Consider the following 70,629-nt stretch of genomic DNA (forward strand, 5'->3'; position numbering starts at 1 on the left):
ACAGGGATGTAAACAAATTTGTGCACAACATTTGAGAGAAATAAGCTTTTTGTGCATATGGAACATTTCTGTGATCTTTTATTTCAGCTCATGAAACATGGGACCAACACTTTACATGTTGCATTTATATTTATTATACTTTTTATATTTATACTTAAAAAAATTATTTATACTTTTATTTTTATATACTTAAGTATATTTTAGCAGTTACATTTAGTTTGATACTTAAGTATATTTTACTGGGTGACTTTTACTCAAGTATGACAATTGGGTACATTTGCCAATATATATATATATATAGATTCCGTCTCTCACAGTTGAAGTGTACCTATGATAAAAAATTACAGACCTCTACATGCTTTGTAAGTAGGAAAACCTGCAAAATCGGCAGTGTATCAAATACTTGTTCTCCCGTACAGACAGTATGGTGACTGTTTAACTGTCTGATGGCCTGGGGATATAAGCTGTTTTTCAGTCTCTCAGTCCCAGCTTTGATGCACCTGTACTTTCTCCGCCTTCTAGATGGTAGCGCGGTAAACAGGCAGCGGTTTGGGTGGCTGAGGTCCTTGATGATCTTCTTAGCCTTCCTGTGACATTGAGTGCTGCAGATGTCCTAAAGGGTAGGCAGTGTGCTCTAGCTGACGAGTTGGGCTGACCGAACCACTTTCTGGAGAGCCCTGTGGTTTGCGGACGGTGCAATTGCCTTAACAGGCTGTGATAGAGCCCGACAGGATGTACTCAATGGTGCATCTGTAGAAGTTTGTGAGGGTCTTAAGGACCAAGATACATTTCTTCAGCCTCCTGAGGTTGAAGAGGCGCTGCACTTTGTAACACAATAAAATGTAAAGCAATCCAAGGGGGGTGTAGAATTTCTATAGGGACTGTAAATGAGGACATTTGTTAATCATTTTATTACATGTACCTTTTGCAAAAGTACAATAACCTATCTTGGGAAAATATTGGTTGATCTAAGCATTGTTTCGCTAGGCTAATTTGGGTCATCTGGCTGGTGGAGAAGTCTACTGATAACCTAATCAAATACCATAGAATTCTGGGTGACATGTCATACACATCAGGTAGGCCTCTGCGCTTCAGCAAACAAAGGAAAATAGGAGGGGTGCTCAACAATAATGTAATATAGAATAAATACCCACTCACTAATGAATGTGCAGGTAGACATTTATTTTCATGAATCTTGCCTTGGAGGACTAAGCGATTTCCACTAGATGGGTCAGCTGCAATGTCAAAATTGGCTATATCGTAAAAAATCATGAAAAATTAGGTTAGGGTTAGCGGTGTGGTTAAGGATAGTGTTAAGGTTTAAGGTTTAAAATCATATTTTACTACTTTGTGGCTGTGCCAGCTAGTGATCACTCTGCAGAGCTGTCTCCAAGGCAGGATTCATGACAATAAATGCCAACCTGCGATGAATGCTCCCACTGTTAACAATGCACAGTAAAACAACATTGGCGTTCATCAGCGTGCAGGTATCTTTTCAGTATTTCTTAAGTACATTTTTTGTACCCAGCACCTATAAGTCATTAGATGTGTGTACACTACATTTGAAATGAGTGCTCAACAACAAGGACAGGAATCCAAAAAAGGGCTTACCCAATAAGAAATATTAGAATGCTTAGGCTTCGTTCCATGAGATGGACAGAACAGGTATACTGACGTGGAATTCAAACTTTCTGTTTGAAAAGGAAACTCTAGCACACTTGCTTTTTTTTGTCAAAATACCACCATCAATGTTTAGTACCAGATCCATTAAACACATTGTGGAGCATAAAATTGAGGGCAACATTTCCCACCTGACATGGGTCTTTATGAGAGGAAAATGTTTTCCAAGTATTTTTTTTCTTCTACCAAGTCTGCAAAAATGTTTTATTTCAACATTACCCCATTTGCCAGGTGTGTCATTGATAATAACTTCCATAGTACTGATAGCTATGTGCTTTAACAAACATTGATATTGGAGCATTGCCAAACCTTAACATATAAGTACCTCAAGGAAGCAACGTTCAACAGATCCTCACTGAGACCTCACTACAACAGTCATGATGTACCAGGCTTTTCTGCTGACGATCCCTCTACTGATGGTGTTTCAGACGTCATGCATAAACACTTCACCGCTTGATTCTGTAAAAACGATTGAGCAGGCAAGAGCTCCAAAAGTTAGCTTGAGCCGTCTTGGTGAGCTAAGAAATAGGGCTAAATTCATTGGCAGAAGCTGCAAGGAAGTGAAAGACCGATATGGTCAAGCTGAAGACGGTCTGTACTACCTGACCACATCTACTGGGGTGGTGTACCAGACCTTCTGTGACATGACCACAGCGGGCGGCGGCTGGACTCTGGTGGCAAGCGTGCACGAGGACAACATCTACGGGAAGTGCACAGTTGGCGATCGTTGGACCAGCCAGCAGGGCAACAATGCCAACTGGCCAAAAGGGGAAGGCAACTGGGCCAACAGGAAGACTTTTGGAACAGTGGAGGCAGCCACAGACGATGACTTCAAGAATCCTGGCTACTACGACATAGATGCAGAAGACATGTCGGTGTGGCACGTTCCCAACAAAACGCCCTTTTACCACTGGAACCTGGCTGCGATCATGCGCTACCACACTGAGAGGCGCTTCCTCCATCTGTACGGAGGAAACCTGTACTACCTCTTCCACCGCTACCCGGTCGAGTACAACGTTGGGGCACACCTGTCCGACAATGGACCCTCCATTCCCATAGTGTATGACCTCGGGGACAAAGAGTCCACCAAAATGTTCTATGGCCCTAACACTAGAGGGGAGACTGAGGGAGGCTTTATCAGTTTCAGAGCCATAAACCATGAACGAGCGGCAACAGCCATCTGCTCTGGGGTCAAACCCAAAGGCGGTGAGGTTGATGCATACTGTATTGGTGGTGGTGGGTTTTTCCCTCAGGGTAATCCTCTTCAGTGTGGGGATTTCACCTCCTTTGCCTGGAATGGCTATGGGACCAATGTAGGCTGGAGTGCATCAAAACAGATGCTGGAGTCAGCTGTGTTACTCTTTTACCGCTAATTCACAGTGCATTTACTTTTCTTTGAATGTTTCATAGATTGATTGATAGATTTTTGGGTAAAACAATTCGTACAGTTTTAAATGAAAAGTACATTTAAAAGTAATTTTGGTAATAATAATATTTTTTATCTATTCATTCCATTACTATAAAGAAATAGCATAAAGCAATAACCATTCCATCAATCATAAAAATATTTGCATCTCACACAATCATTAAATGCTTATAGCTTATAGTGACAAGTATTATTATGTCATGTGTTATTATGTCAACCACTTTGTGACACCTGTTGTGTTGGGGTGATGGGCGCTTGAAATTCAGTGTATGGATTGTGTGTGCTTGTTTGATCATTCTTCCTGCAGTAATGTAACAATAAAGTGGTCTATGGATCTGAGAACATTAAATGAGCCTACTGTACTTTTTCATTATACTATTTCTTTTTTGGTGGGGGGGGGGGTTAAGATGAACTTACCTTTTGTCAAGGAGGGAGAGAGAGATGAGAGGACATGTTCTGAGGAGAGAGGGGAAAAACAAAGAGAGGAGAGAGCTATAAGGTGAGAGAGAGAGAGAGAGAGAGAGAGAGAGAGAGAGAGAGAGAGAGAGAGAGAGAAAGAAAGGAATCAGAAGGAGGGGGAGCCGAAAGGACATAGAGAGGACTTGTTCTGAGTGCTGTAATGATGCCCCATTGTTTTGACACAACTAGCTACACTCAACAACAAAAAATGCTGGGTTGTTTGAACGACCCAACTGCTGGTTTGCAGGGATTGTGTCACTTAGTTGTGTTTTCTTTAACAAGAGCAAGGTTCTGATCTTAATGCTGGGTTATTGAGATATGACCCAGTGGGTGGATTATTTCTCCCACAAATGTAGAAGATCAACGTGATCCAGCAAGCTCGTGAATGAGGATTGTTGGAGCTGTGTACCATACAGTGCAGCTGGCACTGAGTGGAATTACTGACAATTACTGGCACTGAGTGGAATGACTTTTAGACAGGCAAATGGGCAAGGCTTTGTAGCTGACCAAAAACGGTAAGTAAAAAAAAAATAATCTAGGAATAAATGACCTAGCTATCATAATGACATGTTATCTCAGTAATTGACAATTTTATATAATCATAGCTAGCAAACTACTTATCTAACATTTTCTAATTTAGCTGGCTAGCAAGCTATTTTCTTGTGCTGTGTGTGGTACTAAACATTTTAAGTTTGGTTGTATTTTTTTTATCCTAATTGTTTCTGAATTAGCTAGCTAGCTGGGGATACCTAGTCAGTTATACAACTGAAATGTGTCTTCCGCATTTAACCCAACCTCTGAATCAGAGATCGACATAATTGGCATATCAGGCTGCATGGCCCTGATACTAAAGACTGCATGGCCCTGATACTAGAGGCTGCATGGCCCTGATACTAGAGGCTGCATGGCCCTGATACTAGAGGCTGCATGGCCCTGATACTAGAGGCTGCATGGCCCTGATACTAGAGGCTGCATGGCCCTGATACTAGAGGCTGCATGGCCCTGTTACTAGAGGCTGCATGGCCCTGATACTAGAGGCTGCAAAGCCCTGATACTAGAGGCTGCAAAGCCCTGATACTGGAGGCTGCATAGCCCTGATACTGGTGGCTGCACTTGGTACACCACCAGTGTACTGAGTGCAGGTATCTACATATTGAAATGAAAGTAGTGTCTCAAATGGTTATCCATTTTGGCTGTCCCCTAAAACCTTGTTGTCTTTGTCCCCCAGATACTAAAGACGACATGGTCCTGAGAGTGCTTTTCCCACCACCAGTGTAACAAGTTGGAAAGAAGACTGTCCATCCAAGCATTGATGAGCTCAGAAAGTCATAATATAGCGTAAGTATAATGAATCATATTTTATATGTAATACTGTATACCATGTTCTGATACCACACTGTGTGTGTGTGTGTGTGTGTCTCATGTGTGCAAGAGTGTTGCGAGTATCTTGATTATTGTTCAACATTTTATACTCATATTCTCTAGTCGCCAGGCTGGAACCAATATGGCTGAATATCTCCCCTAAGCGACCAAAAGAACAAAAGACTCTTGGGGACAATCGCCTCTACTCCCTGGCATTCACCATCATGAATGGGCAGGCTCTGGAGAAAACATTACGTTTCGTTGTTGTTGTTTTACATTCATTCCTATTGACAATGTATACCTGCTAGTGGTTGGGGGAGTAGAGGGTAAAGTGTTTACTTTTCTTCAGCCCCGTTCCTCAGCTTTAATTGGCAGGGCTGCTGGGATTAACAAATTCTGGGTTGTACTTCTAAAGTTTGTTTATTTGTGTGTTCCTTATTTGTTGTTTATCTTTGGCATTACATAATTTTGTAGCTGAAATTAATACCTGAAAATTAACATTTTGTATTTTATCAAAAATGTGTCATGATTAGCCATATGTCATTTTAAGAATTTCATAGACTGTTTAGTTACGTTGTAACATTGATTGTTATTGTTAGAATTATTTGTACCTTTAAAAAATGTACACATTATGTAGACCAAAAAAAAAACAGCAATAAAATAAGAAATAATCAACTGCTGGGTCTAAAACACATGAATAACAAAAATAAAAAAAAGCAGCCCACTGCTGGGTCAAAATAACCACATTTTGGTGGTAAATCACATAACCCAACAGTGCTGGATCAAAATAACCCAGTGCTGGTTATGTACTGTAGTTACCCAGCGCTGGGTTACAGAAATTACGCAAATTGGTCATAATTGACCCAGCATTTTTTAGAGTGCATGTGATGTTCTGAAATGTAGATATGCATTATATGCTGCTGGCTGTCAGATTAAAACATGTTTGTCACTTGAATAAAGACACTGGGCATGATCGTATCCAACTAATAGTGCTCCTCTGGGTCACACACACATGGCTGAGAAGCAGCAGGTGACATAGTGATGATGAGAAGAAAAGGTGCCCTGCCTGGCCTAAGAATGTCCATGGCCATACAGTATCATTATTTCCCTGGTTGAGGCTTTCCTGGAGGTTGAGAGCCAGCGATGCTACCACCACTATCAGAGGAAAAGACATAACTGGGGTGTTCTGGCTAACACACTTCACCTTGTGTTAGGATCACAGTCACACACAGTCATACACACACACCAGTGGAGGCTGTTGAGGGGAGGACGCCTCACATTAATGGCTGGAATGGAGTCAATGGAATGGTACACGTGGTTTCCATGTGGTTGATGCCATTCCATTGACTCCATTCCAGCCATTACTATGAGCCGTCCTCCCCTCAGCAGCCTCCACTGCCACACACACGCATCAAATCAAACTTTATTTGTCACATGCGCCGAATACAACAGGTGTAGACCTTACCGTGAAAAGATTACTTAAGCCCTTAACCAACAGTGCAGTTCAAGAAAGAGTTAAGAAAATTAAGATATATTATTTTTGACTAAGTAACACAATAAAATAACAGTAACGAGGCTATATACAGGGGGTACCAGTACCGAGTCAATGTGCGGGGTTACAGGTTAGTCGAGGTTATTTGTACATGTAGGTAGGGGTGAAGTGTCTATGCATAGATAATAAACAGCGAGTAGCAGTAGCGAAAAAAACAAATGGGATGGGGCGGGTCAATGTAAATAATGATTTGATTAGCAGTCTTATGGCTTGGCGGTAGAAGCTGTTAAGGAGCCTTGGCGCTCCGACACTGCTTGCCGTGCAGTAGCTGAGAAAACAGTCTATGACAATTTTATGGGCTTTCCTCTGACACCGCCTATTTTAAGTCCTGGATTGCAGGAGGCTTGGCCCCAGTGATGTACTGAGCTGTACACATTACCCTCTGTAGCGCATTATGGTCAGATGCCGAGCAGTTGCCATACCAGGCTTTGATGCAATCGGTCAGGATGCTCTCAATGGTGCAACTGTAGAACTTTCTGAGGATCTTTTCCCCCTCAGTCTCCTGAGGGGGAAAAGGTGTTGTCGTGCCCTCTTCACGACTGTCTTGGTGTGTTTGGACCATGATAGTTTGTTGGTGACGTGGACACCATGGAACTTGAAGCTCTCAACCTGCTCCACTACAGGCCCATCAATGTTAATGGGGGCCTGATCGGCCCGCCTTTTCCTGTAGTCCACGATCAGCTCCTTTGTCTTGCTCACATTGAGGGAGAGGTTGGTGTCCTGGCACCACACTTCCAGGTCTCTGACCTTCTCCCTATAGGCTGTCTCATCGTTGTCGGTGATCAGGCCTACCACTGTTGTGTCGTCAGCAATCTTGATGGTGTTGGAGTTCGGTTTGGCCACGCACGTAGGCAAACGGCTGAGAGGTTGAGCACAGATACAAGGTGTGTGTGTGTGTGTGTGTGTGTGTGTGTGTGTGTGTGTGTGTGTGTGTGTGTGTGTGTGTGTGTAGAAGCACAGAGAGAAACACAAGGGTAACCTACAGGCTAGTGCAATAATAGGAGGGAACCCTCACTGCACACACAGCAGAGGTATGTCATAGTTTTGAAACAAACTCTACATAGGACACTGAGTTATGCACCTTTAAGTGAGCCATTGAGAGCATACGTCATCACCCAACAGACGTCATCAGAGCGCACAACAGATCAGTGTGCTGTCTACACTGTTGTTTTCATGACATACTGTAGTTTTGATTAAATCGTTTTTAATCATGTCAAGAACAACAACATCTTTAACGATTGGAAGTTCTGATAGCTAAGGATTCCCTCTGATAGCTAAGGATTCCCACCCCCTTGGTGCCTTCCCCTTCCCCCCTGGGAACAAATGAAACAGAAAAGTACCAACAATTTCAATAATCAAAACTCTGAGAAACACAGGATTTCAAATAAGCTCTATCTGACTGAGCAACAAACTAACATAGAACATAACCATCAGCTCTCTCAGCAACAACTAACATAGTACATACCAAATCTTTTTCTGAGGAACAACCAACATATGATATAACCCTCAGCTCTCTTCTGAGCAACAGAACACTGGCTTATATAGCTGGAGAATGGGTCTAATGGTATACAGCTGTATCCTGACGAGGGGGCGGGGGTCAGCTCCAATTAGCAATGGGGTCGACCAATCAGCTGCTTGGGGGAATTTCAGGAAGCTATCCTGAAACACACACATACAAAACCATAACACAGAAACTGGGGAACATAACAGTTTCATGCATGTTAACATTAGAAGCCTCCTCCCTAAGTTTGTTTTATTCACTGCCTTAGCACACTCTGCCAACCTGGATGTCCTAGCTGTGTCTGAATCCTGGCTTAGGAAGGCCACCAAAAACCCTAAAATTTCCATCCCTAACTATAACATTTTCCGACACGATAGAACTGCGAAAGGGGACGGAGTTGCAATCTACTGCAGAGATAGCCTGCAGAGTTCTGTCATACTATCCAGGTCTGTGCCCAAACAATTCGAGCTTCTACTTTTAAAAATCCACCTTTCCAGAAACAAGTCTCTCACCGTTGCCGCTTGATTTAGACTACCTTCTGCCCCCAGCTGTGCCCTGGACACCATATGTGAATTGATAGCCCCCCATCTATCTTCAGAGTTCGTACTGTTAGGTGACCTAAATTGGGACATGCTTAACACCCCGGCCATCCTACAATCTAAGCTTGATGCCCTCAATCTCACACAAATCATCAAGGAACCTACCAGGTACAACCCGAAATCCATAACCATGGGCACCCTCTTAGATATTATCCTGACCAACCTGCCCTCTAAATACACCTCTGCTGTCTTCAACCAGGATCTCAGCGATCACTGCCTCATTGCCTGCATGCGTACTGGGTCCGCGGTCAAACGACAACCCTCATCACTATCAAACGCTCCCTAAAACACTTCAGAGAGCAGGTCTTTCTAATCGACCTGGCCCGGGTATCCTGGAAGGATATTGACCTCATCCCGTCAGTAGAGGATTCCTGGTTGCTCTTCAAAAGTGCTTTCCTCACCATCTTAAATAAGCATTCCCCATTCAAAAAATGGAGAACTAAGAACAGATATAGCCTGTGGTTCACCCCAGACTTGACTGCCCTTGACCAGCACAAAAACATCTTGTGGAATTCTGCATTAGCATCGAATAGCCCCCACGATATGCAACTTTTCTGGGAAGTGAGGAACCAATATACTCAGTCAGTTAGGAAAGCTAAGGCTAGCTTTTTCAAACAGAAATTAGCTTCCTGTAGCACTAATTCCAAAAGGTTTTGGGACACTGTAAAGTCCATGGAGAATAAGAGCACCTCCTCCCAGCTGCCCACTGCACTGAGGATAGGAAACACTGTCACCACCGATAAATCTACGATAATCGATCATTTCAATAAGCATTTTTCCACGGCTGGCCATGCCTTCCACCTGGCTAACCCTACCCTAGCCAACATCTCAGCACCGGCTGCAGCAGCTTGCCCAACCCCCCCCCCCCCCACCCCCCACCACCCGCTTCTCCTTCACCCAAATTCAGACCGCTGATGTTCTCAAAGAATTGCAAAATCTGGATCCCTATAATCTGGACCCTCTCTTTCTGAAATTATCTGCCGAAATTGTTACAACCCCTATTACTAGCCTATTCAACCTCTCTTCCGTGTCATCTGAGATCTCCAAAGATTGGAAAGCTGCCGCGGTCATCCCTCTCTTCAAAGGGGAGACACTCTAGACCCAAACTGTTATTGACCTATATCCATCCTGCCCTGCCTTTCTAAAATCTTTGAAAGCCAAGTTAATAAACAGATCACCGAACATTTCGAATCCCATCGTACCTTCTCCACTATGCAATCTTGTTTCCGAGCTGGTCATGGGTGCACCTCAGCCACGCTCAAGGTCCTAAACGATATCATAACCGCCATCGATAAAAGACAGTACTGGGCAGCCGTCTTCATCAACCTGGCCAAGGATTTTGACTCTGTCAATCACCGCATTCTATTCGGCAGACTCAAAAGACTGCCTCGCCTGGTTCACCAGCTACTTCTCAGATAGAGTTCAGTGTGTCAAATCGGAGGGTCTGTTGTCCGGACCTCTGGCAGTCTCTATGGGGTGCCACAGGGTTCAATTATCGGCCGACTCTTTTCTCTGTATATATCAATGATGTCGTTCTAGCTGCTGGATATTCTCTGATCCACCTCTACGCAGATGACACCATTCTGTATACATCTGGCCCTTCTTTGGACACTGTGCTAAAAAACCTCCAAACAAGCTTCAATGCCTTACAACACTCCTTCCGTGGCCTCCAACTTCTTTTAAATGCTAGTAAAACTAAGTGCATGCTCTTCAACCGATTGCTGCCCGCACCCTCCCGCCCAACTAGCATCACTACTCTGGACGGTTCTGACCTAGAATATGTGGACAACTACAAATACCTAGGTGTCTAATTAGACTGTAAGCTCTCCTTCCAGACTCACATTATGCATCTCCAATCCAAAATTAAATCTAGAATTGGCTTCCTATTTCGCAACAAAGCCTCCTTCACTCAAACATACCCTCGTAAAACTGACTATCCTACCGATCCTTGACTTCGGCGATGTCATTTACAAAATAGCCCCCAACACTCTACTATACAAACTGGATGTAGTCTATCACAGTGCCATCCGTTTTATCACTAAAACCCCATATACTACCCACCAATACGACCTGTATGCTCTCGTTGGGTGGCCCTCACTACATATCCATCGCCAAATCCACTGGCTCCAGGTCATCTATAAGTCTTTGCTATGTAAAGCCCCGCCTTATCTCAGCTCACTGGTCACCATAGCAACACCCGCCCATAGCACCCGGTCCAGCACTGGTCATCCCCAAAGCCAACACTTCCTTTGGCCGCCTTTCCTTTCAGTTCTCTGCTGCCAATGACTGGAACAAATTGCAAAAATCTCTGAAGCTGGAGTCTTATATCTCCCTCTCTAACTTTAAGCATCAGCTGTCAGAGCAGCTTACTGATCACTGCACCTGTACACAGTCAATCTGTAAATAGCACACCCGACTACCTCTTCCCCATATTATTACTTACCTTCTTGCTCTTTTGCACCCCAGTATCTCTACTTGCACATCAGCATCTGCACATCTATCACTCCAGTATTAATGCTAAATTGTAATTATTTTCGCCTCTAGGGCCTATTTATTGCCTACCTCCCTACTCTTCTACATTTGCACACACTGTACATAGATTTTCTATTTTTCTTTCTTTTGTGTTATTGACTGTATGTTTGTTTTTGTGTAACTCTGTGTTGTTGTTTTTGTCACACTGCTTTGCTTTATCTTGACCAGGTCGCAGTTGTAAATAAGAACTTGTTCTCAACTGGCCTACCTGGTTAAGTAAAGGTGAAATAAAAAATATATTAAAAAAAGAAACCACATGGAAAAAGTGGTAAGCAAGTAAGGTCCAAAAAACAGATTTTCACCAAGTCAAAATAATTTATTGTGTTAGAGGTTTCATGATGCTTGTATCTAAACCAAAGTAGATCATTTTAAGATTGATTAAATCAAATCAAATGTTATTTGTCACATACACATGGTTAGCAGATGTTAATGCAAGTGTAGCAAAATGCTTGTGCTTCTAGTTCTGACAGTGCAGTAATATCTAACAATAATATCTAACAGTAATATCTAACAAGTAATCTGACAATTCTCCAACGACTACCTAATACTCACAAATCTAAAGGGGTGAATGAGAATATGTACATGTAAGTATATGGATGAGCGATGGCGAAGGTGCAATAGATGGTATAAAATACAGTATATACATGTGATATGAGTAATGTAAGATATGTAAATATTATTAAAGTGGCATTATTTAGAGAGCATTGTATAAAGTGACTAGTGATCCATTTTAAAGTGGCCAGTGATTGGGTCTCAATGTAGCAGCCTCTCTGAGTTAGTGATTGCTGTTTAGCAGTCTGATGGCCTTGAGATAGAAGCTGTTTTTCATATAGTCCGGCGGTTATGGATGGGTTATCAACAATTGCAGGTGGGTGCAAGTGAACAAACAGCTGACCTGTGCACCACTACTCCTCCTGCCTACATGCCCAGCCCTCAGACGCTCTGACTGTTCAGTGTAAGGAAGACATCCCATATAATAACCAGCAGGGCCCAGGTGCCAGCATCGCACGCGACCAGTCCCACGCCCTTCATGGATACATCACATGACAGGGCGGATTAAAGCCTGCAGAGCAGTGGGTGTGATAGAAAGAATCCAGTGTCCAGACAGTTTATGCGTGCTGTCTATATTAATGAAGGACAAGGCAGAAGCAATCCTTGACTCAAGCTCTGCAACCTGCAATGAAATAGACCTCTGCTGCTCTCTAGTGGTGATATAATGACATGACTTTCTTCCTTTCTTTCTTTCTTTAGGAGCATACAGCAGGCCCTTCAACTCAACTCTGGACCTCGAAGCCAGTTCCACCACAGGAGGTTGGTGGGACCTAAATTGGGGAGGACGGGCTTGTGGTAATGGCTGGAGCAGAATCAGTGGAATGGTATCAAAACATCAAACACATGGTTTCCATGTGATTGATGCCATTCCATTTCCCCTGTCCCGGCCATCATTATGAGCCGTCCTCCCGTTCATCAGCTTCCTGTGAGAGTCACTGCATTTTTTCATTGTTTCCCCCTAATTAAGAACTCATTTAGACCTGGGACACCAGGTGGGTGCAATTTATTATCAGGTAGAACAGAAAATCAGCAGGCTCCGGACCTCGTAGGTTGAATACCAGAGGTGGGACCAAGTCATTGTTTTACAAGTCATAAGTAAGTCTCAAGTCTTAGCACTCAAGTCCCAAGTCAAGTCCCAAGTCAAGAGAGGCAAATCCGAGTTAAGTCTCAAGTCAAGACCGTCAAGTATCAAGTCAAGTCTCAAGTCATAAACTTTGAGTTTATAATGTGCTCTTCACCAATGTAATTCCATTTCATATTTTTAACAAGAGTAATAGTTAGTATATTACATTTACGCAAATCATGAAAACTTGTACAAATATCTATATATTTATTACTTTCCAAATAAATGTTATATTTCCATGGAAATACATAGGTAGCCATGAGACACACACACACACTCTCTCTCTCTCTGTGTGGTTACAGTAGGCTAACGTATGTCAATGGTTTTAGGAACAGCAGTAACATCAGGCAGGATTTAGGCTTCCAACTGCCTAGTCAGTTGTAGCTCAATCTTGGGTACAATGATCACGTTCCCACACTGACTGACTGTGTGGAGGCTCATTGATTTAACGTTACGTTAGCCTACATGATACACTAGTAAAGTAATAAAATATATAGCTGTCGGCTATATTAGCCCTGACTTACCGTTCTTTGTGCAGCTTCAAATGTCAAACAAAGTTGGAAATTGTTTTGCCTCCGTCTGTAATTCTCTTCCCACATGTTTTGCAAGTTGCAATCGTTTTTTTGTTGATACAGCGTTATCTTTATATCTGAAAATAATAATTTTTGGTATCATCTTTCCAAGGGCTCCATCTGAATTCACCCGCCAACGTTCCTCTGCACTGCCACGCACAACTTTTTCTCAGCTGGCACAATTTGATTGGCTGCTGTCCGATTCAAACTGTAATCTGTTAAATGAAGAGTTGATCCGCTGCACACTTTTTTTAATAGCATAATTTTTTTTTATTTGGGCTTGGGGAGGGTATCAAGTCAGGTCGAGTCATAAGGCTCAAGTCCAAGTCAAGTCACAAGTCAGTGATGTTAAAGTCAAAGTCGAGTTGCAAGTCATCATATTTGTGACTCAAGTCTGACTCGAGTCCTAATCATGTGACTCGAGTCCACACCTCTGTTGAATACCCCACGCAGGCAATTGACAACTCCTCTCTATAACACTCTGTTCTGGGCTTCTCCAGCTCATTCTACCCCATGCCGGATCTTTTGGCATCTGCTTCAAGCGCTCACCTCCAGGTGTTTTGTGGATGCCCTCTCTTCTATTTCCCTAGCGCAGAGGTATTCAACTCTTACCCCATGAGGTCCGGTGCCTACTGATTTTCTGTTATACCTGATAATTCATTGCACCCACCTGGTGTCCCAGGTCTAAATCAATCCCTGATTATAGGGGAACAGTTAAAAAACTCTGTTGAACTGTCTTCGAGGTCCAGAGTTGAGTTTGAGGTCCCTAGCTGGATCCAGGACAGAGCTTGCCTGGTGATGTTGGAGGGGGGCTTTAAGAGGGTGTGGCCGATCCATCCATCTCCATCTCCTTTGGATCTCCTCCTCCACAGAACATGACTGGTGAGCTCCTAACCACCACACCCACACCAACCACCACACCACTACCAACCACCACACCCACACCAACCACCACACCACTACCAACCACCACACCCACACCAACCACCACACCACTACCAACCACCACACCACTACCAACCACCACACCCACACCAACCGCCACACCACTACCAACCACCACCAACCACCACACCCACACCAACCACACACCACTACCAACCACCACACCACTACCAACCACCACACCCACACCAACCACCATCAACCACCACACCACCACCACTACCAACAACCACACCACTACCAACCACCACACCCACACCAACCACCACACCCACACCACTACCAACCACCACACCACTACCAACCACTACCAATTTTTTTGTCTTTTAATTTGAATAATATTGGAACACATTACAAAGTCATTATGGAAACAACCTCTGTTTACTCAAGGCTTGAAAAGTTAACTATAGAAGAGGTCATTACAGATATATTAGTTAACTTCAAATACCCTGCAGGTTTGTTCACATTCATTGACCAAAATAATTGAATGGATTTATTAATTTCTGTCTCAACACAGCACTTCTGTGTCTGAAAGCGATCAGGATCATGGAACTTTGCATGTTATTATGAGTAAAGAAAACAAAGTAAGAACTTTTGTTATTTGTTCTAGGCTGGGCAGCGGTTTGGGGAACACTTTATGAAGGTTGTTATGAATGATACTGCAAGCATTACATTTTAGTCTTTTAGCAGACGCTCTTATGCAGAGCAACTTACAGGAGCAATTATGGTTAAGTGCCTTGCTCAAGGGCACATCGGCATATTTTTCACCTAGTTGACTCGGGGATTTGAACCAGCGTTCATTCTGTTAGTGTCCCAACGCCTTCAACCGCTAGGCTACATGCCGCCTCAAACACTGACTTCTCACATAAATGCAAATATTAATTCAGGTTACAGACCATGTAACTAGGCCTAGGACCCCTAGACAAAACGAGTGCAACAATATCCGTAGGCTAGTAAATGGTTATGAATGGTTTCATAAAGGTGTTATGAATGCCGTATGTATACCCCCTTCCTAAATTGTTAACAGCATTTTGTTCAGCTTGACATTAGAGTCCCTGTTATTCTACTTTGACTTACATAAATAACCATCTTATTCATACTTTAACTTTAGGTCCATTTCTGTCTATTAAACTTGTGAGGCAAAATAACCACACACTAAAAATCATAAACAGAGAAAGAAAATGCAATGGAGAGAAATGTGTTGTTCTCTATGGAACTTGCATATACAGTACCAGTCAAATGTTTGGACACACCTACTCATTCAAGGGTTTTTCTTTATTTATTACTATTTTCTACATTGGAGAATAATAGTGAAGACATCAAAACTATGAAATAACACATATGGAATCATGTAGTAACCAAAAAGTGTTAAACAATTCTTCAAAGTAGCCATCCTTTGCCTTGATGACAGCTTTGCACACTCTTGGCATTCTCTCAACCAGCTTCATGAGGTAGTCACCTGGAATGCATTTCAATTAACAGGTGTGCCTTGTTAAAAGTGAATTGTAGAATTTATTTCCTTCTTAATGTGTCTGAGCCAATCAGTCGTGTTGTGACAAAGTAGGGGTGATATACAGAAGATAGCCCTATTTGGTAAAATACCAAGTCCATATTATGGCAAGAACAGCTCAAATAAGTAAAGAGAAACGACAGTCCATCATTACTTTAAGACATGAAGGTCAGTCAATCTGGAAATTTTAAAGAACTTTGAAAGTTTCTTCAAGTGCAGTTGCAAAAACTCTCAAGAGCTATGATGAAACTGGCTCTCATGAGGACCGCCACAGGAAAGAAAGACCCAGAGTTACCTCTGCAGCAGAGGATAGGTTCAAGTAACAGACACATCTCAACATCAACTGTTCAGAGGAGACTGCGTGAATCAGGCCTTCATGGTCGAATTGCTGCAAAGAAACCACTACTAAAGGACACCAATAATAAGAAGAGACTTGCTTGGGCCAAGAAACACGAACAATCGACATTAGACCAGTGGAAATCTGTCCTTTGGTCTGATGAGTCCAAATTTGCGATTTTTGGTTCCAACCGACATGTCTTTGTGAGACGCACAGTAGGTCAACAGATGATCTCTGCATGTGTGGTTCCCACTGTGAAGCATGGAGGAGGTGTGATGGTGCTTTGCTGGTGACACCATCAGTGATTTATTTAGAATTCAAGCACACTTAACCAGCATGGCTACCACAGCATTCTGCAGCGGTATGCCATCCCATCTGGTTTGAGCTTAGTGGGACTATCATTTGCTTTTCAACAGGACAATGACCCAAAACACACCTCCAGGCCGTGTAAGGACTATTTAATCAAGAAGGAGCGTGATGGAGTGCTGCATCAGATGACCTGGCCTCCACAATCACCCGACCTCAACCCAACTGAGATGGTTTGGGATGAGTTGGACCGCAGAGTGAAGGAAAAGCAGTCAACAAGTGCTCAGCATATGTGGAAACTCCTTGGAAAAGCATTCCAGGTGAAGCTGGTTGAGAGAATGCCAAGAGTGTGCAAAGCTGTCATCAAGGCAAAGGCTGGCTACTTGGAAGAATCTCAAATATATTTTCATTTGTTTAACACTTTTTTGGTTACTACATGATTCCATGTGTTATTTCATAGTTTTGATGTCTTCACTATTATTCTACAATGTAGAAAATAGTACAAATAAAGAAAAACCTTTGAATGAGTAGGTGTGTCCAAACTTTTGACTGATACTGTACATCTACTGCATTTATCGCCATACAGTCAATCACGTGAAAAATTATGCAAATCTTGAAAAGAAAAAGCTTCCAGTGAAGAATACAATAAGTGTCGATTCACAGAACTGACAACGGTGAGCTCAACATATTATCTTTGTTTTGTTTTCCAAAACTGCAGAAAAGACGGTATGTGGTAAAAAAAAAAAGTGGTATGCTTTCTATTTAATGAAAGAAATGTAGAGCAGACTTTATTGTTTTAGAACTGTTGCGGTCATCCCACAGTAGACCTCTAGCCACACACACCAAAAGGGTAACACACGTGTTACAAAACAAACAACATAAGACACCGTGCCTTGCTGTGTTGTCGTTTTGATAAAAATGAATGAAACAACAATGAAAATAATGGACACTCTGGCCTAGCTGCTAAGGACCACAGCTTCTCTAAGAAGGCTAGGTCTTTGGCAGCTCTCTGTGTAAATAGCATACTTCAAACACTTACTCACACTACAAGTCTGCCTGCATGCTCTTTTATGTTCGGACTATGAATCCACCCAGCTGTTTTGCCAGCTCTTATGATCATTGTCACAGAGTTGGCAAGACAGCACAAACATATCTGGAACCAGGCTAGTCCATCCCTACTGTCTCACATGGCAACATGGAGAGGAGAGGGTATTGTCTCTGTCTGCCAAGCAGAGCTGGGTCATTTGGCCTTGTCCTCTTCCTGAGTCCCCTCCTCGATCACCATTATCCTTAGGCATGAGATCTGCCCGTTAGCATCCAGCTCTACCCCCTCTACCTGGCGCTGCTGCCCAGCTTCGAGAACCTCCCCCTGGGCATCCTCTGACTCCCCCTGAACCACCATTCCCTCCCCCGAGACCATGGTCACATCCATCCCACCATGGACGACCATGGCGGAACCCTCCTCCCTAACCTCAGCCTTTCCTTCTTGGGCCAGCTGTAGCTCCATCACCGCCCCCATGGTCTGGTCCTGGTCGCCCGGTGCAGGGTCGATCTCGGTCACGGTCGTTTGTGCCTGGCTCTTGTCCCCTACTCCCTCCTGTACCATCCCCTCCTGGTGGAGTACCATTGTCCCACTCTCCACAACTTGGCCCATGGGCTGCTCAACCATCATCTCCCTACTGACGGGCACCCCTCCCTGGGTGAGTTGGACCAGCTCCAAGGGACTCATCATGGTTCCTCCCAGCTGACTTGGATCCTGGAGGGTGGTGCCCACCAGCGTCAGCCCTTGGGACGGTTGGAGGGTCAGGGTCTCTGTCTTGCCGTCGGCCCCAACCATGGTGGTGATGTATTGGGTGAAGGTCTGGGCGCCAGCCGGTAGGGTGTGGAGGGTCACCGTGTTGTTCTGTTGACCCAGCGTGGCCATGGGGAGGCCTGACAGGCCAGACAAGCCGGACAGGGAGAAGGGCCGGCCCATGGAAGAGAATGAAATGGGGGAAAGTACAGTGAACTGCTGGGGCTGCAGGGTGGCTGTCTGGGGCTGGGAGAGGGAAGAGGTGAGGAGGGTGGTGGAGGCTGGGCGCTGCAAGCGAGGTCGTTTGGCCTTGGGCTTGGTGGGTTTGCCTCCTGGGGTGTGACTGATGTTGTTGTGGGGCTGGGGGTGGCAGAGCTGAGCTCTGAAGTGCTGCTGTCGTCTCTGTTCCTCCAGCTGCAGCTCCAGGTCTGTGGAGATCAGTCAGAGGTTAGAAATGACTCAGATGGTGCTCTACAGTAATCAACCATATCAATTAGCAAGTTTGAGGCAAGATCCAATACAGGTCCATCTTTGCTATTGAATGTAGACTTGGCTTTTTTGTTTCCTGACCATTGACATTAAATAATATGACTAAAATGGAAATGATCCGGAACAAAACATCATTGGAATATATATATATACACATATCTCAATCTCCCTTCCTCTGCCTGAAGTTACTGAATTTAAAACTGAATTGATCATTACTCACTGGTCAGTGTGCTAATGACCTGCTCCTCTCCAGGGTCAGTCTGTTCTCTCCTTACGTTCAGGATGTGTTTGACCGAGTCCAGCAAGCCAAACACCTGGGCCAGGTTACTCAACACTGCCACCTCTACCAGACAGGAATCTGAGATCCATCAGTGGGCAACCAATCACATGGTCAGTAACAACACATGCATCAACCAATCACAGGGTCACTTACAACACATCCATCCACCCCCCTCCCCCACTCACATCGTCTGTAACAACACATCATCAGTCAATCAATTAATCAAAGCAAAGAAGTGTAAACTTTATTCACTTACTAAAGTAAGACAATTCAACAAGACATAAAATGTGTCCCCTATTTTGGGGGATGCTCCACAAAAGACCCATAATGTAGACTTTACTTTATTTAATCCCCAGACTTGATCAACAGAAACCAACATTGCACCTGTGTGACACCATGCATATACCCTTAGAAAGTACCGGTACCCTGTACCCTATCCCCTGTGCACTAGGTACCAGTAACCACCTGCGTCCTGCAGGGCTGCCTGCTCGCTGCGTAGCTGCACTCCTCTCAGCATCTCCAGCAGCTCTGTCCTGATGTTGTCCACCACCTCCCCCATCAGGCCCACGTCAGCTATGCCTTTCCAGAAGTTCAACGTCTCCTCTGGGGGAACAAAGGACACAGCCAAGTTCAAAGTAGTTTATATGCCATTTGAGTAACGAGGTAGAGAGAGATGAGAAAGACCTTAAGTCAATTACATGTGTCACATACTTTCAAATACTTGAGATGTGGTTGGTTTAGCTTGACCGGCATATAGGGTGGGCGAAGTTTGCACTTTGGATATTATTCCATTGGTTCCATGGAATAGCAAGTATCTGACATAATGTAATTGACCCAGGTATGAACCTTAGATTAGTCTTGTATCAATGACCAGAAACCTACATTGAACAAAAATATAAACGCAACTGTAAAGTGTTGGTCCCATGTTTCATGAACTGAAATAAAAGATCCCAGAAATGTTCCTTATGCAAACATTTCTCTCAGGTTCTGAGCAAATTTGTTTACATACCTGTTACTGAGCATTTCTCCTTTGCCAAGATAATCCATCCACCTAACAGGTGTGGCATATCAAGAAGCTGATTAAACAGCATAATCATTACACAGGTGCCCCTTGTGCTGGGGACAATAAATGCTGACTGCAGGAATGTCCACCAGAGCTGTTTCCAAATAATGTAATGTTTATTTCTCTACCATAAGCCGCCTCCAACATCATTTTAGAGAATTTGGCAGTACGGCCAACCGGCTTCAAAGCGCAGACCCCTGGTGTGTGCGAGGAGTTTGCTGGTGTCAACGTCGTGAACAGAGTGCCCCATAGTGGCGGTGGAGTTATGGTATGAGCAGGCATAAGTTACAAACAACAAACACAATTATATTTTATCAATGGCAATTTGAATACACAAAAATACTGTGACGAGATCCTGAGGACCATTGTGAGGCCCATTTTTTTTTTTAAAGGTATATGTGACCAACAGATGCATATCTGTGTCCTCAGTCATGTGAAATCCATAGATTTTTTATAGATATTTTTTATTTATTTAACTAGGCAAGTCAGTTAAGAACAAATTCTTATTTTACAATGACGGCCTACCCCGGCCAAACTCTCCCCTAACCCGGACGACACTGGGTGCGATTGTGCGCCGGCCTATGGGACTCCCGATCACGGCCGGTTGTGATACAGCCCGGGATCAAACCGGTCTGTAGTAACACCTGTAGCACTGAGATGCAGTGCCTTAGACCCCTGCGCCACTCGGAGCCAGATTAGGGCCGAATTAATTTATTTAAACTGACTGATTCCCTCATATGAACTGTAACTCAGTAAAATCAATGAAATTGTTGCATGTCACATTTATATTTTTGTTAAATATATTTGACATCAGAGTTGTGAGTGCAACTACAGTAAATAGTCACTAGTGGGAGCTGTTTGGGTGAAGAACACACCTGATATCTCACTGGTTTCCTTCTTCTCTGTCTCCATGGCTACAGCCCCTGAACTCCACTCCACTGTTCCGGTCAGAATCTCTGACCTCTCCTCTGTTGTCATGGCAACCTGGCCACCATTACCTATCACCACCTGGGCTACATGTCCAACAAGGGAGAGACATGGTCAGCTACACTACTTACAATATTCAATACACAGAATAACACAGATGGTTCAGGTCCTGGATGCTTATTGACTGATACTGTATTCCCAACTTGTATATATATATCCCAATTAAAATGTAAAGTTAATGTACATGTGTACGATATCACCAATTAAAAAACAAGTTAAATGGGAACAAATAGGATTTAAAGGTTCCTTACAGACAATAACTGCCTGACAAACTTTTAAATTGTTTTGCCACAGACAACCTGAGATCTTTACAGCCCTCAGTGAGAGGTGTGTCTGGTCTCACCTTGTGAGGAGATGGGTGTGGTGAGTCCGCTGCCATCAGGGGGGAAGCGCGTGTTGTTGATCAGCAGGTCAAACTTGGTGCTACGACACGTGTTGGTGCACAGAGTGCTGTGTTCATAGAAGTCTAGCTGCCCAGAGTCCATCATCTTCCTGAAGGAGAGAGATTATTAGATAAAGGACTAGAGTGTGGAAAGATAGAGGTACAAGAAGGGACACATCGTCTACATCAATCCTCAGATTGATTTTCCCCTCAGACCTGGGATCCTAACAGGCAACCCTCCAGTTTCTGGTCCACCTCTCTAACTTCTAACTACCTCTACATTATGCCTATCTAATGATCTCAGATCTCTGCACAAGTGCTTAGGGGCTAGAGGCTGATTTGGGACTGGTCGACTCTGCTCACCTGAGCATGACCCCGCCCATCCGGATAGCTCTCTTCCAGTCCTTCAGTGTAGCCTTCCCAGACATGTGGACAAACTGCTTTGGACTGATCAGTTGGTCTTCATACTGCATGGGGCAGACGTTATTGGGAGAGAGTTTAGAAAGGAACCATGCCTGTTCACTGGGATTACAAACATATAACTATACAAACAGGATTATAAGTATATCAATAGCTGGCAGGCTGAGCTGTTCCTTCTCTGCATACTAACATTTGAAAAACTTGATGATTTCTGTAGAAAATACAATGACCGTGACAATACTAACCTTGACACATTTGACGTTTATTCCAGGACAGACAAACTTCTTGACCAGCAGCACAGCTTTACACTCTCCACATGTGATTGGATAACCCAGCTCTACCTCCTCCCCATCAACTGTGGCTTCTTCTGAAGGACATTTTTTTATGATATACTTTGTGTGTGTTTATTTATGTGTAATATATATATATATGTGTGTGTGCGCACACACACACACACACCTTACCTGGGTATGCCTCCACAGCTGTGTCTGTCTCTCCTGACTCTTCCATACTGCAAGGGGAAAATGAAACACAACAAATGAATATGTTGCCAAAAAACAAAGCGGGGTCTGACTATATTAGCTCACTAAAGTAAAGCCTGGGCAATTAGCTTGGGGAGCCATCATGTGAGCATGGTTCACCGAACCAACTCTCTTATACTAGTCTTGTCCCCTTTTCCCCTAATCAGGCCCAAGTAAACATCAGTGTGTACCTACCCTGCTGTGATTGGTTGTAGCTGGAGGATGACCTGTGTGTTGCTGTCCTCATCATCACCATTCTCTTCATCAGTAGCATTTATCACCACCAGGTCCCCCATGGAGACCGTTGTCACCTCGGTTTGTGCCATCCTCCCAGTGTAGCCTACTGAAGGCCCCAGGTGAGTATAGGGAAGAAGAGCACAATGGTTACAAATAAAGTAGATTAGAATAATGTGTGTGTGAGAGAGAGAAAGACTACAGGAGGACAGACTGGACAAGGCAGAATCTGGATAAGATGCTCTTAGGGCAGACCATGCCCGTAAACAGATTCCATTGCCTCAACGTTTCAGCCAATGACAGTATGGTTTTTCAGCATTTTCACCTCCAAAGTGTTACTCAGTTATTCTGTCATATTTAGAAAAGGGGGCACAACATGGTTACTAGCTAGTTTCCTTTTTTACTTGATCTCTACAAAACTTGCTGTGCATAACTTTTTACTAGTAGCTAGCTATTGTTACACCGGATCTCCTAACTTAAACTAGTGTACTGCACTGCCCATACCCACAGAAACGTTGCGTTAGCTAGCTACTAGTTAAACTTCATGCACAGCATGTTTTCACTATTTCTCTACGGGTATGGGCAGTGCAGTGCATTAGTTAGTCATAAGACCAGGTCTAACATAGATAGCTAGCTGCTAATGCACCATTTGCCCGAATAGCCTACACCAGTGAGGTATATATGAACGGCTTACGCCCATGCAATGACAATGTACTATCTTGCTAGCACGGTGGCGGCTTGTAGCTAGCAAGATGGCTAGGCTAACTAAAGTAATGGACTTTGGGCAGAGGTTTGGAGCTTAATAAGCAACCTGAGGCTGGGCTGTTACTAGCCACCTTGGATATTTACATAGTGACGGAGGTTACGTGACGCTTTTTTCTGAACAAGCGTGCGCCCGTTCGTTCAACTTTTTCCTTTTCTCCGCTCCTTCAAAATTACGTCCCTGTGCGGCAGCACGTACACGAAAACAACAACGCGGCGACGGCGTTGCCCCGCCATTCAGAGCGAGCCCGGGGTGTTGCCCCTTTACAAATACCAAACTCTACGTGGAGATAGACATTACCTAGCATATAAATCAGTTCGCCTTTATAAGCCGAATAAACCTAAAATTACAAAGCCATCGTTCTGATTTTCCTTACCGTTTTTACGAAGTCGAATACATCCCTACAAGCTGCTGGGCATGCGCACTTCGTGCAATTACACTTCCTGAGATATAGCGCGGCTCGCCAGTCATGCATGCTGTTTCCCCCAAAATAGGTCAAACATAAAACACAAGCCTGTTGACAATCAGTCTCTGTAAAAAAACATTTTTGACGGCAATCATCACTTATTTCACTGACGTTCGGGTTACGACCTGCTTTAGCGATTGAATATTTAATTTTGTGGACTAGTGGCACAGGCCTGTCTGTGTTTGTACAGGCGCCGCACAACAATTAATCACCACTTTATTTGTACAACATATTGGGGCGCAAAGATTCACGATCATTCGCAACCCCAGAAAGTAAAAATTATGCTTCCGAAATCTCTTGATATAGATTCCGCAGGAAAAGTGGAGAATCCCCACCTTCCCTGTGCTAAACATAGCAGAAGCCCTTTTTTACGTTAAAATACACAGTTCTACAATCCGGTCTCTGAACACAGGGACTTCAGTCAGGATAGAGAATATAATTACCTTTATTTTACGAAACATGTTCTGTTTGTGATTTTCAGTTGGGTTATGTATTTAAATCATATTTTAGATGGCAAAACAAGAGATAGCATTGAATCAAACAGAATTAATTTCATTTATCTGTAATTTTTTCTGACGCAAAGCATCATGGGATAGATAGGCTGATCTTGCAATTTTGTTCCAAATCGACACTACCACCGACCCTCTTGCGTCCCATTCCTCCTGAAGTGTGTACTCGTTCACGACTCCCCCGCAAATGTACAAATATTGGATCGGTGTACTGGCGTGTCCATCCATATACCATTCATTTCTTTTCAAATCCCAAAAACGGATCTCATTATGAGGGGCCGCAGTGGCTCGTGGTTCAAGTACCCACATCCATAACGAGTTCCAATGTTTTATTTAATTGTATTATTATTGGTATGATTGCCCATCCCTGATCTAGACCAATCTAGACTCGGTACCAGGCCAAAATCCATGCTCAGTAGGCTTACAAAATACCTTTACTGTCACTTTCATAAAATAATTAACTTTAAAAAGATATGATCATATAAATGCAACAAGTCTTTCTTTAATTTAACATAACATTTATTTTATCTTTCACCACATATCAAATAATCACACATTTTCACAGCTTACAAAACCATATGATACAGCTCAGCTAAACTAAATGTACATTAGAAATTGCACAGAGGGATTTGCACTGTCATTTTAATGAATTTGCACCTTTAGCTTGTGTGTATCTGCATTTCCTCACTCCAGATGTTTCATTGAGAACCACGGTTGTTTCTACCATAAGTCTATATATGGTTTCTTAAGGTGAGCTTGGACAGCAGTGGAGGGTGCAAGTGAAAGCAATATCAGTGAACGGCTTCATTTCCACAAGTGATATTAATCCGTTATTGTTGTTATTGATTAGTTATACCAATTAACAGTTGTGATTTTCAACAGAGGCTTATGAAAATTAAAACACACCATCACTATTATTACCATACACAGTTTTATGTTTATTAGTTGAAGTTTAGTATTTTATTTGCACTGTGATTCAGCTAAGTGGGTCAGGTATGCAGTTCTGTTGTTACCAAAAGAGGACGCCACAACCCTGGCATGGAGATGGTCAATCATAATATGGCACCATGGACATAATGTTGTTTATTGACTGAATACCCCTTTAACAGTAGAGTACCTTGCCCAAAACATTTAGAATAGAAAATAAATAACATTTATTCCGTCAGGCTGTGAACTGTGATCAGACTTAGTCAGAGGCAAAATAGAGGCTGATCAACTGCACTGCTGTGATGCAATGTCTAGTTCCAAGCTTGCCAAAAAACTGAATTTGCAAGACAAATGCATTAGTGATTTGTCATATGTTGTTGTACTATCAAGGACCTGTTGGATACTACAGATTTAAATAGATTGTTTTGTCGATTGATATTCGAGTTACAGTATTATGATATAACTATCATCACAATGAAAATTGCCATTTATTACTTATAATCAACTAAACACTTTCTAAAATATCAATTATTTTGCATTTTTCTGCTCTAAAATCTAAACTTTTCTAGTTCGACTGGCAACGTGTCAAGATCCAAGAACCAAGCTCAATCTCTTCTTTCAAGTCCTTTAGCCTGAGTAGGCTGTTGAATATAGCTGGTGCTCCATCTCAGTGACATGGGCCTTTCTCCAGATACACCTTTTTCATAGACCGTCATCGGCATCATCATGACCACAGCTTGCTATTTCCTGTTTTCTTCATATCTCATGTAGCAATACAGCCAATAAGATTCCTTATCAAACTCAGTGATCAGGAATATGTTGCATTCACTGACAAGCAGCTGTATTACAGCACATATTATCATTATTATAAGCATTAAAAATACAGCTGTACAAAAGAAACCCTGTTATAAATTACACACAAAGCTGAAAAATGAAAGAGGTACATACTATAAGGAACATGATTTGACTTTAACTTCCTATGTGGATTAGAATGGAAATATTTGCTGGCTTTTCAAAAGGAGTTGAATTGCGATGACCAAACAGACAGCAGCCTACATTATCATACCTCTGAAACCATGTCTGAAAAATATAATTCTCTATTTCTATACATTCCCAGGCAAGACTGTTTTTGTTCATTTAAAGGGCATGTCTCTTCTCCCTAGGCCTCGGTATTTCCTTCTCTTTATAGATGTGTCCTTCCTTACTGTAACAAGAACACGGATCAATACAGATTGTCATAGATATTAGTTAGCCAACTGATTTAACTTTTAAAGAAATGAGACATGGGTTATGACCTGGGTTATAACAGAGGTTTAATCAAAGTCTGTGAATGTTCACTAGAGCTAAAAAATTGACCACTGCATAACTATAAACCCGGTTAAACCCATGAGTGTGGGAACAACTAAACTATGTTTGCATCAGACTTTGTAAAGCAAGAGGCAAAACATAAGGACTGCATGTAGACAAACACATACTGTTGTCAAGAAATTGTTTGCTGAGGCTTTGTAAATTGTTTGCCAGAATGTATATAAAGGCTTCCAAAAGATTAGTTAGTTAGACATTCCTTTCAACAAGTCAAGTCGCATGACCATTATACAGCCCGTATGCTCCTGGAACTTGCCCAATGACCACTGAAACACAAAACCAACATAGAACACAATATCCTATAAAGTCACTGTTGCTGAATGCACAATGTCTCTCCTGTCATCTACAGTGTGTGAAGTGTCTGGTGAGGTGTGGTGCTGGTGAGAGGTGGACAAGGTGAGCTGAGGGGAAGGAAGGAGGGAGGTTGTCTAGGCCCTGATCCATGGCTGTACACTCCTATGGTAACACCAGAATCTACAGCCAAGTCTCAGCGCAACTGTTATCTGCACTGGGGTTTGCTGTATAGAGGTAATAGCCAAAGGAAACTAGAGTTATCTTCCTGTGCCTCTCTGCAAGCAGAAAGGGCCTATAGTCAGAGCAGTGCAAAATTCTGGCTGTCTTGATATCGGAACCATTCTGATGGAGCATGGAAGCCATTAGGGCCGAAATGTCATGTTCTCAACCAGATAATGTAATAATGCCAATAAATTGTTATTATGGCTACAAAAGCCCCATGTGAGCAGTCTTAAAGTCAGCCAATACCTCTCTCCAGTTAAAGGAAAATAGTTTGGTGTGGTTTTCCCCCTTGAAGACCCACCTTGGAAGGTTTGTTTTGTTTTTTAATATGCCATATAGTATACAAATACAAAGAGTGGCTACCAAATGGTTTGTGACTTCAGCAATGTACTACAAATGATAGATGTGTTTTTAAAAATGTTGAAAACATTACTCATCTGCTCTGAAGTAGGCAGTCTACAACATGATGCAACATGAAAATGATTTGGCTTATGTGCACTTACATAGATTAGTAGTCTACAGGACCATATTGATTAGCAGGGGACGGGGGGGGGTTGTGGTGACACATACAGAGTACAGTTTATTCTCCCTGCCTATTATCAGTAACCTTTTAACGCCAAAACGAACCATACCGAACATGATGTACAGTCTCAGGGGACTGCAGGCAGAGCAACGACATATGCACACACACACACGCACAGCCAAACAGGAGCCAACCAACAACAACGTAATGGGAGTGACGCCAGACCGCAATAATGCATTGTTCACAAGTCCAGACCTTGCCTGCTTGACTCCAGTAAGTCCTGCGGCAGCAAAGGGCATCCAGGAATGAATAGGATACGTACTGGAATAACTCAAGGCCTGATCGCTCTCATACAGGTGTTTCTGGCTGCAGCCCAATTCTGATCTTTTGCCCAATTATTGGCAAAAGGCCTTTTCTCATTGGTCAAATGAACAATAATTGGGCAAAATATCAGAATTGGCTGCCTGTGAAAATGCAGCCTCTGTGTCTGCCTTACCTAACTGGGCCCAAAGCTACCCAGGTGATGCTAATTTTTGTACTTTAGCATGTACATGTATGATGCTTTTCCACTGCAAGGATTTACACTGGTGTTTGGCCTAAAGACTCAGACTTTTGTGTTTGTAGAGAAGCTTTTGTCACATCAAGATGTGTACTACAGGATGTGTATCGTGTACTCCCATCAGAAAGCAGCTCCATCCTGACCTCTGTAGGAACTGATACAGAGGGGACTGGCATCCTATCTACACTAAGCATAGGGTGACACGTTGACGCGTGATGATGATGTCGTAGGACAAGGGCCTCACTTTAGACTGTGGCTTAGTTTCGATGGGAAACTGACTAAACTGTGAGACGATGTGAGATACTTGTGGAGATAAGAGAGGGGGAACAACAGTGGAGACATGAGTCGTGTTTATTAGGGCACATATCGGAACACGTTTCCTAAAACGTTTCGCAACGGAAAATAAAAATGTGCGTTTCTTAATGGACAATTCCAAGTAGTCCCTCTCTTTTTCAGTCCGTTTTCTTCCATTTAGTGCCTAATGAACATGACCATGGATGAGGTCAGGGGTCAGAGATCGAGGCTCAGTCTCTCAGCAGTTGCAGCTCTTCTCCCTCGGCTCCACCTCAATGTCCTCTTCGCCCGGGTACAGGACCCCGGTGGTGAGGCCGCTCTTCACCCCGTCCCATCCGTCCCTCGTGGTGATCTCCCCCATCTTCATCAGCTCATAGATGTCCCTGCTGAGCAGCTGGAAGGCCCGGTCCACGTTGCTGTTGCACTTAGCCGATGTCTCCACATAGCGGATCCCCATCTCCGCCGCCAGCTGCTCAGCCTCGTCCCGCGTCACCTTCCGGTCCTTGTTTAGGTCGCTTTTGTGGCCAATCAGAATGTAGACCATGTGGTGAGGCAGAATGTGCTCGCTCACTTCCTTGTGCCACTCCCTCACGTGGTCAAAGGTCTTGCGATTGGTCAGGTCGAACACGAGGAGCCCGCCCACTGAGTTACGGTAGTAGGAAGTAGTGATGGACCTGGAAGATGGAGTAGGAGATGTTACAATTCAGCTCTGACCCATAGTGTAACGGGAATTTAAACAATGCTGACTTGAATCTCAGTGTAACCCTGAACCAAACTACACTCATAGCATGACAACAGCCATATTGGAGTTGGCAAAACAGCATAACAAGATCTGCGACTCCTTGCAGATCCAGGGAAAAACATCACTTGTGGCTTACAAAGGAATGATAACTAACAGTACAGACCTGTAGAGACAGTTCATTCATGCCACTGAGAATCTATTTTAGGTGTGTACTGTGAACCTCCTAGGGGAAAATAGTCTTTATTCCATAATATGCTGTCAGAGACATGCAGGTTTGGCTTCAAGAGGAAAGGGAGATCTGAGAGCAGAGTCTGCAAACACAGTTATAATGATCTTAGAGGAATTGTATCTGAGACTACAGGCATCAGTGGGGAATGAATTATGTTGTTTACATGTTTTTTTTCAATTACAATATACTGGCTCCTGGATGGCTACTGTACATGTCTGGGCATTGCAGACTAGGCTACAAAGAGGCACATTACAACATGTATGTAACAGAGAGAGAGAGACATGCCTGTGGATTTACAGGCCATCTCAGCAGCAACAAACGACACTTAAAAAATAACTGGATTTGAGTGTACTCCATCCAAAGACAGGCATCAAAACCTTCTTATCATTGTAATTTAAAGGGATATTTAATTAGTGTATTACACAAAACAATATCAAGCCGAGGTTGTTGCCCATCATCCGTAAATGAATGTAACTGATGATGCGCCACAATTTTGTGACTGTTTTTATGATGGAGATTGGAGTAAGGGGCCACGGTTATTACAGTCATAGGGTAAAACATGACTGACGATTACTGACCTCGTTTCTCTGTGGGTGACTAGAGAGACAATAAAAACGAACATTTTTCTCCACTGTTATTCACCAAAAATTGTAAACCGATCACAATAGATATCGTGAGGGCTGGTGCGTGTTACTTATTTGATACAAATCGGTTAATTTATACTGATGGAAATAATGAAGTACATGATCTTGTCAACAGATTTTTGATAACAGATATAGGCCTAGGATAACATGTATTGTCTACATCTCACCTGAATCGTTCCTGTCCAGCCGTGTCCCACAGTTGAAGCTTGATTTTAATCCCTTGCTCGATGTCTAGCGAACGGGCATAAAAATCAACACCGACCGTTGGATCCGCTACATCGCTGTAAATTCCATCTGTAAACCGCTTCAGCAAAGACGATTTGCCTACCGTCGAGTCTCCGAGCAAAATTATCCTGAACTGATATTGCCACAAAATATCCATGACATGGCTAGAGAGAGACCCACAATGGTGGTGGTTCTGAAACAAAGCTGCGCAGCACGTTGTGTTTACAAAGCCAGTGACTGCTGCTGCCTATTGCCTTCTGGTCAGACAGAGATGGGAGCGCCAGCTAGCAAAGAGCGATAGTGCTGCAGTGATAGGCTACCTACCCAGGTCCATGCACGGGCTTTATTATAGGGCCTATTGCTTCAGAACATCACCATAAAAAGAATACAACGTCACATTTATGTTATGACAACTCTATAGCCTTATTGTATTGTATTCTAGCCTATGGGCCAAGGCCACGAAGCGTAATTTCGATCATGAAAATATGAATCGTACGTGAGGCCTATACAGTGTGAAAATATAGTTAGCAGATGATAAGGCAAGCTGTTATCCGACTCTCAAATTGGTGTGAAATTCCATGGAGCCAATGCCTGGTCCGTCTATAAATTGCTTATTGACTTGACATGGCCATGACTGCATAGCATGAGCTGTAGGCGAAACTATTTCCTGCGATGTACACGAATTGTGATATGCATTGCATGATATTCTTGTATTTGTTGTGTTAAGTCCGTTCGAAAGGCAATTAAATCCTGGCTTTTCAATGAAACTTTAGTCTCAGCAGTCATGGAACTGTCCCTGGTGCTGAAATGTTGAGACCGGTTTTTGGCGTCAGTCAGTGTGTGCGTTTGTTGGGTTGTTGACTTTGCTCAGTTGAAATTTAGTTCTCACTTAGGCTTGCCTAAAAGCATTGATTAAAGTAACCACTTTCAACACTATTGGCCTACTAACAATATACACCTCGATTGCATAGATGTCCCACTGTCACGACAATTTATATCTCAATGTTTTAACTGAACTATTTTATATCTCTGTCTAATTCCCGAAGGTTGTAAAGCTCCAGTTCAAAGAAATAGACAGTCTCAGCCTGTAATAGATACATTCTTTATTCAGAGAGCGCTCTGTCTTCAAAAGTTGCTGTGAACCTTGTGGGATTGTCCCTTGTGGCTCAGTTAGTAGAGCATGGTGTTTGCAACGCCAGGGTTGTGGGTTCGATTCCTACGGGGGACCAGTACGGAGAAAAAAAATGTATGAAATGTATGTATTCACTACTGTAAGTCGCTCTGGATAAGAGCGTCTGCTAAATGACTAAAATGTATAATGAGAACACAGTCTTCTTATAGCACACACACAAATGAACTCACATCAGTAGGAACACCACCTCGCTTTAGGTGGGCTGTATTTTTCCAAAGTTCACATACATTGTTTATCACACTTCTACAACATGTTTTATTATCTTCTGCAAGCCTAGCCGTTTCTAACAGTTGCTCTCCTCCCTAGGCTGGGGAGGCCTCTTTCCAGTTATTAGTTTCACCGTTATCACAAGTCGACAGTTCAGTTGTCCTTGAATGTCTCAACTATACCCTGCTCATATTGCAAAATAGTAACACAATGGCCTAGTCTAAAAGGTCTAGCCACACACATTATTGGATTATGACTCTAACACATTTCATACAATTATATGGTTTCAGGGTGGAATACTTTAGTCATTATCTTAAACATACAAATTATTCTATCACCTACAGACCTACACATCTATTTTCAAATCCGGAAGTGTAATTTCCTATTGTTGCCAACTCGTATAGGCATAGGACGTCTGGAATAAATACTAGTGTGTGGCCTTTATCAACCTCAGATGCCTTAATCCAAAAAGCACAAGTGTTGGCACTGGCAGCAATCCATTAATTTGTCTTGGTCAGAACTGCATTGACCAGGTGTAATAAATTAGCAATAGCTTCAAGTGAAAATGTTTTTGTTTGCCTCTCTTCAAACATGTATTTTTTTTTTTTTACCCCGTCTATTTTCGTTGTATTATTTGTTCATTATTTATTGTTAGTCTTATCAGTAGCCATTAGCTATCTAATTTATGCCACATTTTAGCATTGGTAGCTATGTTGATAGCGGTCTATGATTTATGGCGAACGTCATATACCGTCATACATCTCGTCCATGTGACACATGTGGACCAATCGCCATGTTGTCCCACACTATATAAACCAATAGACGGCGGGTTTTCTTTCTCTCTTCAGTTCAAGCTAAATGCAAAGGTGAGTCACCAGCAAAAGAGTTATCGCCTGACATCACCTTTTATATTCAAGTGAAAGCTGGTCAACTTATTTGCCAATATCACATGTTTTGGGAAAAGCATGTACTTTAATGTTTGAATGGGTTTTCTGGCGTTTTGCTTTCGGTTTTCTGGCGTTTTGCTTTCCTAGGACGAGTAGACTAACTTCCGGCGGGACCTGCACGTTCTTGTGATCTACTTGGCTATATAGCCAGCTACGTTAGCAATTAAAGTAGTTGCTGTGAACCTTGTGGGCAAGCTAATGTTAATCGTGACGTTACATGTACCATTTCGAACATGCATACCTACGCTAGTTTGATGCTCATTGTTAGTTATGTTGGCCTGTGATTTCCACGTGGCCGCTGCTGCTCGCGGCCCTTATCGAAGCCGATTCAGTCCACTCTTCTGGCAGAATCGGTGAACAAAGGAGCCATGGTTTTACCGACGGATGCTGTGAAGGTGTAACTTATTAGCAACAATTTGGGAAAGAACAGTAATTTTTTTTCTTCTCCTTCTGTGAGCCAGCAACTATGGCTAACCATGTCACATTGCGTAGATGGTTATTCTAGCAATTGTTAGATTTTGTGCAGTGAGTGTAGGCCAACTAGCTAGTTGGCTAAGGTTAGCCATACTGAGTACCTCATCATTGATCTCTGCTTCTAGGTGGACAAACCGCATACGATGAACCCTGCCCAACCCAATATGGCTGCATTACTACTGCAGAATAGGTGAGCAGTGTCAATGAACTATGATCTCTGTACAACCCATTCTAAAACCCAGGCACCTATCGAAGCCGTTCCTGCGTTCTTGTAGCAGACATGGTCAACAAGATGCCAAAAACAACACTTTCACCGACGGTCGCTGTACAGTTCGAAAGTAACTGACGCAGCAACATTAAGGGGAAGGACATTCCATGCACCATTGTACGTAGAACATGTAAATGTATTGGTCATATGATGGATTAATTTTTCTAATCGATTGCTTCCCTATGCGCTCGAAGCCCAATGATATCTTCTGATCAGACCCCAGACGGTGGATTAACAAATGGATATGCAGAAGGTACGTTTATGCTGGATGATTTCAAGACGTTTCACCATCCTTCATTCTGGCTGTGATGAGACACTTGCCCTCACTTAGAGGAATGCCTCGATGCTGAGAACTTCTTAGTACTCGTCTGAGCCCAGATATATCATTGATTTAACTGAATGTAAATTCTGTGGTTTTGGCTATACAACGAAGTATCTCTACCTGATCCTATTTTTCTAATGCACTCTACAGGGTTAGTCAATCGGAAGACCCTATAAAATGGAATTAGAATGAACCAGTGGAAGTTCTAATTGGAGGTAATTCTGATTTTCTAAAAAATCTCTTAACCTTTTGGCTGTGATGACAAACTTGCCCTCACTTAGAGGAGTACCTCGTTGATGAGAACTTATAGTACTCGTCTGAGCCAAGATATTGCAATGAGAGTAAAACCACACAATTTGCTATGTAAAAAAAACATGTAGCTGTCTCCTGACTCAGTTTTCTCTATAGGTTTATAACATCAGATGGCTTGAGAATTAACCACTGAACATTCTGAAGGTAATTCAATGTCTGCCTTTCATTCTGGCTGTGACACACTTGCCCTCATTGCCTTGATAATTTAACCTACCTGGTGAAATGATAAATGTGGGTATTCCACTTCTGAGCCTGTTTATAGATGGTAGTAATGAATTACAAACATCCTCAATGCTTTGTAATGCAAATGAGCCTAGATTGATCATCCCACGAAGGTCACTTTGTTTCTCATCAGGTCTCGTACCAACTGAAGTGGTAACGACCCAATCACCTTGGGATTGAACGGCTGGTAAGGATTTTTCTTTTAAAACAAGTGTTGTCTTGTCCCCATGATAGCATGCTATCCTAAGGACCCGGGCTCTGACTAGCCTCTGGTTCTCCAAGTGTATGCCAGAGAAATGGGGAGTCTTTGACTGTCCTAGCCTCTCTGTGCCTGAGGTAGTCACTCTACTGTCCTACAGATATTTAGCTTAATCTTTGAACCTTAGTAATTTTGCTTTGATAGCTCCACCAATGTAAATCCTGCTGTTAAGAGCTTACTTTGTGCACTGCTGAATGTACAAGTGTGCCTCAACACTTGAGATGGAATGGCCCAATCCAGGTCCCTTGATGGAATGTCTATCTGTAGGTATATACTGAACTGTCATTTTTTGGGGGATAAGTGCTTGTGATTTTTCTTCAGAGGGCCTGTTATGTTCTGATCAATTCTGATACCTTTTATGTGACTGTTGGATGAAACATGCGGATATGGGACTTAGATCAGAGTCAATCCTTGGATTGTGTGTGTATCAAGAAGCTGACATTTATTTCATTTGCAGGTCTTGCAACTGCCTCTGGGTGAAATGACTGGCATTGACCAATTACACTTCAACGTTGATATACCCGTAATCAGGGTTAAGGTACGTCATGCTTTGCCTCACGCTAATCACTGAATATCTGTGCAGTCTCTGGTGTGTTCTGATCAATGATTGAAATCTTTAAATGTGACTGTTGGATGAAACATGCGGATATGGGACTGAGATCAGAACAGCACCTTCAAAGTGTGTATGATACAAATTGTCTCCAGCCACTAAAACATTACTTTTTTATTTTCAGGTCTTGCTAAAAGATGGCTGAGGCCTGTCATACACCATAAGGGCTTTCTCTTGCCAGCATAGCATCAATCACATTAACTGTTACACTCTAGTGGGAATTCCACTAAGGGTCTGTATGTAGCTGCTGCTCAAATGGATAAGGCCTACATCCTTCCATGCACACTGTTCACGATTTTCAATGAAAGTGAGGTTTGTAAGATGGCTAAATAAAGAAATTATTTGTGTCCTATATCCCTTCCCATGAGCCAGGTTGACAACTACTTATGTATTGTGTGGCAGACTTACAGTGATGGGAAAATATTTTGCTCTGTACTTGTAAAGCCCTTTGACTAAAATAAAGTTGAATTAACCCTGACGTACAAAGACCTCATTTTTTTGGTCAAATATTGGGGGCACCTTTAAATTAAAGGCAACCCCTACAATGTGTTTAGGGGACAAAAGGACTTCCAGAGTATCAATTTGCAATGAAAAGCTCCCATTACAAGTCCTGACCAATCCATTGAGGGAATTAAACAAGTCACATTTATTGCATATAAATGTATTGTGGTTGTGAGGCATGTTTGACCCAAATGACAGTAGCATATACACATACTAACAATCCCTTTCAGGAAAACATCTTAAGAGCTAATTTAGCCCTTGTCTTGGTCCTCCATGTGAAAAAGGGATTTCCTGTTTCAGCTGTTCCTTTCCCTCTGCAAGAGAAATTGTGGGCAGATTAGAATCCAAACTGACATGCTCCAAAAGTCACAATTGTAGTGTTGCTTACCAGTCACACAAATTCCTGTGATATGGACTCCGCTATTTCAGAGTCTGGGGTGCTGCTGCCGCTCTGATCACTGTACGTGTCCCTACAGAGAGATGGTATTCAAACGACACGTTACTTACACATCCAACAATGTATTAAATGTTGAAGTTCCACGGCACTTTAACTTAGCTAGTTCTTGTAATATTCGGTTACCGCGGAGACAGGCGGCAACCCTTCTGTAGGTAGCTCTGTAATTTCCCAGCTGATGCCAGTAGGAGGCCGAAGTAGGGAGGCGATGGTTTGATGGGGCGAGAGGTAAACTCAGGATGATACTGCACCCCTACGAAATACGGATGATCTAGAAATAAAAGCAGAGGAGAGGTGGTTAAGAGCATACGTGCAGACCAAAAACATTTTGTCCACTCATACACACGATCCCGGACACTCTTACCGTCTAGCTCAATGACTTCCATTCGCTCTCCTTCTACGTCTTGACCCACGAAGTGAAAGCCTTTACCCTCAAAGTGATCCTTCAGCTCCGGGTTCACCTAGACAGGAAACAAGGTAAGCACACTGAAACACTAGTGAAATGTAGAGAAGGTATATAAAGAGAAAGTGGTGTGAACATGAACCTCAAAGCGATGTCGGTGTCTCTCATCCACGTACTCAGCATCTCCGTAAAGTCTTCCTGCAATGAGAAACAGCAGGTACAGTGCATTCAGAAAGTTCAGAATCCTTGACTTTTTCCACATTGTTACCTTAGCCTTATTGTAAAATGGTTTAAATAGTTTTATCCCCTAATCAATCTACAAATCTGTACCCTATAATGAAGCAAAAAAGGGGTTGACATTTTTGTAAATTCATAAAAATAAACAAATCTATTTACGTAAGTATTCAGACCCTTTACGCCATAGTTAGTTGAATCACATCCGGCAGCGATTGCAGCTTCGAGTCTTCTTGGGTATGACGCTACACGCTTGGGGAGTTTCTCCCATTCTTCTCTGCAGATCCTAGCCGTCAGGTTGGATCAGGTTCGAGTCCGTGCTCTGGCTGGGTCACAGACATTCAGAAACTTGTCCCGAAGCCATTCCTGCGTTGTCTTGGCTGTGTACTTAGGGTTGTTGTCCTGTTGGAAGGTGAACCTTCGCCCCAGTCTGAGGTCCTGAGCGCTCTGGAACAGGTTTTCATCAAGGATCTTTCTGTACTTTGCTCCACTCATCTCTCCTTCGATCCTGACTAATCTCCCAATCCCTGCCACTGAAAAACATCCCCACAGCATGATGCTGCCACCACCATGCTTCACCGTAGGGATGGTGCTTGGTTTCCTCCATACGTAACGCTTGGCATTCAGGCCAAAGAGTTCAAACGGTTTCCTCAGGCCAGAGAATCTTGTTTATCATGGTCTGAGATTCTTTCTAGGGGCCTTTTGGCAAACTCCAAGCGGGCTGTAATGTGCCATTTACTTAAGAGTGGCTTCCGTCTGGCCACTACCATAAAGGCCTGATTGATGGAGTGCTGCAGAGATGGTTGTCCTTCTGGAAGGTTCTCCCATCTCCACAGAGGAACTCTGAAGCTCTGCCAGTAACCATTGGGTTGTTGGTCACCTCCCTGTCGAAGGCCCTTCTCCCCAGATTGCTCAGCTTGGCCGGGAGGCCAGCTCTAGAGTCGTGGTGGTTCCAAACTTCTTCCATTTAAGAAATGTTATAGTACCCTTCCCCAGATCTGTGCCTCGGAGCTCTATGGGCAATTCCTTCGACCCCATGGCTCTGTTTTTGCTCTGACATGCACTGTCAACTGTGTGACCTTATAAAGACAGGTGTGTGCCTTCCCAAATCATTTACAATCAATTGAATTTACCACAGGTGGACTCCAATCAAGTTGTAGAAACATCAAGGAAGACCAATGGAAACAGGATGCACCTGAGCTCAATTTCAAGTCTCATAGCAAAGGGTCTGAATACTTTTGTAAATAAGGTATCTTTTTATATTATTATAAATGTGCAAAAATCCTAAAAATCTGTTTTCGCTTTATCAATATGAGATATTGTGTGTAGATTAATGAGGAAAATGTTTTATTTAATCAATTTTAAAATAAGTCTAACGTAGAAAAATGTTGAAAAAGTCAAGGGGTCTGAATACTTTCCGAATGCACTGTATAGTGTGTGATTATGACAGTGACTTTACTCTCAAAGTTTGGTCTCTTACTTAGTATACTGTTGGTGGTCTTGAAAATGGTCCGTCTCTTTCCCAGCCTCATGGTCCCACCCATCTGCCCAGGATTGTGTTCTGGCATGTCAATCACCTAGAAAGAACCAGTAAGGAATCAGATTTCTGTTTGTTGGCCTTCACGACCAGTAAAGGGGAGATCTTATGAAGGTGGAACCTACAACAGGATGCTTTGATTCGGGGTGAAACTCTGTGGAGTTGGCATCTTCCCATTCTAGCACATTCCTGGCAAATTCACACACAGCCAGCTGCATCCCTAGACACACACCTGTAAACCCATAGGAGTCAGGTTAACACTGCACATACATGAAGGAATGTGAATGGAAAGATTTAAATTCCATCCTCAGGTGTAATTTGTTCCTTGATGTGAAGACTGCATCCTCGTAGCTGCCTGCCACTGATACAGACAATTCTCTACCTAGGAAGGGTTTCTTCTGTTTGCGTGCCCAGTTGATGGCGTGGATCTTCCCCTCGGTCCCTCTGACTCCAAACCCTCCAGGTACCAGGATGCCACTGTGGAGGGAGGGAAACACCATCATCATGAACATAGTCACAATACCGACCCTGTTCTCTACCAGTCCAACTGACCCCCTGTGATGCCATATCTCAGTGTTTCTCCCCGTGTCCCCCCCAGCCACTTCTACTTAATTGATGTGTTTAAGTTCAGGCATACCCTATTCAACTGGATGAATCAGCTGTGCTGGACTACCGTACATAAAATAAGTAGAACTGGCTGGGGGTACAAGAAGAGGATTGGAGAACAATACCATAAAAGGTGCCACATCCCACCGCTAGACCTTCTACCCCAGACCCTACCATACTTACTCAGCACTGCAGAGTTTTTGCCATGCCTCATGGTACTTCACAGGCTCTTCCTTCAGTGTGTTTGGCTCCAGGTCTGCTGAGTCAATATACTGAGAAAAAAAATAGAAGAGGGGAGGGGGAGACATGAGAATGGGTTGCTATTGACCCGATAGGACGTAGCTTATCCAATACTGAACAAATGCATAACACAAAAATTTCAAACGAGTTTACTGAGTTACAGTTCATTGAAGGAAATCAGTCAATTTAAATCAAATTCATTCGGCCCTAATCTATGAATTTCACATAACTGGGCAGGGGTACAGCCATGGGTGGGCATAGGGTCATCCACTAGGGAGCCAGGCCAAGCCAATCAGAATGAGTTTTTCCCCCACAAAAGACTTTAAAGACAGAACACTCCTCTGCAGCAGCCCCCCCCCCCCATTCCAGCTGTCAGCATGCCAATTGCACGCTCCCCCAAAACAAAACCCGTGACAGTGGGTTGTGACAAAACTGCACATGAGTGGCCTTTTATTGTCCCCAGCACAAGGTACACCTGTGTAATGATCATGCTGTTTAATCAGCTTCTTGATATGCCACACCTGTCAAGGTGGATCGATTATCTTGGCAAAGGATAAATGCTCACTAACAGGAATGTAAACAAATTTGTGCACAACATTTTTGCAAAATAAGCTTTTTGTGCATATGAAACATTCCAGGGATCTTTTATTTCAGCTCTTGAAAAACGGGACCAACACTAAATGTTGCGTTTATATTTTTGTTCAGTATAGTTGACATGACTGCACAAACAAGTAAGACTTAAACATGAAATCACACTTTATAGCAGCAATATTCTTCAAAATAAAACCTATCCCTGAGAACATCCAAGCCAGATGAACAGTATAATTTAGCCTTGCTGTGTATGAAACTAAATAGAAAAAGGTGCACTGTCATGCACAGGGGTTAAGATGCTTGTGATTGTAGGGCTGGTTTCCCAGACACCGATTAAGCGTAATCCTGGACTAGAATGCGCTTTCTACATTGAAAGTGTTTCTTAGTCCAGGACTAGTCTTATTATATGTCCAGGAAACCAGCCAGTAGTGCCTTTCCAAGTGTGTAGTTTGTACATGTGTTTTAGCCTGGCTGTGTGTGTTTACCTTGATATCCAGTTTGTGGCAGATGGCTAAGGCCGAGTGTTCTAGCGCTTTGATGACTGACGCGTAGGAGTCTGTGAACTTGGTGTATTTCCCCACCAGGGCTATAGAACACTGCTCTAGGAGCCTGTCTGACCTGGGATTCAAAAACACCATAGGCAAAGTTATATGCCGCGTTCAAAACGGAGAACTCTGATATCTCCAACTTCAGTGCGTTCAAGACAACTGGGAACTCGGGGGGGGGCGGGGGGTAGCTCCAACTGGGAAAAATTGATTTGAACGGTCATCCAACTCGGAAACTGACATCTTTCTAGAGCTCCCAACTTGAAGATAACCGACGTCATGATTTGACCCGCTTTTTCAGAGTTCCCAGTTGGCTTAAAGCACCAATCATCTGAATACAGGTCACTCCATAGTGCTGCAATACAACAGGTGAATAGGCAGAGCAACCAAACAGCATCATTACATATCTCTGTAGTTTTCTCATCCAGATATGTAGTCCTTTATCCAGAGGTCAAACTCAAACGTGGTGGGTCTAAATCAAGGCTGTTCAATTCTGGTCCTGGAGGGTCGACACACTTGTTTTTTGGTTTCTACCTGGTAGTTAATTGCACTCACCTGGTGTCCCAGGTCTGAATCGGTCCCTTATTAGAACCGACAATTAACAGCCCAGGGCCCGGTTTCCCAAAAGCATCTTAAGCATGGGAAACTGAGCCCTGGTGTAAATAATCGAGCACTACCAGTCCCAGAGACTGCCTGCCCGCACACCTGTCAGACACACCCACCTGTCAGACATCTCCTTCCACTTGGTGAGCATCTTCCTGGGGCGTGTCTCTATAGGAAGGTCTAGTCTCTGACAGAAGTAGCCCACCACCCCCTGGTTCTCCAGTAGCAGAGGCACTCTGTAGATGGACGACACGTCTGCCACGCAGATCACCTGGGAGAGGAGGGGAGAGCTAACACTCAGTCACAACTAGAGGCTTCAGTGCTTCTTTATTCATCTTTCCTTGATTCCTCACATCCTCCAAGGGGAGATTTATTGGACCTTCTCTAATACAGTTGAGAAGGAGGTGACAAGGTAGGATGTGAGGAATCACTGGGAAGATTAATTGAGCCAGTGTCGTTTCATCCTAGTGTGTGAATATACGATCAGGTCTTACCTGTTCAGGTTCTACATGACAGAACATGGAGATCTTCTCTTTGACAGAGTTCTCCAGGGGAGTGGAGCAGCGACACATGATCTGGAGGGAATTGACAACACAAACACAATTAGCTAACAGACTATCCTTGCACTAAATGTACAAATGGACAGAAAAGTGGTTATGACGGCTTGCTAGGATTAGAAAAACTTGGGTTAATTTAAACTCACCAGATCAGGAGACAGGCCGAGTCCTCTGAGCTCTCTGACACTGTTCTGAGTGGGTTTGGTCTTCTGCTCTCCTGTGGCACTGGGCTGTGGGACCAGGCTGACGTGGATGTTACAGAAGTTCTCCCTCTTCACCTTGAACTGGAACTGCCTGAAGGCTTCGATGAAAGGCATGCTCTCGATGTCTCCCACAGTGCCTCCTAGCTGCACACATAAAACAGACATACCGGGATACACAATTACACAGGAATACAACTAGTAACTACCCAGCCCGAAATGACTCCTCAAGTAACATATGTCACACTATTATCAAACCAATAAAGGTTCTCTGGAAGTCATTGATCTACCAGTGTTAACCATAATCTTTTACCTCGATGACACAGATCTGAGGCTCCACACCGTCATCGTCAACAGGTACTCTGGCCTGACGCATCACCCACTCCTGGATCGCATCAGTGATGTGGGGCACCACTGCAAGGACACACCAAACAGGGACAGTTAGTCTGGAGATGCAGAGAATGTGACAAGAGAACTTGATAGCTCATATCCTTCCTTTTTGTCATTGGTTCTTCATAGGATATTGGACAGAACTGCCATGTCAAGCTAAATCAAATGCATATCAGCTATTCAACAAGGGTCTGAACTCCTGTATACCCAGTCTCTCTCTCAGCATGACTATGTACAGTCTTTCCCAGGTAGTCTCCTCTTCTTGTTGATGACAGATTGGTAGCTCTTCCTTTAACCCCTGTATATACACAGTTTCTACAAGTCATCCCAGCACTTGTCCCGCACCGTCTTATAGGTAGTCTTACCCTGTACGGTCTTTCCCAGGTAGTCTCCTTTCCTCTCCTTGTTGATGACAGACTGGTAGATCTTGCCGGTGGTCAGGTTGTTGTCTTTGGTCAGTCTGATGTCCAGGAACCTCTCGTAGTTCCCCAGGTCCAGATCCACCTCACCCCCATCGTCCAGCACAAACACCTCACCTGGAGGGAGAGCAGAGGAACAGCGTTAAAACACCTCACCCGGAAGAAGTCGAGTGGTATGGTTAAAACCCTAGTTTTAAGGGAGGGACAGGATTCTGGATATTGGAATAGATGTTCATGTCTCCATCTGTATCGATGTTGATCTAGACCAGGGGTATTAAACTCTTACCCTACGAGGTCCAGAGCCTGCTGGTTTTCTGTTTGACCTGATAATTAATTACACACACCTTGAGCCCCATGTCAAAAATCAGTCCCTGATTAGAGGGGCGGAACTGACTTCAAGGTCCAGAGTTTAGTTTGAGGGATCTAGACTATTGATGTTGATGTACCCTTCTGTGTACACAGGACACCAACACACATTCCTAGTAACATTTATTGTATGGCAATAACCTTTTCTGATTCCGACAACTGTGCGTGAGCAAAGAAAGTAATTCCATAACAAACAGAGAATAGTACTTAGGAGGCCTCATCATGGCATATAATTGCATTGACAGTGTCGTTTCAACCTATAATAGTTTGTTAGCATTTTCTTCTGTTTCATGACCCTGGACTCACCATTGTGAACCAAATTACACAGCATACACACAAGGCAGATATTAAAATCACTATTTCTATAACACAGAACATTTCCTGAGCTCACCATGCTCGTACGGAGAGAAGGTCCCTGCATCTATGTTGATGTAGGGGTCAATCTTGATGGCGGTGACACGCAGACCACATGACTTGAGGATGGTTCCCACACTGGAGGCGATGATGCCCTTCCCGATGCCTGAGATGACGCCACCAGTGACCAGGATGTACTTCATTGTGGCACTGGGTAGGAGACAATAATACGGATTACAGTAATGTAGTTAATTGATTCTAGTAGCTACTTGAGGCGGCAGGTAGTCTAGAAGTTGGAGAGGTGCACCAGCAACTGGAACATTTCTGGTTCGAATCCCAAGTCTGACTGGGAGGATTCTAGGTATCCTACACCTAGATGCCATCTCCTGCCGTTGTGCCCTGAAGCAAAAAACTTTAGCCCTGTCTTTTTCATTTAGTGTTGCTCAACCAAGCAAGTCTACCCCTCTGAGATGGTGGAAAAATTGCACAAGAGTTTTTTGTAATCAACATTCCTTCCCCTCAGGTCTTGCTGATTCCTATCGTTCGATAGTACAGTACATGCAAAAACCGTACAGTGAAACCTGCGTGGTGGCTAACGTTACATTGGTCAGAGAAATAAAGGACAAAGAGGGCGCGCGCATCTAAGGCATCAACGTTACTTTTTTCTAAAATCGGAAATCTAAAATATCTACTCTGTGGCTACAACCACCAAGTAAACGCAACAATGTACAACAACTGAGTTCGTTAGTAAACATTGCAGTCAGCCAGGTGCAAAGGTTGTAACACAAGTTACCTAACAGTAAAGGACTTGCAACATATAAAGTAACGTTATCTACAGAACAGTTAGCTTGATATCCTATTCCATTATCAATAACTTTTAGTCACACTAGCCGGATAGCTAGCTAAACTGAATCCTAACCTAGGACAATGCATTGATGTACCATGCGACCAACCCTGTCATAATACAGTACAAGGAATATATAAAATGCGGACTCCAAGGTCACCTAGCCCGATGATTCCATCACAGATAGAACAACGAGCTCTACAAATATTTGACTCCATCGCGTCAATTGAGCTAACAAGCTAACAGCAGGCTAGGCTACCTTAGCGCTGCGGTGTTCACAAAGGAAGCATGTTTTTCAACTCACCAAAACTAAATAGTGTAAGGCGGTCAAATGGTAAATATTTGGACTTGATTAATTTAAAATTGTCAATGTATATACATTTAAATTATTCCTTCAAATCTTGGATAATAAAATAAAAAAAGTTACTTAATTAGAATTGACTATCCATCCACTCCAAGTTCCAACACGTGTTGACTGGCCAAATGTTCTACCAGAGCAGTACAGAAAAAGACGCGCGACTAAGCAAGAGTGGCCTTGTGGTCGAGTACGTCACGGTTGCGTCGGATCTGCGCACGCACCACGCTGGAAATGTAACTATTGTCTTTTTTCTTCAGGGTTTAAGCTATATCAATATGCCAATCGTTATTGCATATTGTTATGTCTACATATTTATAATAATTGCATGATTTTGAGTAAAATAGTCAAATGATGTCCGGTACAAACCAGCAAACGACATTAATGTTTGTACCATGTTTTGTGTTGCTACCATGCTGTGCTGTCATGTGTTGCTGTCTTGCTATGTTGTTGTCTTAGGTCTCTCTTTATGTAGTGTTGTCTCTTGTCGTGATGTGTGTTTTGTCCTGTATTTATGTTATTTCTTTTTCCTTTTTAATCCCAGCCCCCGTCCCCACAGGAGGTATTTTGCCTTTTGGTAGGCCGTCATTGTAACCAAGAATATGTTCTTAACTGACTTGCCTAGTTAAATAAAGGTTAAATAAAATGTAAAAAATACGCTGAACAGTCCACATGATGGTGAAGGTGTGTTTACAGCTGATAATTAGTGGGGCAACCGGCAGGTGACAGTATTGCTCCATCTAAAATCCTTGGTGGCTGCTCTGACGGGCTGTACATGGCAGAAAAACGCAATAAATAAATTAGGAAACAATAAACGTTGTCTTTAATGCATATACATCTTTTGAAAAGTATATTATATATTCTGCAATGGAGGGAGTACAATAGTGGTGCAATGCCTCTTCGCTCTACCCCTGGTACCTAAGGCCTTTATAATTATGTTTACATGTAAACACACAAGATCACATCCACTTTCATACTCATCTGTTCTACCTGGGGGCAGGTTGGCAGATTTGAGTTTTATTTTTTTTAACCACATTTTTATTTGTTTTGTTATTTTTTTGTTGGGGGGGTTACAGGTACATTATCCATTTCAAATGATACATTTATAAAACATGTACTAGTAGGCTGCCACTCAAAAGAAGAAGAAGGGGAAAAAATCCAGAGTTTAAGTAATAATACATTCAGTATAAACAGGAAAAGAAAACAAAAAGAAGTGGGCCTCAACCCCCAACCTCCCGTGTCTCCACCCAACTCCCCCACCCCCCTCTCCCGAAACCTTCCCACCTCCTAGCAACTATGGTTGCTCATCAGGCAACCCTCACCCTCCCGCCACCCCTCCCTGAGACCAGAGAAAACCTTCCCCATATCAACCCTTTCTCGTGGGCCTGAAAGCAAAGAATGTAAAAAAAGATTCAAATAGGTATATATACTGAGTGTCTAAAATATTAGAAACACATGCTCTTTCCATGACAGACTGACCAGGTGAATCCATGATCCCTTACATGTTTGTGTTGGGCTTTATGAATTGTTAATTTGTAAGTGTTGGGCTTTTGCTGAGATAATTCTTTAACTCGGCAAGTCAGTTAAGAACAAATTCTTATTTACAATGACAGCCTTCTCCAGCCAACGCTGGGCCAATTGTGCACCACCCTATGGGACTCCCAATCACAGCTGGATGTGATACAGCCTAGATTTTAACCAGGGACTGTAGTGATGCCGTTTGCATTGAGATGTAGTGCTTTAGACCATTGCGCCATGCAGAAACTGAATATACTTGACTTTAAAGTAAAGTATATTTGTCCAGGCCTCAATTGTTCTATGACTAGCACCATTCCTTCTCACTGTCGAATTGTATAACTTTTAATAGTAACTTTATCCGCTGGCAAATGGGGAGAGAGTGAGGTGATTGCCTTCTAAGAGCCAACATATTTTTTTGCTGCAGTGCTGCCTGCCAGCAGTAATCGTCTCTGATTTATGGAGAGATTCAAGGAGCTATCATCGTTAAGTAACATAATAGATGCAAATAATTGAATATTTACATTCATGCACTAAAATAAACTTGACCCTATAAGTATTTAACTGCAGGGCACTCCCACATCAAATGGAGGAATGTGCATACCTAATTCAGGGTTCCTGTGTGGTGCAGAGGTCTAAAGCACTGCTTCTCGGTGCAAGAAGTGTTACTACAGTCCCTGGTTCAAGTCCAGGCTGTATCACATCTGTCAGTGATTGGGAGTCCCATAGGGCGGTGCACAATTGGCCCAGCTTCATCTGGGTTTGGCTGGGGTAGGCTGTCATTGTAAATAACTATTTGTTCTTAACTTACTTGCCTAGTTAAATAAAAACTCTGGGAACAGTGAAAAGATGGGAGTTGGGGCCAATTTCATCATAAACTGTTTCCTTGGTGTTAAAAACAGTTTGTGAGCAAACTGTTGATGGTTCTGTTTACGGGATGCCAAGGACATATTTTTCCATATTCTGTTCCAGATAAAGGTTTGTTCAGATTCAGTATAGATCTGTGGACCATACTTTTTTAATGGCTACCTCAGACTATGAGCTTTCCAAAAGTTGACCAGATCATTTATTTCTAAATACCATCATTAGATGGTTCGGTAGTTGGGTTTCCCAAGGGACTCCATAGGCAGCATAGCTGACATAAATTGTAAATATAGAAAAAGGATTTGCCTGCTAATGTGTATGTATCTTTCAAATCTTGGAATGTTCTCAAACCATTACTGTCCATGATATTGACATGGGTATGGATTACACATTTGGATCATTGGGGGGATGCAAAAGGCAGCCCTCCAGATTGCAAGTCATTATTGTGAAATATTGGAGTAGGAGCATGCCATTTTGATTCCCAGTTACATTGTTTTAAAATGTTGCGCCAAATAGAAATTCTGGGAGCAATAATAGAACCAAAGCATAGTTTGCATTGTTTAAAGGATATATCAGTGAAGATCACCTCTTCCAGGGCAATAGGAGACACCATATTTTTCTCTATACTCAGCCAGGGGGTAAATCATGTCTAAACCAATTTAGGACTGGGTGAGATGCTAGTGCCTGGAAATACTATTTATGTTTGGTACGGATAGTCCTCCTACGTCTTTCCCTTTTTGTAGGTTTGTTCATTTTTTCCTGGGATCCTTTAGCCTACCTTGCCATATACATTTAGAAAACGGCATTATGAATTTTGGATCGCCTTGTATGCTGCTTCTAGTGATTCTGAACGGAGTAGAGAAGATATTGTCTCTTATAACTATGGCTGAGGGATTGGCATCAAGCATTTTAATCATATTCATGAAATTGGAGCCAATTCCCATATGTTCCAAGACAGACCAGAGATGGGGCCATTCTTGTCTGTCAAAACCTTTTTCTGTATTGAGGAATAAGCTGTTGTTTCTGATGAAGCATTTAAGATATGTAATAGTCAATTGAGGTAATCCGGGGATAAAAGTTTTTTTTTAACAAACCAGTGTGGAACAATTTGTGTAAGTAAGTGTCTAGACAGAACCACAACATTTTGTAAAACAGTTTAATATCTATGTTCATCAAAGATAGGGGAAGATAGTGAGAACACTGGGTGGCATGTTTACCTTTTTTTGTGAACGGCTTTGTTAATCATTTCGTGCAATAGTGGACCTAATTGATTTAAAAACGTTATTTATTTTTAATTTAACCTTTATTTAACTTATTTTTTTTAAAATAGACCTCAGGAGGAATACTGTCCCATCCAGGTGATTTGCTTTTATTCATGCTATCCAATGTCCTTTTGAGTTCATTGAGAGTGATTTGGTCTCCCAGTGAGGTGGCTACCTCTGTTGAAAGAGGAGTTCTTAATTATTTTGTCTTGCATTTGGAAAGAGTATCAGCTACCAAGGTCTGAAATTAGTGTTTGTTGAGAACGCTCTATCACAGTTAACAACATTTCAAATTCTGATATCTTCTTTAATTGTGATTTATTCAACCCAGATGCAAACGCAGTTGCATTATTTTTTAATAAAGCCTTTGGTGGCATCCCATAGAATCCAGGGGTCATCGACTGAATTTTTGTTAATTATTATGAATTCATTCAATTCAGTTTAAAAATCTTCACAGAAAGTCATGATTTTGTTGTAAGGAAACATTAAAGCACCATCTTGTGGCTCTTTTAGGAAATTCTGAAATGTGTAACAGGCATGAGTAAGCATGATGATCAGATAGGCTCATATGCCAAATTTCTATTTTCGTGATTGAAGAAAATAGAGTAGCAGATAATCGTATTTAAATGGGTTCAGGAGAGTGTTTTGTGCCTGTTTGAATGGAAAGTGTACTCTTTGGCTTTAGGGTTATGAGCTCGCCTGGCATCAATGAGGTTGTAATCAGAGAGTATATGTTGGAGAGCCTTAGTTGCCTGTGGATTGTTGTTGGTCTTATTAGATTTTTCCCACATGTCCAAAATGGCATTCATGTCTGTCCCAATATCCGGTTGGAATTCAATTAATTCTAACAATATGCTCTTCGGAGAATCATAAAACATGAAGCTTACATATTAATAAAGGCAATTTTCGTTCCATTTTGGATATAATTAAGGAAAGTGATTCTGCCTTCTTATTCTGCCTTCTTGGTCTTCACCTTTGCCAAGGATGGTGATTTTGAGTTTCTTATGTATCAGTATGATTACACCCTTAGTTTTGTATGGGGCTGATGAACAAGCAGCCAGTTTGTACAAATGGTTCTCTATTCTATGTGAGTCCTTTTGGAGTTTGTGTGTTTCTTGGAGCATTGCTACATTATATCAATATGGTTTCTTGCCAGTGACATGTTGATGTGCTTCCAAGCATGCAGGCAGTTTATCAGGGTACAGCAGGAGTCGGCTAATATAATTTGTGGGGGGAGTAAAAGCACATGTTTTAGGGTGAGTTTCAGTTCAGTGTAGTTGAACAGACAAAGGCCACCCTCTCTTATGTAGCAAACTCCAAAACAAACCATCCCCTCATAGAGCTTCCTGGGCAGGACAGAGTGGTGCATCTTACATGATCTCCTTCTGACTCATAGTAATTCATAGGAGCACTACACTGACTGACATGATGTCTGATGATGACTGACTCCACTCCAACACACTGGCTCCGTGTGTGTGTGTGTGTGTGTGTGCGTGTGTGTGAATTTCCATTAGCAGGTACATTTTTTGTTGTTGAAATGCAGATAACTAAAATTCACACTGGGAGTGTAGGGGAAATAAATACAATTTAGAAATAATGCTTTTCAGCCTATTCATTGATGGAAATAGAAGTTGATGTAAATACATTTGAGTGGTCATGCATATCGGTCTATGAGTTAATTTGCATAATTTAGTGGAATTCAATTGGTGCGTGTGTATATTCGTTATGTATCTTATTTATCACACTTGCACAGCATACAGATACAGAGCCTGTCAGACAGCGCTTTTATAAGCCCAATCATTGCGCAACAGTTCTAAACGCAAGATTAAAATGAGCTACTCTTTTTATTTCTCAACTGGTAATTGAAGCAAGCTTCCCATTCGCCGTTCAAATGAATAGACAACGGAAGGCAGACTTCATCAGCGCTTCACACACCACTTTGCAATGATCTGGAGTCAGTACGCGTTTTGAAAACATATAGCTACTTCATTGTTTGAAACCTGAATGTTTTACTACAAATTATGAGGCATGTTTTAGCTTGCTTCAAAGCAGCCTAGGCAAAATTCGACCATATCAGAAGAGGCAATTATTTTATAAGACTTCCACATGCATTGAAACATGTAGCCTATTTCTCTCATGTTCTTTGGTTTTCAACTTTTTTTCATTGCCAAATGCAGATTTGCGCGTAGCCTACTGCCTTGTGCTCATTGACGTGCTAATAATGTTAAGAAATAATAGTTTCTCAAAATTTTAAGCTAAAAGTTCTGATCTGTTGCATCAGATTCAATAATTGTAAACGTATTTTTATGTGGCCTAGGCCTACTGGTTATATGGATTTGGGATCTACATTCCCACAACTGTCCCAGAGTCTGAGCTATTTCTTTCTCGACAAGCTGACCAATAGAATACGTACACTTTTCTACTATGGGGGATAGTATACTGAACAAAAATATAAACATGTAACAATTTCAAAGATTTAACTGAGTTACAGTTCATACAAGGAAATCAGTCAATTGAAGTAAATAAATTAGGCTTAGGGCTTTATTTGCAAACATTTCTAAAAACATGTTTTCACTTTGTCATTATGGGCTATTGTGTGTAGATTGATGAGGACATTTTTGTTAATCAATTTTAAAATATGGCTGTAACTTAACAAAGTGTGGAAAAAGTCAAGGGGTCTGAATACTTTCCGAATGCATTGTAACTATTTGTTCAGCTCTTTTGAAATGTACAGCTACATAATTCAGAACATGAGCCATTCTTACAGTATTTTCCCTGTACACCAAGTCAGAATTTTAGGATAAATAAAGGGGGCAAATAAGTTGACAATGAAAGCTCTTTCAATATTTGATGACATTTCTCTAAAACAGGCTAAAGGCTACATGTCCACCACCAAGTCAGAACAGTAGGCTAAATTCTGAAAGGAAAAGGGACTAAATTATAAGTGTGAGGCACATGGGCTGTTAGGACCAAATGATTAGGGTGAGGCACATGGGCTACCAACAGCTTACACAACATACACTTAGTATTACTTTCTTAGCTACAGCATATCATTTATGCAGCAACATACGATACATTTTTGGACTCACCTTGTTGTGCTGTGCTCACTTGAACAGGAAGGTGGTACGGCGGTCCTTCATGGGCAAATTCTGTCATCCAACTTTGTCATCAAAGTCTGGCATTCTCTGGATTTATGGTGCTTTCAAAACAACTGGGAACTTTGAAAAAAATCAAGGTTGAATCATGACATCAGTGATCTTCAGGTCGGAGCTCTAGAAAGAGGCCTGAGTTTCCAACTTGCAATTCCAAGTTGGATGACTGTTGAAAACTTATTTTCCCAGTCAGAGCTAGTTTTTTCAGAGTTCCCAGTTGTCTTGAACTCAATGAAGTCTGAGATTTCCCAGTTTGAAGTTTCAAGTTGTTTTTAACGTGGCAGAAGTCATGGTGGATTGAAAAGAAACCTTTAAACCCAGATTTGGACCACACAGCCACTCCACTGAATAGCAGGCTAGTGATTGTTTTGCAATACTTGCAGTTAGTCACTGATTCCTTCCAAACCACTTATTGTTTAATTTGTGATTTCTAACTTGTTGTGTAATGTATATGTCCAATGGCCGATGAGCACCGATACATTTGATCTATAATTTCTCTTCATTATTTCTCTTCAAATGACAAGGATTGAAAAGAATTTGCCAGTAGATAGTCGACTTGATTCATGATGACTGCTAGCTTGCTAGCTAAGATTTAGAAAGTATGATGTTGACATGATCAGACCAATCAAAGCTATGGTAGATATAACGTGATTTGACATCATTTTAACTGTGGCCAATGACCTTGAGCCTTCTTGGATGGGCACTTATATGGCAGCACCCAAGGTGCTTGAATTTTTGAGCTCTCCCCGTAGAATTTGTGGTGACTTAGCGTCCCCATCTGTGACAGAACGCTGAGCCAATCATGGCGCAACTAGAGAACCTTACCAACCCCTACGCACAGTATTTTCCACTGGCTGCCCCACCACCACAGAAAGCACTGAGCTAGGCTCAAACACCTGCATTTTGGAGCTGCCTTATTGAAGAAAGCAAAAAAGACACCATGTTGGTATGCGGCTTTATTAACTCAATAATTATTAACATTTTTTAACGTAGTTTGCAAACTGATATGTGACACGTAATAATGCCAAAATTACATGACATTTCCATTAAGTTTTTGCTAAACAGGTGATGCTCAAAACAGGTGGGGCTCTGTCCCACCTGCCCTGAATGACGGGTCGCCACTGGCCAATATACAGGAGAGCAGGGTTATCTTCAATATTCCAATATGGCACACAGTAGGAAAACATTTAGTAACAGACAATGAAAATATGTGTTCAGGTAATACCTCCCCGTTTCAGAACGTTCATCTATATTGAACACAACCCTGGGCATTGAGTATTGGAGTGTCTGACTGACGACTGGACCAGAGGGGTGACGACCACAGAACTTCCTTGGGCTAAATGATTCCTTTAGTCCAGAAACAGTCATCCTACGCTAGTGAATATTATCATCAGGCCCCTGTCTCTGGGTAGTAACGCCTAATGAGTCCATTTTAATATGGAATCTGACCATGGCAATGATCTCATTAAACCCCCACAGTGTGACTGGCTGATTGGCTGCCTGCCTCCTCCACAAGCCATTTCCTCTGGTTAGAAATGGAAAAGCAGCACGGCAGCTGATTAACCACATAGTGTACTAGGCCTAAGTCCCATATGCCTTGTGTGATAAAAGAAAAGAACAGGGTTTCATCCCTTTCTCAATGTTTTTCATGAAAACCTCCCTCCCTGGTCTGAGGCTGGAGACTGGGAAGTGCAGGTAACAACATAGGGGGTGGGAAAAGAGAGTAATAACTTCGGGTCAGGCTGGGTTGTAATAAAGGTAGGGGTCAGACCTAGTGGAGGCTCTTTAATGGTGGTGTGGATTACCTTGACATGCTCAGAGCATACCACTGACCAGGCTGATAGAGTGAGTATGTGTGTGAGGGGGGATGGGTAGTGAGGACTGTGTGTTCTTGCTCTCTCTCACCGTCTTTCTCTCTCTCTCTTTCCATCTCTCTCGCACTGTCTTTCTCTCTCGCTCTCTCTTTCCATCTCTCTCTCACTGTCTTTCTCTCTCGCTCTCTCTTTCCATCTCTCTCACTTTCTAATCTACAGCTATCTCCCTAGGGTCCCAAGTCAGGAGGACGGCCACATGTATCCACACATGTTATCTCATCAACATCAGAACAACCAAAACCCAGCTAATAGTCATGGTAGTGTGTGCGTGTGTGTGAAGGGAGTGTGGGTGTGTGGGGCTGTTCTCCTCCACCCACTGTGACTTTAATCTCATTTGATTATTCTGAGAGGATGACATTCGACCAGGGGGTTTATACATGGTGCGATATCGCGCTGTCATATTGGAGTGTCACACACACACACACACACACACACACACACACACACACACACACACACACATACACAGCCAAACCCAGGCCCCGTCTCCCACTCTCCCATCCATTGGCTAATTACATTTAGCCTCCTGCTCCACGGTGACTGTTGGAACAGCTGGGCTTGGTGGTTCCTGGAGAACAGATAACACAAATCATGAATCAAACTACTGTTGCTGCCATGGAGAGAGAGGCAGTGAGGGTGGGGAGCGATGAGAGGGAGAGGAGTGGGGAGAGAGAGAGAGGACAAGGACACAGTGATAATATTTAAAGCCTCATCCCCCACATATCTCATTCATATCTATATCACAGGCTGAAAAGAGGGGGAGGGAAAGGCCAGCATATGACTGTTTCATTTCCCTGGCCCAACAGAACAGCGTGATGTTGCTGGTTGGGTGTCTTCCTGGCCCAACAGAACAGCGTGATGTTGCTGGTTGGGTGTCTTCCTGGCCCAACAGAACAGCGTGATGTAGCTGGTTGGGTGTCTTCCTGGCCCAACAGAACAACATGATGTAGCTGGTTGGGTGTCTTCCTGGCCCAACAGAACAACATGATGTAGCTGGTTGGGTGTCTTCCTGGCCCAACAGAACAACATGATGTAGCTGGTTGGGTGTCTTCCTGGCCCAACAGAACAACATGATGCAGCTGGTTGGGTGTCTTCCTGGCCCAACAGAACAACATGATGCAGCTGGTTGGGTGTCTTCCTGGCCCAACAGAACAACGTGATGCAGCTGGTTGGGTGTCTTCCTGGCCCAACAGAACAACGTGATGTAGCTGGTTGGGTGTCTTCCTGGCCCAACAGAACAACGTGATGCAGCTGGTTGGGTGTCTTCCTGGCCCAACAGAACAACGTGATGTAGCTGGTTGGGTGTCTTCCTGGCCCAACAGAACAACATGATGTAGCTGGTTGGGTGTCTTCCTGGCCCAACAGAACAACATGATGCAGCTGGTTGGGTGTCTTCCTGGCCCAACAGAACAACATGATGCAGCTGGTTGGGTGTCTTCCTGGCCCAACAGAACAACATGATGTAGCTGGTTGGGTGTCTTCCTGGCCCAACAGAACAACATGATGCAGCTGGTTGGGTGTCTTCCTGGCCCAACAGAACAACGTGATGTAGCTGGTTGGGTGTCTTCCTGGCCCAACAGAACAACGTGATGTAGCTGGTTGGGTGTCTTCCTGGCCCAACAGAACAACATGATGCAGCTGGTTGGGTGTCTTCCTGGCCCAACAGAACAACATGATGCAGCTGGTTGGGTGTCTTCCTGGCCCAACAGAACAACATGATGCAGCTGGTTGGGTGTCATCCTGGCCCAACAGAACAACGTGATGCAGCTGGTGAGGGGAAAGGAAAAGAGAGAGGGACAAAAACATATTCATGCTGAAAAACAAATCCCGTAAAATCTTCTAGGATGTTACATTGTGTGGGGTCTTGCTAACCTATGTATTCCTCTATGACCTTGGCAGTACAGTATAATGGTGCATACACGAGCTGCAGGTTTCACATATTGTATTATACTATCCCAAGGTATCCTTTATATCATTCCCTTGCATAGTGTATATCCAATTGGTTCTACTGTATATCTACTGGTTGGTTGACGTATCTTCCTGATATATGCCATTTAGCAGAGACGTTTATTCAAAGCAACGTACAAATCAAATTGTATTTGTCACATTCGCCGAATACAACAGGTGTAGACCTTACAGTGAAATAAAATAAGGGGGTCAATGCAAGTAGTCCGGGTGGCCATTTGATGAACTGTTCAGCAGTCTTATGTCTAGAAGCTGTTAAGGAGCCTTTTTGTCCAGGACTTGGCGCCTCAGTACCAGAGAGAACAGTGTATGACTTGGGTGGCTGTAGTCTTTGACAATTTTTATGGCCTTCCTCTAACACCGCCTGGTATAGAGGTCTTATAGTAGGCTACAGTATGTGCATCCATTTTGTATATGACTCTTGCAGGAATCCAATTCACGATCTTGGCGTTGCTAGCATCACGCTTTTACCAATTGACCCACACAGGACTACTATTTCTCTGTGAGAGGCAGATGTGTGTGTGGGTAAATTCCTACCGCTGGCTGTATTAGTGACCTTCCTAGACATGATGGCCAGGCCAGATGATTGGACATCACTGCTGTCTTCAACAGCTGTTTGATTTGCTGTCTTTAGTGGTAAGGAGACGGACATGCAAACCAATATGTCTGTCCATTTGGGGATGGGGTGTGTGTGTGTGTGTGTGTGTGTGTGTGTGTGTGTGTGTGTGTGTGTGTGTGTGTGTGTGTGTGTGTGTGTGTGTGTGTGTGTGTGTGTGGGTGCGGGTGGGCGGTGGTAGCTATGATTCATAATAACAGTTTTGGCACTGCCCTAACTCATTTGCTTATATCCGATTCCTTATCAACTTTGTCGATGGCTAGCTGAGGCTTGCGGTCACATGGTCGGGGGTAGGGAAGGTACTAGGGAGAGGAGGATCAGTCACATGTTTACTGGAATGTTAGGCTGGTGTGAGAAGGCTGGACACAGTGATCAGTGTACAGAATTGCAAAGAGGAAGCAAAAGCCTTTTGGACACAGCATCGCTGCCTTGCCACTATGTAGACACTCATATCTGGAGGAGCAGGAGAGGAATGGAAGAGCGCAGCTGTATAGAGAAGAAAAATATTCCATAAACTGTAATGATTAATGGTTACTAGTCTAGCACCCTATATCTCCCCCCCCCTTTTCTCTGTGAGAGATCTCCAGCTCTATTCCTCTTCTTTACTGGTTTGAATCCCTACCTTTCCCCCTCCATTTTTTTCTCAATGTAGTTTATCCCCTCGCTCTCTCTCTCTCTCTCTCTCTCCTCTCTCTCTCCCCCCACACTCTATCTCCTATCTCCCTCCCCTGCCTCCTTCCTTTCCCTGCTATGTGTTTGAAGTGCCCTTGTGACGCTAGGTGGGCGTGGTCTTTGAGGAGCCCCGTGAATTGCTTGTATAATTGTGTCTTATATAACAGTGAATTAGGCAGGATATATGTTTCAAACAAGGGCAGCAGTGGGGGGAGTGTTCTAGCTTCACTGTGTGTGTGTGTGTGTGTGTGTGTGTGTGTGTGTGTGTGTGTGTGTGTGTGTGTGTGTGTGTGTGTGTTAAAGAGATTGGGCAAGAGAGATGGAGAAGGATGTTTGCATAGGCACAATGGTAACAATGAGTCACAGCTGTACTGAAGAACAAGTGACATGAATCCTTAGAAGCCTCATGAAACATAAGCTATCTGACAGATTCATTAACACTTTGCACCGTAGTACATGCTTAACAACACAAACATTTAATTGAATGAGGTAAAATTGTACTCTTGCATAAGGTCTAAGCTACATCTACAGTCCACAACCCATATGATCGGTGCCTTTCTACAGTAATCGGTTGGCTGTGTGGGACAGGGGTGTAGTATGTAGTAACCACGTAGACTCAACACTTCTACTGCCATGTTGCTGGACTTCAATCTTGTTTGTGAGAGAAAAAAAGTCAACCTTCTATGGACCTTGGTGTACATGGAATAAAGGTGCAGTAACTCACTTTTTTGTCGCCCAGCAGTCGAGAACGCAATATGCCAAGTCAAATAGCTGGAATATAACTGGAGTTCAGTGAAGGTGACTCAGGACTTTGCAACACACAATGACCTGATATTGTTTATACTTCCAGACCCATTACGGTTAGTAGGGTTTATTCAGTTGTGTTTTGAGTTCAGGGTGTCATGTTTTAGAAATGATGATAACGATGATGATGATTGTGATGAAAATTGGGATGGTTGTGAATGAGGCCAGCTGCGTCCACACTGTCCAATCAGAACGTCTGGAATGTTGAGAATGTTCTGTTTCTCTCAGAGCTCACAGCAAGAGAAAACAGAGCGAGAGGAGGGGAGGAAGAGAGGAAGAAGGGAGAACACAATATCTGTGTCCTAAATCTGTTTGTTTTGGTTCTAAGAACTAGTGGCAAGTCATACGAACGTAGCACAACACCGTGGAACAAAATGTATTCTGCTTGCTAGGAAAAACAAGACAGAGAGAGAGAGATAAATGTGTGTGTAGCACATGGGGGAGATGTAAAACGTTCTCCTCAGCCTGAAGTGGCACCACTTGCGCCAGCGAGTAGCTAGCTTTTCATGTGGCGCGACTGGTAAGGTGCTTCAGGAGGGTGGTCACGTGTGCTAGCAAAGCAGAGGTCCTCTGTTCTAGCCTTGGTGTGAGCCGAATCAGGAGGAAGTGGTACTAGCTAAGCAAGCAGTATTACGTCTCTTACGTGTGTGTGTGAGAGAGACATGCCCCTTACTCAACTCTCTCTCAGCATCGTGACAGAGTCCTGTATCTTGTGTGTCATCAGAGCTGTTCTGAGCAGCTTAACATGCACCCAGCAGGCTGGGACTCAGCAAGCAGGCCACGGGACACTGGGCAGCTCCAGAACTGACCAGTATGTATGGAGAGCTGATGTGTGTCACATCAATGGGAAGTGAAGCAATGGTTTGGTCCCCTCTTAACCAGCAGTAGGGTCTTCCTATGCTATCATGACATGGCATCTCTCTCCCTCCTCTTTATCTCTCTATCAAACCCTCCCCCCTCTATCTCTTACTCGGTCTCTCTCTCTGTCTCTCTCGGTCTCGGTCTCTCTCTCTCTATTGGTCTCTCCCTCTGTCTCTTTCGGTCTCTTTCTCTCAGTATCTGTCTCTCTATGGATGGGTAGCCATGACAGTGTTATATAGCTGACTGTGTGTAAGTCGTGATTAAGGACATAGAACTGCTGTGTCGACGTGTGATGAATACTGAAAAACCAATATGCACGCTATCTTTTTTCACTCAGGAAAAACACATACTCCCCTGCCTGCCCCCTGCCACTCTTCTCCTCCTCCTCTCATTCTCTCTCTCTCTCTCTACTCCTCTCTCTCAGAGCTGCTATACATGGCACACTGCACTGTCCCTGTGTGTTGTTGTGCCTTGTTAAGAATGATCAGGTCTCCACAAGACCTTTACAGAGGCCATAAAAATATCAACCTCCGTAAGGTATACATACGCACCCATACAATATGTCGGTGTGAGTATGTGTGTGTACATGCCTGTTGTGTACATGCCTGTTTGTGTACATGCCTGTTTGTGTACATTCCTGTTTGTGTACATTCCTGTTTATGTGCCTGTGCGCTCTCTCTGTCTCTCTCTCTCTGTCTGTCTCTCTCTCTCTCTCTCTCTCTCAGGGAGAAAACTAATCCTGGTCCCCATGGGAGCAGATGTCACAGGCACAAACAAGTGACAGATTGCCTCAGAGTCAGCTCCCAGCTCGCTTCCCCTGGGCCAGGCCTCGGCCAGGCTGAAGAAGGGAGGGAGGTCATTAATGATGGGCTTCAGCACTGGGTCAGGCTGAATGTGTTCTGCCTCAGTCCTGCTACCAAACAGAGCATGGTTGTGTTCAGTAGGGCAAGCAAATAATGTAGCGAAAATTAAAATGTAGCAAAAGGTTTTGCATAATGCTCAGTCTCAGCCCCAGTCTCTGTGGCGTTGGGGTGAGGTAATTACTGGGAGAGACAGCACTGGAAGGCACAAATGAAGAGTCCCTTGCACTCACACTGCTTTCTACAAGGCTATTTTCCTACCAGCAGCTCTGCAGCTTTAGGTGCTCAATGACCCCAACAGAAAAGCTGCCTGCTATAGAAACACAGCAGGAGTCTCACTGGTGATGGTCTGAAGCCGTAGCAGCGTGAGGCGGCAGGCAGGACGACAGCATCAAAACACAGAAAGGCTAGGCCGTGACCCCTTTCGCAGATCAGACCTGTCAAACTGTCAAACCCCAGCTCAGATGTAACAGAGATAAATTGAAAGATGGAGAGACACACACACAGTCTGCTTCTCATCCTGGAAGTGAAGTTCTGCAAGTGAAGTCTTTTTCAAAGCATGTTGAAAGAGGTTTGAATCCCCAAAGGGAGAAACCCTCTAAGCTACATAATTAACTTGGGTGTCAGGGAAAGGAAGACGCAGGGTCCCATGGGAGGAAGGCTGTGCGGCAGACCTGAGTTCCCTATTCCAACTCTTTCAAATACTGCGAGTTTGCTTGAACCTGCCCTGGTGATGCCGATGAGCTGGGTTTGCACTTTTGGTACTATTCCATTGGCTCCATTGGGCCAGACAAGCTCAATCAAGCACAGTGTACGTGTCTGCTGTGCAGTGTGTTTCCTTTAAACAGAGAGAAGCAGACAGACCAGACAGACAGACATCTCCATTCTGCATGCTTCAGTCAGAACTACAGCTTATGTCCAACAGACATTGTGTTAACCTCGACACAAGGACACACATCAGACTGTCATCCCTCCATTACTCAATAGTACCCATCCCCCTCTTTCCCTCTTCCCCTCTCTCCCGCTCCTCCTCTCCCCAACCAGATGTGCTGAGGAGAATTCCTGTAGTTAAACAGGATTTGGGATATTTTGTGAGAACACTTCTACCTCATCATAGCTTACAGGTGATTTGTGAGACTGAAACACATATGGAATTAAAGCTCTCTCTGTGTTGTTCTCTCTCTCGCAGTCTCTCTTTCTCTCTCTCTCTCTCTCTCTCTCGCTGTCCTTCACTTTCTATTCTCTATCTAGGCTAGGCTAGGCAGGAAGGCAGACAGACATGGCTGGTCTTCTGGGCTAGATTATATAACATCATCCTCCATGGTAGAGGGAAGTAGAACCATCTGGGCCTTGGGCTACTGTACTCACTGACCTCTTCTTCTATGAACACTACAGCTATAGGAGGGGGGGATGGGTGTGTGTGTTTGTGTGTGGGTGTGTACGTGTGTGTGTGTTTGTCGTTTGTGTTTGTGCGTGCGTGCGTGCGTGTGTGCTTTACAAAGTGCCTGGGCCTGGAGTCAGATAGCCAGACGTGCAGGTCCTTAAATAGCTCTAATCCTGTGCTACCCCCAGCTGCTGCTTTCCTATGACTACAATAGGGCTGCGTGTCAAACAACACCCTATTCTATTAGTCAGCTACTTTGATCAGCGCCCATAGGCCAGGTATCTGACAGTGCATGGTGAAGTATTAGCCATCCACAATACTGTTCTGGGGGGTGTCATGAGGGTGGATATAGGTGTAGAACCGTTTCTTAACCCTGAACCCAAGCTGCAAGTGATCAATCCATAGACAGTCAATACATCACTATAGGAATACATCACATTAGTAAGGATCAGTGGTCCATTACGTACATGCTAAATGACAACGTATGAAAGCCCTCTCCACTTACAAAGCAGAGAAAGACACATAGCCAGACATTCATTCAATATACCAGTACACATAGTACACAGACTGCTTCACCCCTCCCTCCCTCCCTCCTCCCTGCATCCTTCCACCTGTCCATCACAACACCCCCTCTGTTCTCTTTCTCATCTCTCGCTTTCTAATTCTATCCATTCTCTTTTCTCCTGCTTTCTCAGTGGCCCTCTCCGCTCCTCTCTTTGTCCCAGTCTTTCTTTGTTGTGTTTGTCTCTCTTCCCTCGACAATGGACTCCATTGGAGGATGTGTGTGTGTGCTTTTCCTTCCACCCAGACTGACTGCCTGCTGCAACAATGGGCTCCTTCAGCCACTGTGTGTGTGAGTATGTGTGTGAGCGTGTAAGATTGTGTGAGTGTGTGAGTGTGTGTAAGTGTGTGCCGCTGTGTGCTGTTGGAAGGAGTCCGCAGGCTGCTTCTTTAAGCCAGGAGTGTAACAGCTTGCAGCTATGCACCAGCCTCTACCCCCCACCACTAAACATACTGCCACACACTGCCTCACACACTCAGCTCAAAGCTTTATTTGCGGGTTCACAATGACACATTGTAACACATTGCCATAGACTCGCCATGGACTCCTCAAGAGTCTAGATAAATCCTTAGATAATATTCGAGGGTATAATAACACCAGCACACATGCATAGAATAATTGTTTAAAACACCATTCATTAGACTGTCGGTTCTAGCCAACAATTGACCAGAATACAACTTGCCTGTGGCCAGCCATAGTGAACTATGCTGGTGGTCAACCAACATAGGCAGTCAGGACTAAATATGAATACCCGAGGCTGGGTTTGACCGCCAGCCAGCCTTGTTGTGTGTGTGTCAGTGGATGCTTCTCAGAGGAGGAAGGGGAAGACCATCCTCCTTATGGAATTTCTTGTTTTTAAATGGTAAAACATTTAAAAAGTTATTCTTTTTAGATAAAACTATGCTAAATATCATCACATATCACCAAATAATTGATTAAAACACACTATTTTGCAAAGAACGTCTACAGTAGTCTCAGCAGCACTCTTTAGGGTAGCACCATGGTGTAGCCGGAGGACAGCTGTCTTCCATCCTCCTTTGGGTACATCTACTTCAATACAAATCCTAGGAGGCTCATGGTTCTCACCCCTTTCCATGGACTTACACAGTAATTATGACGGAGGACATCCTCCAACCTATCAGAGCTCTTGCAGCATGAACTGATATGTTGTCCACCCAATCAAAGGATCAGAGAATTAATCTAGTACTGAAAGCATAAGCGACAGCTAGCTAGCACTGCAGTAGTGCATAAAATGAGGTGAGTAATTGACTCAAAGAGAGAGAAAGACAGTAGTTGAACAGTTTTGAACAAATTAATTTCTTCCAAAATGAAAAAGAAGCAAGAGAGAAATAGAGAGAGAGATTTCCAATTTTTTTTCACCTTCGGTTTCACTTAACGTTACTTAGCTAGCTAGTTTAGCCTACTGGAACACCCTGGTCAAACAGAGGGATGCTATGTTAGCTAGCTGGCTATGACTTTCCAACATAACACTGGAACTCTTCCATGTCAAAGTAAGCTTTTGATTTTACTAATTTAATGCCACCGGGACCCGCCAGTGTAACTGCTTACTGACTGTACACTAATGTTACTGCATGATTGTTGCGGGTTTACTAACGCGTTAGTTCTATTAGCTATGCTGACTATGACATTACTTTAGCTAATATTGTGACAACGATGTAGGTTGTTTGTAGAGGTTTGGCTTGGAAAGATTATTTTCGCCTGGTCACATACAACTGATCTGTTGTGCATTGAAGTCCACAAGCGAAGGGAAGAGGGGAGAGGAGGAGAGCGCATAGATGCGAGAATTAATACAATGTGGCTGCTATGAAAGTGAACTGTGTTTACGTGTGATCAGGGGTGTATTCATTCCGCCGAATCTGTTGAAAAACATTTCTTCAATGGAAGCAAATGGAACAAAATGGGATTAACATACCTGAATTTGTACAATAGAAACTCTCGTTTGCAGCTATTGGACTAATGATTACACCCTATATCAGCTAGGTGTAGGCAAGAGTGTGCAAGACAGTATTGAATGTCACTGTCTGTCCATGTGTCACTGTCACCTCAAATTTGTCTCGCCCTTTGTGCACCTACGTTGTAAACTTTCATTCATAGGCTAGGTTGTAGCAACCTCATGATGGGTACAGGGAAAATTAGAGTATCATGTAGTAGCCTTAACCTATCAATGTTACATTGAACTGGGTGAATGGAATATGAATGACAGTCATCCAATATGCCGTAATAGAAATAAGGGCATGCTCATGAACAAAAAATTGTCCTTCCTCATCATAAACGGCACTGACCGCCACTGGTGTGTGCGTGCGTGTGTGTGTGTGTGTGTGCTGGTTGTGCTGACTAACCTGGTGGGTAATTGAAACAGCTGTTTGGCAGATTGTGAGTGCCAGGCCTTGGGTGGTCAGTGGGGAGTGGCCAGGGTTAGTGCTATCCAGTATCCTTGGGACATCCCTACCCTAATCCCTAACCTTAACCCCTAACCTAACCATAACCCTTACCTAACCCTAACCTTAACCCTTACCTTAACCCTTACCTTAACCATTTTAAATGTCAACTTCAATGGGGTGACGTCAGACTTGGGTGTCCCACGTATCCCTGATAGCAAGGACCGAGTGGCCAGGCCAAGGAGAGCAGCTGCATCCACTGGAAGGATGTGCTGCTAGTGGTATACCCTCTTTTACCTTGCCCTCTCTCCCTCTTTCCTCTGTGACTAGGTCCCTCAGTGACTGCAGGCAGTTTTTTCAATTCAATTCATTGGGCTTTATTGGCATGGGAAACATATGTTAACATTGCCAAAGCAAGTGAGGTAGATAATATATAAAAGTGAAATAAACAATAAAAATGATCAGTAAACATTCCACTCACAGAAGTTCCAAAACATTACAAATGTCATATTATGTATATATACATTTGTAACGATGTACAAATGGTTAAAGTACAAAAGGGAAAATAAATAACATAAATATGGGTTGTATTTATAATGGTGTTTGTTCTTCACTGGTTGACCTTTTCTTGTGGCAACAGGTCACAAATCTTGCTGCTGTGATGGCACACAGTGGTATTTCACCCAGTAGATATGGGAGTTTATCAAAATCGGTTTGTTTTCTAATTCTTTGTGGATCTGTGTAATCTGAGGGAAATATGTGTCTCTAATATGGTCATACATTGGGCAAGAGGTTAGGAAGTGCAGCTCAGTTTCCACCTCATTTTGTGGGCAGTGTGCACATAGCCTGTCTTCTCCTGAGAGCCAGGTCTGCCTACGGTGGCCTTTCTCAATAGCAAGGCTATGCTCACTGAGTCTGTACATAGTCAAAGCTTTCCTTAAGTTTGGGTCAGTCACAGTGGTCAGGTATTCTGCCACTGTGTACTCTCGGTTTAGGGCCAAATAGCATTGTAGTTTGCTCAGTTTTTTTTGTTAATTCTTTCCAATGTGTCAAGTAATTCTCTTTTTGTTTTCTCATGATTTGGTTGGGTCTAATTGTGTTGCAGTTTTTCCCTCTCTCTCCCTTCTCCGTCCCTCCATCCCTCCCCTCCCAGCCACCCTGTGCTGTCCTCCTGCAGGCAACGAAACAGACCCTTTGTTTTGGGTCAAAGACATGCCAAACAAAAGGAAGACTTTGTTCTCGTTACTATCTTCTTCCCTGTCTCTCTCTCCTCCTCTCTCTCCTCCCCTCTCTGCTCCCCTCCCCTCCCTTGTTCCTCATAGCCAGCAGATGGTTAATGATTCATGGAGAGTGTGCCACACGTGCTTCTGTGAGGGTAGCGTTAGTGTGAGGACATGCAGGCAAAGGGCGATGACCTGTGTGTTTGGTGTGTGTGTGTGTCTGTGTGGTATGTGCGTGTGTGAAAGAGATAGAAAGAAACAATGACAGAGAGAGAAAAAGGAGAGAGAGAGAGAGAGAGAGAGAGAGAGACAGAGGGGGAAAGACAAGAGAAAAAGAGAGAGGCTGAGTGGTAATTATTGAGTGAAGATGCTACCCAGATAGCATTTCAACAAGCAGCTTTTCATTTGGTATCTCTATTTAAACTCTATCTTCCTCAAACAACTTCCTGCTTCTCTCTGTTTTCATCTCCCCCTCTTTTCACACTCAGATTCACATGTACAGGGTTGCAGGTGTGTTTGCAGGGTACAGTGAAACTCTTATCCTCCGAGCTCCAACATGGGCTATGCAGGACTATGTGAAATAAAGCAATACAAGTGTTAATAAAACAACAACAACAATAAAAATAGAAATAGCTCTATATACATAATAACAACCGTAGCAGTATGAATAAACACATTTCCATTGGGGTGGGTGGAGGCAGAGTAAATCAATAGACTTTTACTGTATCCTGCAATCACACCTGCAACCCTGTACATGTGACTATTAAACACTCTGAATATCTGAATCTGTCCTGCAGGGCAAGCAGTGGGCATCCAATGGTGCGTTCGGCTGCGTGTTTAACCCTCTGAAGCCCCTTGCAGTTCACGGCCGTACCAGGCAATGATGCAGCCCGACAGTATGCTCTTGATGGTTCTCCTGTAGAACACTGTGAGGGCCCGAATTTCTTCAGTATCCTGAGGTTGAAGAGTCGCTGTCGTGCCTACTTCACCACGGTGTCTGTGTGGTTTGACCATTTCAGATCCTCTGAGATGTATACGCTGAGGAATTTATTGACCGTCTCTTCCCCCTCTCACCACTTTCCTCCTCTCCCCCTCTTCTTCCTCTCCCCCTCTCACCCCCTTCCCCTCTCCCCCTTTTCACCCTCTCCCTCTCTCCCTCCTCTCCCTCTTCTCTCCCTCTCTCTCCTCTCCCTCTTCTCTCCCTCTCTCTCTCCTCTCTCTTTCCTCTCCGCCCTCTCCCTCTTTACATTCTACCTCCTACTCCTTTTTGTCTCTCTCCATCTTGTTGTCTGTCCTCTCTCCAAATCGAACACCCTTGGGATGTTCCACCGCTCCTCTCCTCCTCCTCCTGTTACTAAACCATCCTCCCTCCCTCACCACTTCTACATCCATACAGTACAAAACACAACCCCAGCAGCTGCCTCAGAAAATACACTTCTCCTAAACAGAAAGCCACCAGGCGACAGTTGTGTTGCGTTGAAAGGAAGTGCAGTCTTTCTCCATCCCCTTCCTTCAGCAGGGACACACAATGCAGGGAAGTGATTAAGAGTGGGTCTACAGCAACGGCACACTGCTCAGGACAGCCCCATCACAACAATATGAGGGATTCAAGGGAGGGGACAGGATGCACACACATACACTGCCACCCTCTACAAATGCACCCACACACAGACACACACAGATGCATGGACGTAAGCACGCACGCACGCACGTACGCACCCACACACACACACATACACTCACACACGGCGTAGGCCAACGTCAGCCAGCCAGTCTATTGTGTTTTCCTCTACCTCCTCTGTCTGCCCCTGTCACCTCCCTCCACCCTGCTATAACAACACAATAAACACAGAGAGAGAAGAGTGATGTTCCCCCCACAGCCTGGCCAGGCTCCCAGCTGGATGCACAGACAAAGGGCGGTAGGGAGGGAGGGAGAGGGAGAAGGAATGACATCCAAATCGACCCCAACCTCCAGACCAGCATTTACATTTTGGAAATTTAGCAGACGCTCTTATGCAGAGTTAGTGCACTCATACGGTTACGGTTAGCACATTCATCTTAAGATAGCTAGGTGAGATAACCACATATCACAGTTGTAGATATCAGACAGACGTGAGCATTCTTTTGTGTGACTATATTGTACAGACTGAGGGAATGAAATTCCTATCATTCATATATATGGCTAGGCTACCCTCTGCTACACTAGGCCAGACCAGACCAAAACAGACAGACAGGAAATTCCTATCATTTCCATACATTGCGAGGCTATGTTGTTTCTATTCTATGGCGTTTCCCAATGAGGCAGCTGACATTTCTCTCATTCCACACACTTGTCCAGAGAACACCCAAGGAGGGGAGGGAGGAATTCAAGTTGTATTGAAGAATGAATTCCATGAGACAGCTTGAAGCTGCTCACCATTTGAGCGTTAAGAAATAGCACTCTACTACAGCAGATAACAGACGCATAGCAAATCTGGAGAGCTCTACTGAGACGCTTTGCTGTGGGATATGTCCCAAATTGCACCTTATTCCCTATGGGCCCTAGTCAAAAGTAGTGCACTCAATAGGGAATAGAGTGCCATTTGGGACACAGCCATGATCTGAGGGGCTTTGTTTGTTCTTGTAATTCTAACCTTCTGACTATACATAACGGCAGTCATGGACAGAGAATTGTTGTTGAATAACAACATGCTAACAGTAGGGCACTTGTGAAATCAAAGCTCTCCGTTTGGTCTGAGAACTGAAAACCAAAACCAAATATGTTTTCTTTATTAGGACACTGCAGCTGGCAGTTCCGTGTCCATTTCATAGTTCCTAGTTATCAGTTCAGAGGAACACAGGGGACTTTCCCACTCACAGCAGAAGAGACAAAGAATGGGGACAAAAACCCCATCTGTTCTTGAAATAACCGCTGATGGTGTAGATCATGGCTTAACATACAGATCCATTGTGTGTACACATACTCCACAGCATTGTGACTGTCCATCCCATCACAGACATGTAAACTGCCCTCCTGACAACATATAGCCTCTATAGGGCACTTCCTTATACCAGGGCCCATTCCTGTAGGGAATAGGATGCCTTTTGGGATGCGGACATGGACTCTTCTGAGTCAAGTTGTCCTCCATCCTCTGCCATGGAGTGTAGTATGCATGTATGTATAGACCACCTGCTGTGTGAGCTGAGCTGCCCTGTGTGCCATGACCAGATGACAGTCAAGAGGCAGACAGTAGGCTATATAGCTAGAGGGCAGAAGAAGAAAGGAGAGACTGTACTGACAGTCCACTTACCATGACAGGGCTGCCATTCACTGGTGTCGGAGTGTATGTGCGTGTTTGTGTGTGTGTGTGTTTGACTGTTCTTCCATAGGCTGTCAGATACAGGCTCCGTCACTCGATGGACACAAAGACGCTACTTAGCCGCTGTTCTAAACATTATAACCACTTTCATGTGATTTTATTGCATGCATTTAAACCGTAATTCAGAAATTAATACATTAAAAAGTATTCATATTCATTTCCAGATAGACAACCCTCTTCGTGGTCCATTGGGGTCAGCCATCCCAAGATGCATTGGGATCAGCTATCCCATGATGCATGCATTCTTCTGAGGAGTAGATTAGACATTCCTCCCTCTGGAGAATCAGTGGCTTTCAAAGAGACTGAATATCTCTGCCATACTTTATTGATTACCTGTAACATTCTTTATACAATGACGATCTCCTTCCAGAATGTGAGATGTCAGCATGCTCAGTAATAAAACACCCTGATGAAGGTCGCTTGACCGAAATGTTGGTAAATAAGATCCATTCAATTGTTGGAAGCATTCAGATTACCAGTGTGCTCGAGTTGTTATTTTTTATGCCCAGCAGCGGCGGACTGACCACAGGGCAGTTCCGGCAAATGCTAGATAGGCTGGTCCATTTTTAGCCCAGTGTGCCTGTCAAAATGTAGTGTTTTGCACAAAATGTCCATTATTTGGCTAATAATGAAGGTTTTTAAGGAAGAAAAATGGTCCGGTGTGTGTGTGAAGTAGCCAGGCTTATTTCTGGTACCAGTTCATCCCTGATGCTCAGTGACGAGGGCAGAAACCCTGAACAGGAAAGTGAATGTACTAACTAGAAGGTGACGATCTCTGATCATTCATCCAGCAAGGACCTTTAAACAGAATGCACACACACGCAGCCCTGGACCTCGCTCTCACCACCGAGAGACATGCAAGGGAGAGAGAGGGAGGCAGGTGAGAGAGAGAGAGACAGAGAGAGAGACAGAGAGAGTGCTACATGACCATGAATGTTGTTTCAGGGTGGAAAACAGCCTCTCTTCTCCTCTCCTTGCGTGCCCAACATGTCTTCATTGGCTAGTTTAATTAGAATATGAATAACTCATGGGTGGCTGAGCTCTCTCTTTTTTCTGTCACTTTCCCTCTCTTTTCCACTCTCTCTCTTTCTCTCCCTGGCTATCTCTCCGAATCATGTGGTGTGAGAGGGATGGGTTTGGCACAATAATAGCCCTCCCTCCTCCCTTTCTTCCTCCCTTCCCCTGGCTGTATTTGACATGTATGACCATGAGGAAGGTGACCACAAGCTGGTTTGATATTATACCATATCTAGTCTGAGGTTGAGGATTCAGAGTAGTTTTGAAGGGCAGTACATGTTTGAACATATTTCAACCCAAGCATGGTCAGCGGTGGTCCTATTGTATAGTTTGGTTTTGTAGTGTGATGGACTAAAATCACTTTTAAATCATATCTGAGGGAAGCATCCATCGGAGTGACCTCTAAATCTATTAAGTATTGACCCACACATGTAGGAGAGAGAGAGAGAGAGAGAGAGAGAGAGAGAGAGAGAGAGAGAGAGAGAGAGAGAGAGAGAGAGAGAGAGTGTTTGAGTGGTAAGGCGAAAGCAACTGACTGTAGACAAGTTGAGGAGTGAAGTCGGGGGAGGTGCATCTGCAACAACCGAAAGTCAGACACTGATGTGGTTTTCGTACAGCAAGGCTCACTGTAACATGGCAGTCTCCAACCCCAAATCACACATCACTTGCAAACTGAAAATATACTGTATGTGTGAACATTGTTCAATCAATTAGTGAGAGAGAGAGTCTCAAAAATCACATTCATTTGTAGATATCCACTGTATCCCTGAATTGTGGCAAAGTTGGCTCCTGTTTCAGTCATGTCTTTGGTCACGTTTAGGTGGGTCAAACAAAAACACCTTAATGATTGGTTGACAATAGATCCTCCCACAATACAGGTGATGGCTGCAGGATGAACAGTTTCTACAGTTGCTCTTCACTGACTTCATCCTGCAACCATCGTCTGCATTGCTCTATTGGCAACCAATCATTTGGGCTGTTTTTGTTGGACCCACGCGAACATGACCAAAGACATGACTGAAACAGGAACCAACTCATCTGCAGTTCATGTATGCAGTACATGTGTACAAATGTATGTGATATTTAAGACCCTCTCGACAACTTATTGTACAACGTACACGTGCACTGAGTGTACAAAACATTAGGAACACCATTAGGAACACTTTCCTTAACATAGGCTGACTAGGGGAATCCAGGTGAAAGCTATGATCCCTTATTGATGTCACCTGTTAAATCCACTTCAATCAGTGTATGTGTGCAATTCAGAGGGTGAATGGGCAAGACAAAAGATTTAAGTGCCTTTGAACGGGGTATGATAGTAGATGCCAGGCACACTGGTTTGAGTGTCAAGAACTGCAACGCTGCTGGGTTTTTCATGCTCAACAGTTTCCCCATGTCTATCAAGAATGGTCCACCACCCAAAGGACATCCAGCCAACTCAACACACCTGTGGGAAGCATTGGAGTCAACATGGGCCGGCATCCCTGTGGAACGCTTTAGAGGCCTTGTAGAGTCATGCCGCGACAAATTGAGGCTGTTCTGAGGGCAAAAGTGGGTGCAAGTCAAAATTAGGAAGGTGTTCCTAATGTTTTGTGCACTCAGTGTATATTTTCAGTGTGTGATATGGGGGTTGGAGACATGTTTATTTGGACCTTTTAGAGAAAAACTTTTATAAACGATGGCAACTGCCATGTTGCACTGAGCCTTTCTGTTAGAAAACCGCAGAATAGAATGAGAGCCTCATTGACTTGAATGGGGACGCCCCTTCTAGTAACTCTATTACTATGTATTAAACAATATTCAAGACAGGTTTATAGTATCATCCTCCTCTCCACTATGTTAACT

The 70,629-nt window shown here is 43.5% G+C and overlaps 4 protein-coding genes, 1 long non-coding RNA gene and 8 other non-coding genes across 19 annotated transcripts; 9 read left to right on the forward strand and 4 right to left on the reverse strand.

The window, feature by feature from the left end:
- The first annotated feature begins 2,018 nt into the window (after positions 1-2,018).
- LOC106588634 (intelectin-like) lies at positions 2,019-3,455 on the forward strand. The gene has a single exon (XM_014177806.2). The coding sequence runs from the start codon at positions 2,058-2,060 to the stop codon at positions 3,051-3,053; it is 996 nt and encodes a 331-aa protein (XP_014033281.1). The 5' UTR covers positions 2,019-2,057; the 3' UTR covers positions 3,054-3,455.
- A 13,744-nt stretch (positions 3,456-17,199) lies between these two features.
- On the reverse strand, positions 17,200-24,416 carry LOC106588649 (glucocorticoid modulatory element-binding protein 1). 6 transcript variants are annotated; one of them, XM_045709662.1, is made up of 10 exons: positions 24,297-24,416; positions 22,586-22,733; positions 22,334-22,380; positions 22,115-22,233; positions 21,813-21,916; positions 21,411-21,559; positions 20,956-21,093; positions 19,483-19,620; positions 18,958-19,095; positions 17,200-18,676 (listed from the first exon to the last, which is right to left on the reverse strand). In XM_045709662.1, the coding sequence occupies exons 2-10, from the start codon at positions 22,714-22,716 to the stop codon at positions 17,697-17,699; spliced, it is 1,944 nt and encodes a 647-aa protein (XP_045565618.1). In that variant the 5' UTR covers positions 22,717-22,733; positions 24,297-24,416; the 3' UTR covers positions 17,200-17,696. The 6 variants fall into 6 exon arrangements, with proteins under 6 accessions (XP_045565618.1, XP_014033306.2, XP_014033310.2 ...); XM_014177831.2 differs by having other exon boundaries at positions 22,115-22,236; XM_014177835.2 differs by lacking the exon at positions 24,297-24,416 and adding an exon at positions 23,764-24,040.
- LOC123731010 (U11 spliceosomal RNA) lies at positions 24,087-24,222 on the reverse strand. Its single transcript, XR_006762515.1, has one exon. It is a non-coding gene; the product is annotated as a U11 spliceosomal RNA (small nuclear RNA).
- Positions 24,417-28,587: 4,171 nt separating the features above from the next.
- rb39b (Ras-related protein Rab-39B) lies at positions 28,588-30,817 on the reverse strand. The gene is given in 2 exon segments (NM_001140706.1): positions 28,588-29,220; positions 30,329-30,817. Coding segments are annotated over 2 exon segments (651 nt in total). The 5' UTR covers positions 30,544-30,817; the 3' UTR covers positions 28,588-28,784.
- A 1,763-nt stretch (positions 30,818-32,580) lies between these two features.
- LOC106588652 (uncharacterized) lies at positions 32,581-35,677 on the forward strand. Its single transcript, XR_001324687.2, has 8 exons — positions 32,581-32,651; positions 33,332-33,396; positions 33,669-33,727; positions 33,947-34,011; positions 34,205-34,252; positions 34,464-34,517; positions 35,047-35,127; positions 35,324-35,677. It is a non-coding gene; the product is annotated as an uncharacterized lncRNA (long non-coding RNA).
- Positions 33,039-33,164, forward strand: LOC123731001 (small nucleolar RNA SNORA16B/SNORA16A family). The gene has a single exon (XR_006762507.1). It is a non-coding gene; the product is annotated as a small nucleolar RNA SNORA16B/SNORA16A family (small nucleolar RNA).
- Positions 33,445-33,580, forward strand: LOC123731000 (small nucleolar RNA SNORA16B/SNORA16A family). The gene has a single exon (XR_006762506.1). It is a non-coding gene; the product is annotated as a small nucleolar RNA SNORA16B/SNORA16A family (small nucleolar RNA).
- On the forward strand, positions 33,773-33,853 carry LOC123730999 (small nucleolar RNA SNORD103/SNORD85). Its single transcript, XR_006762505.1, has one exon. It is a non-coding gene; the product is annotated as a small nucleolar RNA SNORD103/SNORD85 (small nucleolar RNA).
- LOC123730998 (small nucleolar RNA SNORD103/SNORD85) lies at positions 34,045-34,123 on the forward strand. Its single transcript, XR_006762504.1, has one exon. It is a non-coding gene; the product is annotated as a small nucleolar RNA SNORD103/SNORD85 (small nucleolar RNA).
- LOC123731009 (small nucleolar RNA SNORA44) lies at positions 34,562-34,691 on the forward strand. Its single transcript, XR_006762514.1, has one exon. It is a non-coding gene; the product is annotated as a small nucleolar RNA SNORA44 (small nucleolar RNA).
- On the forward strand, positions 34,925-34,993 carry LOC123731013 (small nucleolar RNA SNORD99). The gene has a single exon (XR_006762518.1). It is a non-coding gene; the product is annotated as a small nucleolar RNA SNORD99 (small nucleolar RNA).
- On the forward strand, positions 35,185-35,255 carry LOC123731012 (small nucleolar RNA SNORD99). The gene has a single exon (XR_006762517.1). It is a non-coding gene; the product is annotated as a small nucleolar RNA SNORD99 (small nucleolar RNA).
- Positions 35,678-35,821: 144 nt separating the features above from the next.
- LOC106588651 (CTP synthase 1) lies at positions 35,822-44,602 on the reverse strand. Of its 2 annotated transcripts, none has more exons than XM_014177837.2 (17): positions 44,471-44,602; positions 43,237-43,409; positions 42,426-42,596; positions 41,984-42,084; positions 41,617-41,817; positions 41,408-41,488; positions 41,033-41,184; positions 40,251-40,383; positions 39,118-39,206; positions 38,711-38,805; positions 38,454-38,560; positions 38,272-38,368; positions 36,700-36,755; positions 36,519-36,615; positions 36,281-36,425; positions 36,089-36,170; positions 35,822-36,014 (listed from the first exon to the last, which is right to left on the reverse strand). In XM_014177837.2, exons 2-16 carry the CDS (start codon positions 43,400-43,402, stop codon positions 36,092-36,094), a joined length of 1,770 nt encoding a protein of 589 aa, XP_014033312.1. In that variant the 5' UTR covers positions 43,403-43,409; positions 44,471-44,602; the 3' UTR covers positions 35,822-36,014; positions 36,089-36,091. The 2 variants fall into 2 exon arrangements, with proteins under 2 accessions (XP_014033312.1, XP_045565706.1); XM_045709750.1 differs by having other exon boundaries at positions 44,348-44,596.
- Between the last annotated feature and the right edge of the window lie 26,027 nt (positions 44,603-70,629).

Source organism: Salmo salar, chromosome ssa27 (assembly GCF_905237065.1).
Source record: "Salmo salar chromosome ssa27, Ssal_v3.1, whole genome shotgun sequence".
Taxonomy (NCBI): Eukaryota; Metazoa; Chordata; class Actinopteri; order Salmoniformes; family Salmonidae; genus Salmo; species Salmo salar.

Excerpts from the sequence above, each read along its gene's own strand:
- LOC106588634 (XM_014177806.2), top strand. The coding sequence starts at position 2,058 with ATGATGTACCAGGCTTTTCTGCTGACGATCCCTCTACTGATGGTGTTT.
- LOC106588649 (XM_014177831.2), bottom strand. The coding sequence starts at position 22,716 with ATGGCACAAACCGAGGTGACAACGGTCTCCATGGGGGACCTGGTGGTG. Across the intron at positions 21,094-21,410 it reads CACACCCATCTCCTCACAAG|CCCAGGTGGTGATAGGTAAT; the intron begins GTGAGACCAGAC and ends TTGGACATGTAG. Across the intron at positions 19,096-19,482 it reads GGCAGCCCTGCAGGACGCAG|ATTCCTGTCTGGTAGAGGTG; the intron begins GTGGTTACTGGT and ends GATGGATCTCAG.
- LOC106588651 (XM_014177837.2), bottom strand. The coding sequence starts at position 43,402 with ATGAAGTACATCCTGGTCACTGGTGGCGTCATCTCAGGCATCGGGAAG. Across the intron at positions 41,185-41,407 it reads GTCATGTAGAACCTGAACAG|GTGATCTGCGTGGCAGACGT; the intron begins GTAAGACCTGAT and ends CTCCTCTCCCAG. Across the intron at positions 36,171-36,280 it reads GGTTGCCGCCTGTCTCCGCG|GGACACGTACAGTGATCAGA; the intron begins GTAACCGAATAT and ends ATCTCTCTGTAG.